At 43.0% G+C, this 71,452-nt stretch overlaps 1 protein-coding gene and 1 long non-coding RNA gene across 5 annotated transcripts; both read left to right on the top strand.

Moving 5' to 3' along the window:
• The first annotated feature begins 5,903 nt into the window (after positions 1-5,903).
• On the top strand, positions 5,904-12,075 carry LOC142601336 (uncharacterized). Its single transcript, XR_012834938.1, has 3 exons — positions 5,904-6,101; positions 8,685-8,787; positions 12,003-12,075. It is a non-coding gene; the product is annotated as an uncharacterized LOC142601336 (long non-coding RNA).
• Positions 12,076-23,818: 11,743 nt separating this feature from the next.
• Positions 23,819-70,923, top strand: PELI1 (pellino E3 ubiquitin protein ligase 1). Of its 4 annotated transcripts, none has more exons than XM_075749675.1 (8): positions 23,850-24,257; positions 37,972-38,136; positions 61,811-61,955; positions 63,049-63,178; positions 64,784-64,885; positions 66,883-67,080; positions 67,206-67,394; positions 68,454-70,923. In XM_075749675.1, the coding sequence occupies exons 2-8, from the start codon at positions 38,082-38,084 to the stop codon at positions 69,018-69,020; spliced, it is 1,386 nt and encodes a 461-aa protein (XP_075605790.1). In that variant the 5' UTR covers positions 23,850-24,257; positions 37,972-38,081; the 3' UTR covers positions 69,021-70,923. The 4 variants fall into 4 exon arrangements, with proteins under 4 accessions (XP_075605791.1, XP_075605790.1, XP_075605792.1 ...); XM_075749677.1 differs by lacking the exon at positions 37,972-38,136 and adding an exon at positions 26,615-26,745 and having other exon boundaries at positions 24,136-24,257; XM_075749676.1 differs by lacking the exon at positions 37,972-38,136 and having other exon boundaries at positions 23,819-24,257.
• Positions 70,924-71,452: the final 529 nt, after the last annotated feature.

The raw sequence follows: 71,452 nt of genomic DNA, 5'->3' as shown, positions 1-71,452 counted from the left end.
GTGCTAGGGTCCCTCTGGCAGAACCTTGCATGTGGAGGAAATTCAGCTCAATGACAGCAATGAGACATTGCAGCAGTAAAAGCTCAAAGCACATCCCCAAAACTCGGCATGGCACTTTGCATGAAAGATTTCAGGGCTGTCCCGGGCAGGATGAGCCCTTGGTGCTGCAAGGGTCTGGCCCAGGGACACGTATGGCTCCCATCCCTTGAGGGATGTTGCAAAGAAGAGGTTAAGAAAAGACTTATTTTGATTGCAGACAAACCACTAGCAACTGAAAATAAACAGGCAAGACATCAGCTCCCATTGAGCTTTAAATAAAACGCAGGATTTGGAAAAAAATAGTTGTTTGTTTCAAGCACAGCTTCAAGGAAGGTAGAAAAACCTTTGATCTCCCAAGCCTCTCTGCAGTGCAGCTTTCAGTTTCAGGCATGCAACTTTTTGGGCACAGATCTTAATATAGTTATTTTCTTATACGCTCCATAAAAAAAAAAAAAAAAGCTTGCCTGCCTCATCTGTAATAACAGCCAAGATTTGATTTGATACGTTTAATTACGGCAGATGGCACAACCGATTCCTTAGTCACTAATAAATGTATGAGGAACACACGAATAAATGAGCTATTACACTAAAAAAAGCCCAGCCCTGAGAAGGTAAAAAAAACAAGGATGAAAGCCTTTCCCGAGGCGCTTGTGTGGCGCTTGTGACATCAGAGGGACAGCCTCACGCCTGCTTGCTGTGGGTCACAGCTCACACTGCAGGTGGTACGAGACATGTGGGCGATGGAGGCGATGGAGGCAGGGATCCAGTAAGCTCAGGAAGGTTTCCTTTGAGGGATGTTGCTCTGTCCCTATCTACCTGCTCTGCAATTCCTAATGTCATGGCAAGCTGGAGCCTCCCATGAACATGAGCCCTGATGCCTCCAAGATCTAATTTTTAGAGAAGGCACAATAGGGATGGATCTTTTTTTTCCAAAAATAATTTAGGTTCAATACAATGGCAATAAGCAATACAATGTTTTTGAGCTCTGTTTTCTCTTATTCTGAGTCTCTGATTTCAAAGCCCTTTTTCTTCCCTTTAAACACACATAGATTGCTTTAAAGATAGAGCAGCATTTCCCTGCTCAGCTAATTAAAGCCCCAAAATTTGCATTCACTGTACTAATGCAATAGGATTGTCTAGTCCTTAATGTGCACAGAGATAACTTCATGTTGCAGTGCTTTGATCATTCCTGGGCATCTCTGCAGTGGCAGCGCCAACTCCCACTGCCCTGGCGTGAGTCCAGGCGAGGAAAGAGGGTGTCCGGGAAGGGAGAGGACCTCTGGCACCCAAAAGGGACCCTGCTTGGTTAAAGGGTGTGGTGTCTGAGTCCTTCTGCACAGCTGGTTGGTTGTGCCCTGGGTGCACAATGGGGATCTGGGGTAAGGGTCTGCTTTAGTGGATGGAGGAGAGGGTGGTCCCAGCCGGAGTACCTCCAACCCAAATCCACACCATCTCTGTTCCCTGTCCCTTCCTAGCAACCCATCCATGCACCATTCCTGTTGGATGCTTCTACTCTCACACACGTGTCCTATCTCCTCCTCCTGCTTCTGCCCCAACATGTGAATTTTGGGGGTGAAACCCTTGGGAAAAGGGTTCAGAATGTGTAGCAATGTTATTCATAACAACACGATGCCAGCTGGGTGGAGAGCACTCATGTTTTTTACCCAGCAGGGTTGGAAAGTTAAATAGACACGTAGTAGCTGAAGGGATAATTTCCTTGACCATGAAGAAGGTGAGCTGTGTGTGCCTGAGGGGACATGGGACCCATGGGACCATGGGCACAGCTCATATCCTGATGTAGGAGGAGGTGATGTGGCTGTAATGGGGAGAAGGAAGAGGGAGAACAGCAGTGACAAGATCATGTGTTCATGGTGAGATGATATGATCCCACAAGGCAGATTTAGCGACCTGGGTTGTTGATGCTGCAGGTGGGGTGAACACAGTCCTGTGGTTGGGTTGGTGGCTTAAACACCATCCTTCAGTCAACCATCAGCAGGATTAGACTTGGCGTTTTTGGGCAGGGGGCTTTACTGAAGAGAAGAGGAACATATAGAGGAAGGAGAAGAGTGAGCAAACTTGTGTGAAAAGAAATGGAGGGGGACAAATTCAATGTTACCTGAAGAAGTCACCAGAAACACTGTCCAAGGGAGGCTTGAGGCAGGGCAGGGTGGGGGGAAGGCAAGGAACTCATCGCTGCTTGGGGAGCACTCCAGAAGAGCTGGCAGTCTTGGAGGAAGCAGGACTTTAACTTGCCCCTCTAAAAAAAATAAATTGCATCAAGTCCTTGCCTTAACAGGCTGTACTGAGACTCCTGGTATCCAGACAGCCGCATGGGTCAGGAGAGTAAGTGAAGTCCATGGTCATTTCTCTTTCCTGCTGTTCCTCATGCCTGCGACAGAGCCAGGAAACTGCCCCAATTTCCAGCCCCCAGAGGTTAATTCATCAGGCCGCGGCAGTTCATTCATTCATCAGCCTTTGAGGCTTTTCCCCTGTTCAACCCCACCTTGACTGCAGCAAGCAGCATGCAGGTCCCCATCACCTCCTTCAGCTTTGCATGCTCCAACCGAATCTGGTTTGCACTGATGCAAGAAAAAAGCTGCATAAAATTGTTTAGAAACAGGCCTCTCTGGTTATTTCCAGCTACTCCAAAGCTGTTTGAAACCGTACACCAAGACCTCCCCGTGCTGCCTTTTCCCTGTACTCCTTTTTTTTTTTCTCTCCTTGCCTTCACCCCAGGTGGCCTGTTTCTCCCGGCCACCGGCTGGATGAACTGCAGCTGTGCTGCACCCTGGGCATGCACCCGGAGCTGCTGGGAGGAGGCAGCACCCATTGCAGCCCCAGCTTCCCACCCAGCACGTCCTCAGCCAGGCTGCAGCACAAAAAGCCAAGCCCTGTAGCAACAGTGGAAGCAGGGTGGCAACAGCAGGTGCTGTGTTCAAGAAAAATTAGCAAATTCTCTGCTGAGATGGAGAATTTGCTCCCCCTGCTTGAATGCTTCAGTCAGCTATAATAATAATTATATATTATTAATAATTATTAATATGATATTATTACTATAAGTCTAAGAATAACGTCACTTTGCCATTGCATCACTACCTGTCACCTTGCAGCATCGCGGTGTTGCAGGCACCTCTCCTCCCTCTTTTGTGGACCACCTCTGTCACAGCTGATGGATCCCAGGAGCTGGTTTTGGGGTGTCTAAGCTAAGAGCTGGTGGGGCCATGAGCGGGGCTTGCTGGGCACCGACTTGTGTGGTGCCTCAGGGAGACCTGCTGCCTCCAGGTTCCCCATGGGGTGATTCACCTGTGAGCATGGGCTGGGGTTTTTAGATGCCCCAGTGACCACAGCATGAGTGAGGCATCCAGAAGAAAGCTTCACCATTGGCTTTCTCTGCCTTTGAACAGCAGTGGCAGGGTTTTCACCTCCCAACCTGCCATTGCGTCTGAGAGCTCAGCAAAAGAGCCCTAGCCGCTGGCTAGTGGCTTGCAGCTCAGCACTTGGCAAATTTGGGCACTGGTCCAGCCAGGCTTGGGGACCGGCTTGTCTCTCAAGGAGTCTCAGCTTCTCCGAGTGGGGAAATGCTGCATAACTTGATGTACTGAAGGGTCTCCTTCCTTCACTAAGAAGTAGGAAAGCACTTAGAAAAAACATATGTCTGATGTTTTTGCTGTAGGCACAAATTCTCCAGATGCTCTGTTTGTTCACTCTTTCTCACATCTTTTTATTCTGGACATTAAGAAATACTATATTTTTATCTTCTTTGCTGACTACTCCCCCTCCTTCTTAGCCCTGCACTTAATATCAGTAACCTGCTCTAATAAATAATGTAGCATCTGTCCAGCCAGCTGTTTGTGGGCTGATTTTACATGATGGATGGTGTTAGCGGAAGGGCTGAGCCAAACCTGCCTTGCTCCCTTTCGTGTAGAAGAGCTCTGCCAGTGTTCTCTGTGAGAGATGCTCCATTCAGGTATTGATCCTGTATCAATTGATCCTGTATCAGAGGTATAAGCTGATTGAAGCAACGTTTTCCCACCCTATGCTAAGCATCCTGGCTCAGCACACGGAGAAAGCATACAGGTCTTAAGGGAATAAAACCTCAGTGATTTAAGTATACGCCTGAGGTTTAACAAGTGCTTAAGTGCATTTCTGAACCAGGGCCTGAGGGAATGACATTATTGTATTACTTGGCCTTTATGGAATTGCCATGGTCCGGTGGGAGCAGCCAGGCAGCCATGGAGGTTTCCTGGGGCACTGGGCACGTGGCTCTTGTGAATTCCCTTCTGCAATAATTGGCTTGGTTTTGGCCCTCAGGACAAGGAAAGCACAAGGAAATCTGCCTGGCAGATGCTTTCATGGCTATATCTGTCTTGCACACGCTGAAATCTTGCTTTATTTCCCAATACTTCCTTTTTGGTCTGGGGGAAAGGTGACCTTCACCTGCACCAGAGCAACTCAAAGCATCTTTTTTGGGCTGTATATGCAGAGATACAAAGGTGACACTATGGTAAATGTGTATTTTCACACAGTTTCATATAAATCTTTCTGCTTGCTCTGAGAAAGCAGCAAAGGAAAGTGCCATATACACGAGTGCACACCCACACATTCGCTGGTGCTCAGGAGGGAGGAAGCCGTCCGGGCTCGGCGGGCTTGAGGAGCCAGGGAAAACCCCCAATGGGTGTGCAGGGCTCCCCAAAAACTCCTTACACCTCCCTCTGACATTTGTGCCACACAGGCACAGTAGCTTCTGTGTTAGAGGCTAGCTGAAATGAAAGTTTCAGGAAAAAATAAAGTCAGGGTGAACCTTGGTATTCAAAAAAGAAAATTGCATGCAGAACAGGGCCACAGCCAGCAAATAGTTTCCATGCAAAGGGTGAGAAATCCTCAAATAATCAAAGTGTGTCATTTTGTCTTCTTTGTCATGCTACCTGGTTTATATTGATATTTTCCATAACAAAACAGATTTGAAAAAAATACTAAAATTAAAACATTTTTAAACAATTAAAACATTTTAAAATATTTTAAAATTTCTTTGCTTTTGAAATGATCTTCGCATTTAAAAATTACTTCAATCTTAATTGAAAATAGGGGAAAAGTTGGTTTTCAGGGGTCAAATGACTGGGAAACAGAGTGAAACAACTTCACTTCAAATTATACACAAGTACCTGAGCCGAAACAAAAAAAGGGAGGGGGGGGTGTTGCATCATATATGTTAAACCAAGCTTGAGATGGGGGTTGTGGGTTCTTTTCCTGCAGCACCAGACGAAGAGGAGGAAGAAGAGGCTCTAAGCATCCCAAGAGTTTTTCTGCAGTCGGGGAGTTTTCACCCAGCAACACCTGGCTGCTTTCCAGTGCAATAAACTCCAGCGGCTGCAATCTCAGCTCAACTCTGGTCGCTTTTTAAGTGTTTTATCTGCTGTCCTGACATGCATCTTTTATTGCCAGAGCTCTCATAAAAATGTTTTGAAGCCCGTCCTGCACAGTGGATCCCCAGTTCGGTGGTTCAGGAGTCATGCTCTTTGGCAAAGGGGGGACACGTGCTGACATGCCCTCTGAAATCAATGATGAATGGCTGCCTGTCCTCTGGAAGTGCTCCTTTGAAGCTGTTTCAGAGTCTTCAGCAAAGGCAGGAGGAATGGGAGAGTTGCCTTTGAACAAGTGGGCAGCCCACGACAGGAGAGATCTATTTAAGGTCTATTAAGATCTAAGAGCAAGTGCATCTTGATCCTCTCTCTCCTTAAGGGAAAGGATGAAAATCAATCACATCCCCTCCACGGTGAAATGATGGATAGTGTCGAGAAGGCTGTGAGTGATAACTTTCCTTGTGAAAGTTATTTGGAACATCTTTCCTGCTATTGCAGCTGAGATCTGCCCAATGGCTTGAGCTTTAAATTTGGTGTTGGAACAGCAGTAAGGCCTCCTCAGGACCCACTAGCCTATGCAGAGACCATCCACCTGGGCCCACAGACAATTTTTTAAGTCTCATCTTTTATTACAGGTCTCCTTAATCCTCCCTCAGCAGCTGAGTTTGTTTCAGAGTATTTAAGTTTTCCTATTCCGATCTGGTGAGTTATTTGGGTGTTTGCAGCACAATTACTTTCTAGCTTTTGGTGGCCTCCACCACTGCTTTGCTAGCCCTTTCATGCTTTTTACACATACCATGCTTTTTTCTGCATGCAATGTTACTGGGCCTGCCTGGTCTCCAGATATTAGTGTGCTCCAATGTGTATGAAGTGGTATCCTTGCTTTGAGAAGAAAGTGCAGCAAGAAATATCTGTTCTGGCAACCTCCAAGTCCTTCCCCCAAAGTGCTCCCGAGCTATTTGAAATGATGCCGCAAAAGGCAGCACCGGCCTCTTCCTCTGCTTATTGTTGGGACTCGCTGTGGCTTTGTCAAACAGGAAATATTTCAGAGGCGTATGAAAATTGTTCCTGAACTTCAGTACTTGCTTGAAGCATGTGAATTTTCCTACTAACTACTTCCCTCAGCCACCTCCTCTTGAAATGCCAGCTATTCCTGTCTTCGTGCAAAGCAACCCCCTCCCGCAGCCTTTTGCAATGGGAAGCACATCCCTGCCCATAGACTTCCCTCTTTTACCATAAATCCTTCTCTCCCATTAGAGGTCTGTTCTTTAAATATGGTGAAGAAAAGCTCTTGATTTTTGGCTCACCCGTCTGTAATTCTCAGCTTTCCCCAAGTGCCCATTCCTGGGCAGTGAGAGCCTCTTCAGTGCAAGGCATGGTGGCCACGGGAAAGGGATGGGCCATATCCTGTCACAGGGCATCAGGCAGTCCCCAGGGCTTGTCTGACATCAGTCAATGGGTTTCCTCAATGAAGTCATGGGAGGGGTTTTCAGAAAATGCCCAAAGACCTCATTATCTTGAAATGGGCGAGTCCAGAGACAAGGTGCTGGTGGCATCAGGCAGGAGTACATCCGAACACTCTGCCTGCAGGTTTTGTAGATGTTGCCAAGATGAGGACATGTGACATGCTGAACAATTCACATATTGAGAAATTCATCCCTGGGTATTCACATGGAGTAACCCCGCCACAAGATGTGATGTGTTTACAGCTTCTGTAAACCATTTTCAGAGACATAGAAGAAATTATTTTGGGATTCTTTGCACTGAAGGCTACTTCTCCACACTGATAATTTCATGCTCCTGCTGTGCTTGGTGATCCCAGCTTCAAAATAATTCTGGTTTTCAGATGCAGGCCTATCTGCAATAGGGTGAGTTGATTGTCTCCTAATGGTGCCATCACCAGCCATACAAATATGGAGGCTGTGTGGCACGGCTGGTCGCGGTGCCAACTGAATGCTGCTCTTTGGAGAAGGATTTAGCTTGTGCTTAGCCTGGAGGGATTCAGAGAATTAGCCGTTGCATTGTGTTGTTCACCCAGAACAGTGTGTTCAGCATCACACACAGTCCATAAGAAGATGCAGACAAAGCCTTGAGGAGTTTCCACCCAGCAGCCCTAACTTTGCTCGGTACCAGTGACTACCTGCTGCAATTTGGCCAGCTTGCCCTTCTGGAAGGACACCAGCTTGTTGTTAAAGAGCCAAGTGTCCAGGTCCCTCAGCCTCCTAAACCAGGCAGATCTGGACCAGAGACATCTCTGGGTCAGCAAGACAGTTACTCATATTTGAAGACCAGTGGTGACTTGAGCACCATGCATCCCAACCCCAACACTTCTGTTCTTCGACAGCCAGCAGCTGAGGAGACACCAGAGTTGGTGTCCTTGGGTCATGCTGACAGCAGCTGAGATGTCAAGCCCCTCAGAAGGCACGTTGGCTGTGGACCGGGCTGGAGAAAGAAGTGGTGCATCAGCAGTGCAGCCCAGCATGGATGGATCCAGCTCCCATCCCCTTTCAACGAGAGGGCACGTTGTGACTCTGCGAGTATCTGCACTGACATCTGCCAAGCAAGATGTTAACTAGCATGACTAAAGAAATCCAGAGCTGGCCCTGGGGTTGTCAAATCTCTGCGTTTGACTAGAAACGCAGTGTTTTTCACTAATGTCATGGGCCCATGGAAAAAATTGCTCAAGATCTGATACCTCATTCCTCTCTTGTCCTTCTCTCACCAGTCTATGAGGGTTACAGGAGCTCTGAGGCCCAGAAGCATCTGGTGGAACACCAACAGCATGACGTAAAATGCAGATTGTGGAATGCCAGGGCTGTGCTTGCAGATGCAGCACCATGAAGAGGTGGGAGAAGAAGCCAAATAGCCCAAACTGGAAAGCAGACCCACTGCTGATGTGGTCAGTTGTGCAAGGTTGGCTGCTGTACAACCTCTGCTCATGCTGGGTGTAAATGGTTGGGTGTTCTGTGTGCATGCGGGAGCACTCAATTGACCTATACATGAGCGTCCAGTGAGTTCATGCTTTTGCATCCAAAATAATTCATGCCTAAGCACTCAATTAATTTATGCATGAGCACCTGAACAACTTATGCATAAGCACAGATGTGTTAACAAGTGCTCCATGCAAAAGGGAGGACCTTGGTGGGCAACGAGCTCGCAAGTGCTGAGCTGGGGAGCTGGGGCAGGAGAAATGAAGTTGATGAGTTGGGAGAGAAGAGCTCTGGGAACACATTTGTAATAGGCATATATTAGAACTGTCATAATGACCTCAGTTTTGTCTTGCAGGGACAAGGCCTGACATTTGTAGTAAGTACAAGAAGTGGAGTTCGCAATGGATGTATGTTCAGGCTGCTGTGGCCTTCCTGGCTAAGTGTTTTGCAGGAGCAAGGTATTGCATTCATGTTTTTACCACATTAACCCCTACAGCTTGGTCCGCAGGGATAAGGGGTGAAGTCATCAAAAGTACGTATATTTGGACTTTGATAATGTTGACCCTGATAATCTAGTCCATTGTGCAAGGGGTGGAGCTCATAACAGATAAAAGTTTGGGCTGTGATGCTGATTAACCCCTGGACTCTTGTTCCTGGGTGCAAGGAGTGAAGTTTTAGTGAGCATATATGCACACATTGCTTCAGTGTTAATCCCTCTGTCTGGTCTGCAGGGAGGAAGAGTGGAGCTTGTAATTGATGTGTATTAAGATTACGACAATGTTGAAAGTAGAGTTGAGAATGGATTTGTGTTTGAATAGCTTTTAAGGATGAGCTTCAAGGAGAGGAACGAGTTGGGCATGAACTACAGGGATTACTGCATTCACCCATGGGCACTAATTAGTTCACACAGGAGCACCCAATAGGTTCACGCATGAGCAACAGATTAGTGTATGCATGAGCACCCAATTAATTCATGCATGAGCACCCAGTTAGTGCCTGCATGAGAACCCAGATAATCCATGCCTGGGCAACCAATTAATGCACCCATGAGTGCCTGATTAATGTATGCATGAGTACCCTTTCAGTTCACGCATGACTACACAAATGACTCATGCATGAGCCCCTGATAAGCTCACGCATGGGCGCCCAATTAATTCATGCATGAGCACCAAATTAATTTATGCATGATCACCCAACCCGTTCACGCTTCAGCACCCACACAGTTCTATATCTAAAAGGGTGATGAGAAGTTTGTGTTAACTGGAGGTAAAATAAATAAAGTCAAAACTCCCCAGGCCAAGACTGTTTTACCTGCAATGCTACTGAATCCTGCTCACATAGCAGCAGTGCAACATAGGACCTGTCACTCGGCAATGAAGTGGGGTAGAAAGAAGGAGACAGAAGCAGGTTTTGTCCTGATGGTGACACTGGATCATTGCCTGGCTTGCTGTGTAAGGGGGCTCCTGCAGCGCGACAGCTGCAGACAGGATCTTCAGGAGCACCCCCTTCTTCATGCCTTTTTTCCCCCCTAAGCAGCTCCCAAGATGAGTTTGGTGGTACATCCCATGGTCTGAAAGGCTTTTCAAACCTCCTCAGCCTGGACTTTGGGGAGGGTGCAAACTCCAGCAGCAGGCAAATATGGTCTTTAGACAACAAGCTCTGGGGTTTTTTTGGCTGCCAACTTATAATTGCTTTGTGGCAAGTACATTAATAGGAGATAACCTGTCATTACCCAGTTGATCAGAAACCAGCCATTGGGCCCAGACCTGAGTTTTGGCAACTGTGGTTTTTAATTCACAGGGGCCAGAGCATCATGACCATGACTGCCTCTGCCTCGTGAGCATCTTATGGGGGTCAGCTAGTTCACTTGGGACTTTCTGCATGACGCAGAATAGCACAGGATGCTCCACCTAGGTAGATGTTGGGTCAGATGGCCACTTTCTCACTCTTCACAGACACGTGGCGGGTGAAACTGCTGGCTCAGGCAAACAGTAACCCACAACTAACCATCAACACTGTCTTCTATTTACCTGTTTGGGTGTTACTCCAGATGCTGCTTATTTGGTTGCCGTTTTTGTTCTGTATTACATGACCCAGCAAACATAAATAATTGACCATGGCAGGGATGAAATGACAAATAACAACCAGGTAAGCGCAGGCATATTTGCACAAGAAAGAGGCAAAAGTAGGTGGTGCTGATGCTGGAGGCATTAAATCAGTTTAGAAGGAAACTCAGCGCAAAGCCCCATTTGTTTCCTTTACTTCAGCGTAGACCTGATTCTCACTGATCTCAGGTAACTCAGGGAAACCTAGCTTAAGCTTAGCAAAGCACTTACAGAGCTTTACAGGACCGATTTCAAAGCTCACACCTCCAAAAACAGGCAGCGCTCAATGCAGACATGGATTCTAGAGGCTAAATCCTGCTTCAGGCTTTGCCACCGATGCTCCCAGACAGGGAAAACCAGTTTTGGGTGGTTGAGCCGGTGAGTATCTCCCTTTGCTGGAGTATCCAGCTCAATGTAGCAAAGAAATGGGGCAGTGTGAAGGAGGGAGGGCATGTGTGCTTGGGTGCTCCAATGGGTGCTGAGCCACCCTGAGGTGTCCCCTGCTATCCATCCCTGCCTGGCCATGGATGGAGCTCCCTTGTCCTGGTATGGTCGTTTTGAGGCTGGTGGTCCAGGCAAAGGTCCACTTGCACCCTTGACCCACCTTGCAGATGATGGCTGTGACTTTGAGGGGTGCAAGGAGGATGGGGTGAAAGCTGCTCAAATGATACATCTCATCTCACTTTCAGGAAGGATGTGGTATTCCTCTCTCACACATCTGCTGCCCACCTGGGATGTCGGAAAAAACCACCTTTTTCTCTCCCCTTTCTAATCTTTGTTGTAGGAGAAAGATTCTGACTTCAAAGCAAAAAGGAATGGGGAAGCCTAACTTTAGCAAATCTTAATAAATAAATCTTAAAAAAGCATTTTTCTTTTCCCAAAGTCTAAACTAAAAGGTTTTGTTGTGCTGGGTTTTTTTTAAAGTTAGGCCACTGCTCTGCTGTCGCAGATAGGTGTGAGCTGACCACAAGGGCAGAACAACCCTTTGCAATGACTGCCTGGCTCTGGGATGGAGTGTGGGGAGGCAGCAGGCAGGCAGCTCTGCTTGCAGAGCAAGCTTTGCATGAGTGCCTTGGTATCTGCTAAACACCCCTCCTATAGCTGAGGTCAGAAAAAACATTTTCTTTTCCCCAAGCCAGATCAGCAACCGCTCTGCTCCGGGTTTGCCAAGCACCGTGGCAGCAAGAGCTGGCAAGCCTTTCTTGAAGCAAAAGCTCCATGGGGCCAGATGAAGCTGAGAAGGCTCCTAAATTAATAAATGTAACAGTAAAAGAAACCCACACCAGGGCAATGACTTTAATGGAAATAAGCTGCTCGACTTTGCCCTTGAAAGTTTATGGCGTTTAAAACAATTGTAAACATGTCAGTGTACATGGATACAGTTTCTATAGCAGCACAGCAACAGTTAAGGGCTTGCTCCCAAACATACCCCAAAGGAAACTAAAAATAGTGTGTCTGTTGTATCAAAATCTGTATACATATTCAGGAAGACATACAGAAACTAGGAGTTTGTGAGCCTCCATCAGCTTTTTTCTTCCCCCCTCCTTTTTTTCCCGTTTCTGAAGCAGGACTGGAAGAAGGGTGCTGGATTAAGCAGCAGCATGTGGGGATGAATGAGCCTGATGCTGGCAGTATCCTCCCAGCCAGGGCCAAGCCGGCAGGATGCTGCATCCTCTCCTCCATGCCCTAGCATAAACGGACCCATCGGCCAGCTGTCGAAGAGAAATCCGGTTTTCTCCTCTCTGCTCCGTCCTCATCGTTGCCCGGTTGCAAGCAATGCCTGCACGTGCTCGCTGCTCTGCCACCATCTCTGATGCAGCCTGGAAACCAGTACAACTGCTGGTTTTTACTGGCAGCACTGAAAGGCTCGGTTACATGGCGTACATCATGTACATCAAGTATCCCTTCCCTTCCCGCAGCATGGCAGGGTGCAAAGCAGGGTGCAGTCCTGCCCATCACTGCAGCGGGGTGGGAAGAACAGTGGCAGCAGGGTGCAGGCTCATACGTGTTTGGGAATTGACAGTTTTCTCTTGCCTTTGAAACAGCATTTAAACAAGCTCAGGAAGCTGATTGCTCTGTGAAGCAGGACCCTGCCAAGGGCAGAAGTGCCTCCTCGCTTGGCCACCGTGGCCAGGGGTCCCACATCCCTTTCTAGGGTGGCTTTTGCCCACCAGCACGGTCACCAGCAGCATCTGCTCCAGCAGCTCAAGGTCACCTTTGAAGCAAAGGGAACTGTGTTCATGTGGTTTTGCAGCAGGAAAAAGGCGGTGAATGGCCTTTCTGGGAAGGAGGGCGTGTGCTCCCCAAGAGGAGCCTTCAGAAACACTCGTGTGGCTACAAGGGAGGGTTTTGCAGTGACAACATCCTTCTCAATAAGAGGGCAAAAGTCCATTGTGTTCCTAAGAGACTGTGTGTTGCGTGTTGCAGTAAAAACCAAGATGCACAACAGAGAAGCCAGCCAAAATATACAGCAGATACAGCACATCAGAGCCAGCACCGAGAAATTTAACTTCATGCAAAGCAAGGACTTCCAAGACAGAGATAAGCACTCAGGACCTGCCATGGGCCATCTCTTCCCCACAGAACAGAGAGTTACGTTACCTTTTTTCCACGCACTTTGACAGTCAGGAAAACACCAGCTATAAAGGTCAAATGAAATGCAGGAATACTTAAATCCTATCCTTCATAGGGGAACTGTCTCACTTCTTCCTTAGTTTCTTTTCCTTAAAGCATCAGTCATCTCACGGCAAAGTACAAAAGATGCAACGAAAGTTAAGTGTTCAACGACCCCATGGCAGTGGTGCCATACCCAGTGCATCTTTCATAAACGCAGCATCCCACCAGGCATTCGTGACAGCTGAAAGCACAAAAAGCGTTATTCATACCCGATACCTTGACCAGCTCTACTCATGCTAAAATGATCCTCTTTTTACAATGTAAAACTCTTATGCTTTTTATTTATTCTTAATTATAAACAGATGCCTTCCTATGTTTTAAACAAGTATTGCATGCCGTAGCAGTTAATGACTGACTGGTCCCTGCTAATAAAATCTGCACAAGTGGATTTATTGTGGGCATTAGTTCACAAAATAATACCTTCATAAAGAAACATTGCAGTGAAAGGCTTTTGGACTGCGGTCAGTATTAGGGGAAATTGCTTGCTAGCAGGTTGAAATCATCATCATCTTCGGCTTTTCAGGGATTATAACTGGGATCCTTGAAACAGAAGTGACAAATGGTACTTACTTAGCATTGCTGCTGTATCTTTAACTACAAAGCAAGTATCTCACCTCTCTGTCTGCTTTTATTTTTCAGAGCTCAAATTCCTCTGCTTTGACAAATGGCATCACTGAAAGTTTTGTTTCTGTGTTCCCCAAGCAGCATAACCAGTAAAATCGGAATTGCAAATGGAAAACAGCACATTATACCATAAGAAAAGCAAAACAAAGCAGCTGCATCACAGCACCTAATTGCCTTTGTGATCTGCCTGGGATTTTGTGTGTTTTCTACATTTCACCCAGGTTTAAGGCAAGTTAAGCACCCAGGAAGAGCAGCATGACTGTGACAGTGGCGACAGTGGCCTCAGTGGCTCTCATGGGGGTGGGACTGGGTCCAGCTTTGCTCTCTGGCCATGCAGCCCTATGGTTTGAGTATCAGCTGTGGCACCACATGTCCTTCTGCCTTTTGCTTTGCCCTTCCAGCTGTCACGTCTCCTGATTTTAGGATGTGACTACCCCCAATATGACCTGAATTTCTGTTTGTTTGGGGAAAATGGGTGCTGGTGCAAAAATACCCTTTGGCTGAAGCCTGGTTATGGCATCAGCTATGTGTTTATGCAACAAGAGGTGTAGTAATAACACCATCCCCAAGCCAGCTGGGAAGATGGTGTCATGGCCTGAACTTCTTGACTTCACCTGGTCCTCCCTGCACATCATCCCCTCTCCCCACTTCCATTCAGTCACTACCCTCAGTGCCAAAGAAAAAAAAGCTCTCCCCACCCCAAGACATCCAGAAAAAGGTCATGCCCATGCTCAGCCAGGGTTAAACTGCAGTTTTGGCTTTGGTCTTGCATTCCCAGCCACCTCCGTGCAGGCTATGCCAGAGGAGAGCCCAGACACACTGTCTCCCAGCTGATTTTACTCATGGGTTATTTAAAGCAGACATAGATAGCTCTGAAGTCAAGGCAGCTGAGCACGGCCGCCAGTGGCTAATGAAGGTGAATGTCAGGAGTCATCATCGAAGTGATTAGTATAATTAAACCGAGCTGTGAAATGCCAGCATGAGCAGCAGAGAAGTCCCTCTGATGGGAGGTTTGCTTTACTGGATTGAAAACTAGGTGCTTCTTTTGAATTTTCTTATGCACTACCTATGTGAGTGCAGTTTTCCCTTGCATTAACCCTCTCGTCCTGATGCAGTCGCTGAGCACTGCCCACATCTTGGCAGCTGCTCTTGCCATGATTGTGGACAAGCTGCTTAATTTTTTTTTTCTTGCTTCCCCAAGCTGTAAAGCATGGATGAAAATATTTAGCCACCTACCTGACAAAGCTGATGTGCAGATTAATTATTATTTCTCAAGTGCCTTGAAAATTGCCAAGTATTATTGCTACATAACAACTGTTGCTATGTAGGGAAAATTCCTGCTGCCGGATCCAGGCGCGGACACCGCACCTATGTTTCCTGGCCTCGTAGAGGTCAAAGCCTGGCTTTGCTAGGAGCATATCAGCCAGAAAATTCCTCCTTTTGGCCTCTCTGACGCTTTGAGTGTGTTGCTTCTGCAGCTTTTGTTATTCCCTTTGGTACCTTGGGTGGTGCATGATGGTGCTTTTAAGTGCACCTGCATGTCCCATCCCAAAGCAACCCAAGTGGAGCCTGGGCAGCAGCTGGTCTTAGCATGGCGAGGCTGCATCAGAGCATGGCTCGCTCCTGCTGGGGTTTGCTGGGCTGCCAACGCCAGGCAGCCCCAGAGCAAGCCCGTCTTCCCTGGGCGATTGGCCATACCCAGAAACAGCGTCAACACCCAGCCCCAAAAAGCTGCTTGGCTCCTGCCACGGAGGCAGCGAAACAAGGGTGGACGTGCCGAGCTCTGCAGGCTGTGATACCACACCTTAGTATCTGCGTGACTCACGAGGTGCTCAACAAGCAGATGGTTTCATTTCTCTTCCCCTTTTCACACAACCAGGGTATGAGTTTTTAAAAAATAGCATGTTTCCCCCTCCATTTCCTAGTTTTTCCACTGCAAAAGCCTTGCTTCCCATGGCTGTGAACCTTGACTGGGTGGGCATCACGTTGATCACTCCCACCGAGGAGCATCGGTGTTGCTGGCACAGAGGAAGCAGAGTGAGCTTGGGTTATGCCAGTGACTCTCGAATCATCATCCAGCCTCAAAGATAACATATATATTAATAAATTTAGTATGTCCCAGGTGGTTTCCTGGTCCTGAGGCCAGCTGGCAACATGCAACTGCTGTCAAAGTCTCCTGCAGCCCCAGACAAGGTGGCTCCATCTAAACTGCCCCCTCTGAGTGGTCCCCAGCTCACGCAATTTCCTAACCATGCTTGGGCAATGTCTGAGTTCATTGGCCTTGGCCAAAAAGATGCTGAGGCCCTGGCATGGGTTATTTTATTGTCACAGACACAGCCAATATGTTTTAGGGGCCGTTTATCACCAAGCCATTGGAGGCCAGTTGGTGATGGGATCCCGGAAAAGACCATCATCAGTGGGTGGAGGAACATTGCACCTTCCTCAGCATCACATGGGAACTGATGGAGCCCAGGCTGGTTGGCAGACAGGGCTGAGCATTTGCTAGGAAGGTGGGATGCTGGCTCCTGTTGGGGAGCCTGTGCTTTCACAGCTCTGATTCATTCTGGGTTGCAGCAAGCTGCCATAACCCAAGCCTGCAGACACCAGCCTGGGACATGGTGTTCTTCATTGTCTGGAACATATTAATGCAGAGCAAGGCTTTTTCCTCACCAATATTGGAGTGATTTACGCCAGGTGAGCCCAAGTAAAACTGAGGGGCTGCAGGAGGGGAGTTTTCCCAGGTGAAAGGATAAAATCACGTCAAATGAAGTTCAGTGATGGTAAATGCAAATTAAACTGCAACAACAGGAAACATTTTGATCTTTTAGGTGAAAGCAATGGGATTTGGTATTGGCTGCATCAGTCCAGGAATGAAACATGGCTATGAATGACCAGGTGTTGACTCCAAAATCCAACAGCGACCCCAAAAGCAAAAAGAAATCCCAAGCCAGTGGTAAGATCCAGGAGCAAACCCCAAGGAAGAGGCAAATACAACAGGCACTGGTTGGTCTACAGAAGAAAGAGTAAGAGCTGCTGCTGGTCCGGTCCCACAGGACCCTTCAGTCAAGTGGAGAAAATGAGGGATGGGAAATGTTTAGCATAAAACGCCTGAAGATCATTGCCCAATGCCTTTGCAATCGGTAGGAGCCTTTCAGTTCCTCTCCCAAACACGTTATCCATATCTCCAGAGGTGCCTGAGCCTCTATTTGGGTAGCGCTGGAGATATCCAGAGGAGAGCTGGTGGGTCCTCTCCCAGCCAGGCCACTGCAGGTCTTGATGTAGACATCTCACCACCTTCAAAATGGGTGGAAGAGTTGAAGGCAGCCATGCCAGGCTGGCCCCCAGGGGACTTTTAATCAGGTCCTGGCTGCAAACCCCCCTTGAGCAATGATTAAACAAACCTTGTTTTGACAGAGCCCGTGGTGGTCTCCTTCCCTTTAACCTCTTCCTTGGACTGCAAGCCTTCAATCATCCAGAAGACACCATGTTAATCATATTTTTTGAGTGGGAAAGCCAAGGAAAGAGTATTACTCTGTTACCACGCAGCCAGCTCGTGTGGCTTAAATCATAGCTACAACAGGCCTTCTGGCATATGAGTTCCCAGGCAGAAAGCACAGGATTTTTTCCATAACATGCGGGGGGGGGGGGGGGGGGGGGGGGGGCGGGTAGGGAGAGAAAAGAAAAAAAAAAGAGTTCTATGGGTGCTATGGGTGTCCACACAGCTTGCAAGTCCTTTTAAAATACAGGTAAGGTACCATCTCAGCGCATCCATCATTCATGCTCCTGTGCTGGCTGATAATATTCTGGGCCAACCGACTTCATTTTTCTCTGCCTCAGTTTCCTCATGTGTAAAAGGAGCTCTGGAGGTCATCGATGAAGTGGACCCATCCTATGGGTACTGGGAACCCCCACAAGCTGATATTTATGTACTGATCTTCTTACTACATCAACCTTCAGACTGATACACCAGCTCTAATGAGCGACGTGTGGTGTTTTCATTTCACCTAATTATGCATTTAAATATGTCTTGCTAAAGTAACACCTGTCTCCTCCATTTTGCTGGTTGTGTCGTGGGTTGGATGAGGGGGAGATGCTACCATGTCCTCCTCTGCGAGAAAATGCATGGGGCTGATGTCCTTCCAGCTGACATCTTTGGAGATCGTGTATTAGAGGAGAACAAAAGGGAAAAAAAAGAAAGATAATTAAAAAAAAGTATTTAAAAAAATACTTTCATTTTGGGAGTGGGTGTCTGGAAAAGCTGAGATGTGAATTTGCATGGGAGGACCACTGTGAGGTTGAGCAGCAGCCGAGCACCTTCTCCAATCTGAGCCACCTGCAAGATGCTCCCGGGGTGCTACTGGTAGAGGGTTGACGGCACCTAGCAGGGTGCACTTGGTGGGGAATTCAGCACAAATGCTGAACAAACTTTCCCTCTAGACCCGTGTGTGAGGAAAAGCAATGAAAACCACACCAGAGCCCGCGAGGTATAATCCCACCCTCAGCGGAGGGACAGCGGGAGGCTTTATGTGCTCCTTAAGCTCCTCTTTTGTGGTTGTCTTCTAAGGGACGTGCTCTGGAAGGACTGCAGGTTTTGTCCCTCATCTTTTATTAACATACATCAGCAGGGTTGATACGATGTCCATTCAGGGAGACAACTGCAATGCAACTGCCAGCAGCATCCTCACTAAACACTGTTGTGGTACAACAGCTCCATCCCTCCCTCCTCTCTGCCGTTATGAAGTGCCCCTTGATTTTACATCTCTGCAAATACGCTTTGAGAGGGTAGATGTTTGCTTATTAACTTAAAGCAAATTGCATTTCTAAGAACCAGTGGAAGAACATAATTTAATTGGTGCACACGATTGGCCTGATTGATTGAGAATGATTGCACAGCCACCCCTTTACTCTGCCTAAGTGCAGCACAGGTGTGAGTGCACATTCCCACTGCTGGGCATGGAAAAGGAGGGAACTGCTGCCAGGCTCAGGATGGTTCGTTTTTTCTACCGTGATTTGATGTTGAGTCCTTAATGGACCAAAGGCTGAGTTTGTAACAAGCCAGAGAAATTAGCACACTTTTTTCAAAGAACACAAAAATCTGATGATCAAGGCAATGGCTGTGCTCTGGGTTACAGCATCATGTCTTCTGTGTGACATACTCCGACCTCCTGTCAGCCAACGCTAAATATTAATTTGCTTAACCCTTCCAAGAAGGAATTCTGCATTGACTTGTAATCTCGAATATTTTCACGTGACTGAAGTCTGACTAATGACTTAATCACAGCTTGTGGCACCAAGCCGTGGTGATTACTCATGCAGGCACATACAGCAGCACATCATGGCACCGGCAGCTGTCCAGCACCCTGCCACCACACTCTGTCCCAGCAGCTTCGTCCCCGATGAAGTTTGTTGGGGTATAGGTTTGAACCACTCCAAATCTACGGGCTGGATGCAGAAGGTGATGCTAACCTCCATGGCACAGCCCGGGGAGGCGGCTCGTTGAGAGAGGTGTGGGGGGACACAGGTTCTCCCACAGGAATGGGGGGACATCTCTGAGGTTTTGGGGAGGACTTGGTGAAGTATTCTGGCAGGTTGAACGTGGCAGCCCATGTCTAGAAGATGATTTGAGCATGGCCAGGAGATGCACTGGAACCAGAGGGGGAGTTTTGGACCAGCTACACACTTCTGGGGACACAGGGTGTTTAGCAGCATGGCCATAAGCCCAGCCAAGCCACTCTGGCTCGGGGTCATTTTATTTAATAATGTAGACAGGAGCAGTGCAGAGTGGATGATATGTTGCTGCTGGGGCTATATGCAGTTTAGAGGAGCACAGAAACCTGGCCAAGATCCTTTACTGTTTCTTCACTGCTGCAGAGAGATCACAGGACCATACGTGCTCTGATAGGAACATTAGAGGGGACCATGTGTCTTTTTAATTTGCATCTGACTCAGAAAGCCTGTTTGACACGAACACTGGAACAGTACGTGGCTGTCAGAAAACAGAAAATAGTTGTTTAAATATCAAAGATGATTTCAGAGCTCTGTTTTGCTCTGTGGCAGCTCCAAGTTTCAGTGCCAGGAGGGAAAAAATGATCTGAAACGCGATGGATCAGCAGAGGTGATGCTCTACCTACCTACCCTTCCTTCTCCAACCAATTATCCGTGGTGCTGGGTCACGTCAGGCCAGCTTGGCTCCCCAAAAAAGACTGAATCCTTTGTGTTTCAGCTCCCTGCTGGCTCACCATGGGGTGGTACAAGCTTACGGGACATGGGGACGTGGTGGGATCACAGGAAAAACCAGCCCCCAGGCTTGCTGCCAGCAGGTAGCTGAGTTACGAAGTCCAGCTTTCCGCACCAGTTTCTCTAAGGATGTCGCAGAGGACTGTAAGCCTCGAGTGGTGATTGCTCTTTTTCCATAGCAAGGGACATGTGTTAAATATAAGGAAATACCAAAAGCAACCACCAAACTCAGCTGTTTCCTCTTTTTTTTTTTTCTTTTTTTTAAAGCAGGGAAAGAAAAGCTTTCTGAAAATCATTCCTCTTACAAGAGGAATGCTTTGTAAAGCTGATTTCTCTCTTAAGCTTCCTCTGAACTGTGTTTGAGAAAGAAATGAACCCCGAGGCAGGATGGGGATCAGAAAGAGAACTGCAAGCAGGGCTGAGCCACGGGGTTGTGCGAAGGATAAACGCTTGCATGGATTTAAGAAGGGATCCGGCTAGTTCATGAATCAGAAGTCCATCAAAGGCTATTCACCATGAAGGTGCTAATTTAGAGTTAAGTAAAAGAGGGTCAGCGAAGGGACATGAGCCCTGGTCCTGCTGCGGACGCTGTGGGTGCTGTCCCGGGACAGGCCCAGGCTCGGCTCTGGCACCACTGACGCCTGGGCAGTGGGGACAAGGCTGCAGCAGGGATGCTGGGATACTGGAAATCCCTCATTGGCGCTTTGGCTTCTGTGGAAGGGCAGCATGGCCGGGCAAAATCAGGAAAGAGACTCCCAAGGGTCAAAGTGACAAACACATCAGCTACCACAGAAAAGCACAGTGAGTGTGAGCAGCCCGGAGCAGCTCTTGGGAAGCAAAGAGGACCCCATTCAATATGACAAGGGGACCACTCGCTGTGTCAGGACACGAACGCTATGGCAAAGGATAACCCCCACTCTGTACCATGAATGCCAAGCTTATCCTCTCCCCCCAGGCTTTCTTCAGCATCCTCCACAGGTGCTTCTGTCAGCTGCACCTAATTCCTATATGGCTTAGTAAAGTGAGCATGAGATGGGAGCATGAGGTCTCCGGTAATGTAGCCCCAGTTCGCCCCAGGCATAATATTCATCTCTCCACGCCTCAGTTTCCCCTAGTAAATTGGATAATAATGAGATCTATTAATACTGTCAGGTTACATCACATGTGTGGCAAGTGATTCATTACACGCAATGCTCCCAGCACGTAAGGCAGCATCCAGGGATCAGGCAGCACTGGGCTCATCCCAGCGTAATGCCTGTTCCATGATCATGATGGCTTTCTGCTTATCCCTCACCTTCTTCCCCATCCCATGTCCCCCAACTTTTGCCCCCCCATCCCGGGGAAGGAGGTGCCTGTTCCCTGGGAGGAGACGTGGCTTCTTCCCAGACGTGACTCAGCGGGCTTTCGGTGCTGGGGATCGTGCCAGGAGCTTCTCCACCCACAGCCCCACACTGCCATCACCTGCCACCCATCTCCCACGTGCCCGCACACGTGCTCCTTACTCCCTCGTGGCTGGTGCATGTGGGAAGCGACATCTCCGGCAGCTATAGGGAGATGCAGGGTACGCTCCTGCTCGAGGGCAAGGGTACGACTTGCCCCGTAGTGAAGGATTAGGGGATGCTGGTATCGGTAGCTCAGCAAAGAGGAGATTAAACGACGCCTTGATCAGAGGGCTATAAATACCTAGGTTGGAAATCAAGTGGCGATAATGGGCTGCCAAGCACGGAGAGCAAAGTTACAGCAAATCCAAAGGCAAACCAATAAATGTTTGGTGGAGAGCTCACTTTTTAACAGAAGGCTTTGTTTGCAGCATTTGGCAAAGATGGGGGTGGATTTACCATTGGGGCTATTCTTATCTCAGGTGTCGATGCCTCTTTGAAAGAAATACCGCCTTTGAGGCAAAAGCTATTTTTGGGATGTCCGGGGTTACGCGCTGGGCGTCAGAAGGGATGATCACCCTGACCCTTTCGTTCTTATAATCTGGGAGCTGCAAGTTATATCTCTTAATCTCTCTTTAAAAATCCCAGGGCCAATGAAACTCAGGTTAATGACTAGCAGAGCTGTGCTTGCACAGCCCAGCACCAACTCATTATTTCTGACCCTTGCTAATTCTTCAGCAGCTCTCAGTGGGATAGCAATGACGGCATCTTAGTGTGATGGCAATGACGGCATCTCTGTTGACTTTGTGTGTCATGCTGGGGCAGGACCATGTTGTTTTCAGAGTGATGTAGTGGAAAAAGCCCCAGTTCCCCTTAAAAATGTGTTTATTTGTTTCTTGCTACATACAAGAAAACCAAAATAAGTTTGAAGGCCACATGCAGGCTGTGATTTCCTTTAAGCTGCAGAAAACATAGGACAAAATCAATTAATGTTTACTTTCTTTCCGTTGCTAGAAGGGTCTTTCAACTGAAATAGTATTTCAGACAATTTATTTCAAGAATATATTTTGTCCAAACAAATGGTCTTGGAGAACCACTATAACAGTCAGCAGCAGCAGTACTGCCAGAGCAGCCTATGATGTAGAGCGATCTCCCTGTGTTCCTTGAAATATATTTTTACATATTTATTTAAACACCCACACACACATGGCAAGACATATCTGGACAGGATCGGGGCAGCACGCCACGGGTTATAATATCCAGGATTATTTATTTCCCTCTTGCAATGAAATGAGGCTAAAAATCCACAAAGCAGTGCCAGGTGTGAGCCCAAGTGGTGTCAGGCTTTCACGCCGGGCAGCAGCCGCTCCCTCCAGTTTGTATTCAGTTCTGAGCGTGGGTAACAACCTTTGAGCATCACCCCTGACTCCTAGCGAGTGGGTTTCTTATTCCACTGCACTTTTTGTTGTTATTAAAAAATAGGAAGGCTCTGGTTTGCAGGCATGGAGAGGGTTGCTCCTGCAGAAACATTCCTGTAACAAATATTTTTAAGGGTTTCGTTGTATCTGTAAGGAGTCTGTCAGCTGAAACATCCCTCATTCAAATTCTCTAAGCGATGCGAGGCTCCCAAGCTTTAAACGCCTGCGTGACTGTGGCTGCTGGTGCTGGATCCCAGCTGATGGGGATCGCCGCCCCACCATCTATCCCCAATATATCGCCCCAGCGTTGCACACGAGGACCCGAGAGCCAGTACCAAGATCCATAAATGAGCACAGATGCTTGGAAAAACAACTTTTACTGGAGGAAGGGAGGGCGCTGGCTGTATCGCTGCCCCAGGGGTGTGCTGCAGTCCTGCTCCGCAGCCCCAGTGGGGCCCAGCTCCCAGCACGGCCAAGCCATGCTCGGGGGATGGAGGGCTGCGTTTTGGAGTCCACTTGCTGGAGCTGGGCTCGCTGATGGCAGGAACCCCCCCGGCCCTCCCTGCGAATGGTGGCACCCCACCATAGGTGCGATATGTGCACATATACGTACATGCGGTATGCATATATACATGCATATTTGTGTATAAGCATATGCCTGTGCATACATCTCTATATATACATGAATACATGCACGTGTACACATAGACATATACACATACACACGTGCATATACATGCACACATACATATACACATGCATATATATGCGTATATGTACATACACACATATGTGTACATATATATACACACATATACATATATATACAGATGTGTGTACATATATATACGCATCTATGCATATAAGCGTGTGTATACACACGTATGTACACGTGTACATATGCATACACATATACAGACATACGCACAGAAAAAAGCGCGTGCATATACCGGCACGCACCCACACAGACACGGCCAAGGGGGCGGCACTACAAGTCCCGTCATGCCGCGGGGCGGTGCCCCACGAGGCGCGTCCCCCCGCCCCCGCCCCGCCCCGCCCCCGCCGGTGGGGTGCGCGAGCGCGCGGCGGCCGGCGACCCAGAGGGCGGGCGGCGCGGTGAGGCGAGGCGGTGGTAGTAGTGGAGGAGGAGGAGGAGGAGGAGGCGGAGGCCGTTGTGAGGGCGGCGGAACCGGCGTCGATCGGGTTGTTCTCTCCGGCCGCTTCTCGGCAGCTGTTGCCGTTGCTTCCCGGCCTCTCGCTTCGCAGCGCCGGCCCTCTGGAGCCCGCGGGGGCGGGGGGAAGCGTTGCGGAGGCTCCTTCCCCTCTCGCCCATCCGGGGCTGTCCCCGCCGTGCGGCCGTGAGGAGACGGGGGCGAAGGCTGTGGCTGCCCCTTCCCTTTCGCCCCGCTCTCGGCCTTCCCCCTCCGCCTCGGGGAGTTGCGACTGTCGGCGTGGGGTGTCTCTTCCGCCTGCTTCCTTCCTCCCTGGGGTGAGTATCGCGCCTGTCGCGACAGAGCTCCATCCGCGCACCCGTATCGCGAGGGAGAAGGCGGGCTAGGGGCCTGCCCGGGGGCTGCCCGCTTCCTTGAGCTGCTTTCCCCCTTCACCCCCCTTCCCCCGCCGCCCTGCGCGCTTTGTGCTGCGCCTCCGCAGGGCTGCCTTTTTGTTGGTGTTTTAAAAAAAAAATCTCTATTTTATTTTTTCCGGGGGTTTGCGGAGTTTGTTGTCTTCTCTTTTTCTTTCTTCTGATTTTTTTTTTTTCCTTTTCTTTTTACCTTCCCACCCACCCGGAGTTGGCCGAGCCCCGCTCTGGGGCTGGATGTGCTGGGGAGGCTCTTTGTCATGGAGCGGCTGCCGAGCCGCCTGCTCTCGGGAAAAACATCACTTTAGGAAAAAAAATTGAAAAAAAAAAAAAGTCATTCAGTATTTGGATTCCCAGGTTTGGTTGAATTCGGGGGGGTGGGTTTTTTTGGCGGTGGTGTTCTTACATTTTTTTTTTTTCGGGGAGGAAAGAGTCCCCCTGAAGTCCAGGCTCCATTTATCGCAGCCCCCTGTGCCGGAGCGTTGAATGGGAGCAGCACGCAGGCGGGTGAAAACAAAACAAAGGGGAGTTTTGTTTGGCTGTTGTTAACCTGCAAAAGCTTGGTGGGAAAGCTCGGTTTTTGGTTTTTTGGGTTTTTTTTTTGTTTTCCCCCTCCACACACCCCCCCCCCCCCCCCCCCCCCCCCCGGCTCTTCCAATTTTGATGATGTTTTAGTCTGAAAGAATCTAGATAGCCGGTAGATAAGTTGTGTCTTTTAATTTTAAGCTTCTTGGGGGAATTGGAAGGTTTCTCTCCCGTATCCTCAGCCTTGGCTCTCTTGTGAGCAGTCTGCGATCCAGTGCAACTTTTGTCGGGTTTTTCTTTTCACTTTTTTTTTTTTTTCACGTAGTTAAATAATGCGGTTTCAGGAAGAGCTAATAGCAAGGGGACATTTCTGCCTGTAATAGCAATGGAGAAGATTTTTAAAAGGCAGGGGAGAGGAGGAGCAGTTATGTTTTCAGCTGAATAATTTTGGCCTCTTAAAGGGGATATTTTAAAGTAATTATTATGTTTTTATACTGAAAGCATGTTTCTTCCCCCCCCAACCCCCCTGCTTTGTTTTAACTGCTCCCTTAAAAACTGCAGCACCTTCACCTCTGCAAACTGCAGCTTCTAGAATACATGCAAGCAAAAAGCAGTCTAGCTGTAATGCTTGTGTTTCTGGCCTTACCTTTTAAAGGCCACCCATTTGTTTTTGCTGGGACTTCTCTGCCTTGAAAACACACTACTCGGCAAGTAAAATTACAAAGTGTTTCAGCTAGACAGAACTGGTGGTTCTGCATCCAAAGGATGATGGGTTTATTTTTTCCATTTTGAATGTGCGTGGGGGACGGGAGAAAAGCTGGGGGAAAAAAGACCATTTCCGGTTTCTGTTCAGCTTTTAAATTTTTTTTTTTTTTTTACGAAGAAGCAGCCAGATGACCTGTTGATGATACATCCTCTGGCGCTTTTTATGCCGAAAAGGTGCTGGTAGGTTAGTGGAGATAAAAGTTTCAGCTGAATAGGCTGCATGTGTTGTCGTGTGATCTGTGTGGCTTTGTAATGTTTTAGGCTGACGATTTCGGAGTGAGTAATGTAATGCCAAAGTTCAAATGTCTGCATGGGACGCTTCTCCCCTCTCCTCTCCCCCATCCTCCTTCCCCGCAAGAAAAAGCTTGGTTGGTAGAAAATTGAGCAATCGTAGTTACAAAATTAGGCCCTTTTAGTGCTGTGTAAGATAAGTGTCCTAACTCCTTTTGAAGCCATATAAATGGCCAGGCAGGAAGCTTTAGGAATGTGTTTGAGTTGTATATAGGCACCTACTGGGTACCATAAGCTTTAAGGTTTTCTATTTCAAACGAATTAAACTTGTGGGAGTGCCTGTGTTATGCTGAGTATAGTCTTGTGAAGTGTGCCTAATGACTGTTTCTATTCTTACTAAACACTGAAATGTATTTCTTAACATAGCAGGTCACCATGCTAATGTTCATCTTGGAAATTAAAATTTTGAGTAACTAGTAGTATTTCAGTTAAAGCAGAACTTGGATATTAGCATAAACTCTGTCTGCTACGACCGTTTTGTATTTTGGTATCAATACTGATTTCTGTTAAGAAACTAGGCATGGAAAAATGGGATCCTTTCACTTCAGGATTTATAGCTAGTGACTGTGTGTTTGTAGATGCATAATAGAGCATCATCTGCTTGGAGCCAGAGGTATTTAAAACTCTTATTCATTTGAAAGGAACTAATTACAAGTACATTTTGATATAAAATGTCTTCTCAGACAGGAACTCTGGAATACAGGAAAGCAGAAACCCAGAAGCTGTTTGTAGATGCTAATCCATGCCCTGAGCTAAAAAAAGGAAGAATGAGGATGTTTCATGAGAAATCAAAGTCACCTTTAAGTGCATACTTGCAAGTGAAATTACATAGTTGATTAGGAATTCCTGCAGGATGCCAATAATTTGAGGTACTTGTTGCTAGCTGGTCACTGTGCACCTTACTGGTTAAATTGTAAAAGTTTTGACTGTAGGTGGCATCAAGAGGAAAAAGTGCAGCTCTTCTTGCTTTGCAAGATTCATTCCTTAATCTCCAGATTCACAGGCCTGCTGACAAACTCTCAAAGGAAGTGACAGCAAAGAGATGGTATAAGTAGTAGGTCAAGCACTGCTAAATGCTGCTGAGAGTGTTTCAGTGGAAAAAAGCGTGTTTCCATCTGATCTAGTTTCTGTTTCCTTTCAATCTACTGGTTAACAGGATGCACCAGTAAATCTCATGCTCCTACTGTAGTCCCACGGTTCTACTGAAATTAATATTGCATCCCCAATCAGGCCCAGTTAGTCTACCAGGATAGAAAGGTTCATGGGGAAGAAGGTAAAATAGCAGTTAAGTTGTGATCCCATGAGGTGCAAAGCTGAAGTGGCTCTGTGTCTCCCAGGAGGCTGTGGGCAGCTCATGGGATGGATTTCCCTCTGCCTGTGCTGCTGTAGGCTCTCCAGTGGGCTGCTGGGGTAACAGGGTAGCATGATGGCATGTTCTTTGTGGCCTTAGTCTTTTGCAGTGGATGTGGCAATTGACAGTCACAAATGATTGTAGGTGTTTCTTATTTAAAAATGTTTGAATTGATGTATTCAAAAGCCTGCCTTTGAGGTTAAAAAAGAAAAAAGGTCTTTGGCATGCTAGGAATCATTCTTAAACTACAAGAAAGCAAGCTCTACTCTGTTGCTGCTTTCTTCTAAAAGCAGTAAAAAATATTGACAGTAACTTGATTTGCAGAAAAATTACAGCCTTGCACAATGAATATGTTCTTTTCCATATATTTTTTTCTTTTTTCTTTATATTGATTTGAAAAGGAAATCTTGCTTGAAGTAGGAAGAGGTGCTTTGCAGGAGTGAGTGCACAGCTTTATGGGCTACCTAGGTGATCCCTATGGCACAGACTTCTTTTGCTGACCCATGTCATGTGATTAGAGCACCAAATGTTCCTAGCTGCTCAAAATGACCTTTCTGGAATAACCCTGTAGTCATGAAGGGATGTAAAATAGTTGACTGGAAACTACGGGCTCTACAGGAAAAGTCTGTTGTCCTCTGGTGGCACCCTGTGCTGAAGGTAGATGGGCATCAATACTGCTCTTGCTCCAGCAATGTCTACTGGCTGGCATACTAGGTGTAAATGCTGTGAAGATGGTGTTTTGGGACATGGGCTCAAGTGTGAACTAATCAGCAGCTTGTTTGATTGAGACTGAACGCAGCGCCTGTGTTGAAGCATATGATTAAAGATTGATGGTATCCTCCGGTCCCTGCCATGCAGGAGCACAGTTCGGTTCATGAATAGGTAATAAAAGTTAATCCCCTGACCCTGTTTCTTAATCCATGCTGCTAAATTCAATCATAGTGACTTGACTGCCACCCATGGCACATACTTACATAAATGCTGAATTTTGGGCTTGAATGTCACATACTCGAGAGCAGAGTAGACTGAATCTTGCAGTGCATTTCTGGCTGTGGCTTCAGGATCAGGAGCGTCCTATAATTTTACCCTTCTAATTGAAGGTATATGGCAGTTGTCAGAGTGGGAGCAGTCAAAACCTCTTACTCTGGTCTTGTAATTATATTCATGTTGGAAAGAGGATTCATTCAATTCACATTGCAGTACTTTCCTTGTTCACCAGTAGAGTATGTTGTAGATGACTTTGGATATGTGACATGCTGGCTCAAAATGCTCTTGATCTCCCTTGATGTTGGCTATACAGCTATGTCAGCCATATGTTTTTCTGTGCCGACCCTGTTTCTAGCAGATTAATTGCATAAATGTGGTTTTAGAAGGGAGAAAAGTGTCCCTTTTGGAAGAAGTTTTTTAAATAGTACAGAGATATTTGGGCCAGAGAAGTGCTGGTCTCGCCCTGTTAGATAGGGTGGACATGTATGTGTTGGGGGGAGCAATTGTACCAAGTAGTTGACAAAAATTAATCAAAGTCCCAGATGTAGGCAAGCTTTTGCTGATAGAGTGCTTTTGTCAGCCTGTTAGTTTACATATTTGTATTCAGGGAGATAAGCATGGTGATTTTGGCAGAAAAGCTTTTGTCACTAAACGCTGCATTTCCACTTGTGGGTCTGTAGTATTTCCTATAGCAGCCGAGGCTTTGCTTTGTAGGCAAGTCTATAGTGTAGCACATGAATGAACTGCAAGAAAGGTAGGAAAAAAGCTGAAGTTAAATAGGCTTAAACCAGAAGTGATCTACAGAATGATTTTTATTATGATGATAGTTGATAATATGACTAGCCACTAGAGAATGCTGTTTTGTGGATTGTTTGAGGTTTTCAGTGAGTGGGATATATCAAAAAGTATTTTGTAGATGTTTGTAAGATATGGGATTGGAGCAAGCTGGTTGAGTAAGATTCTTTGGGGGATAGTTTATTGGAGCTAGGACTTGAGAAGGTGGAAAAAAACCCCAACCAAAATCCCCTAAACCAGAAAAACAATAAACAACACAAAACCCCGCCTAGCTCAAAATTGTCTTTAAGTAGATTACCATCAATGGATTTTTGCTTCCATTGCCAATTGATTTGTCTGCCTGGATGTACTTAGCTGCTTCTATTTCAATTATGCAATGTTTCTGCAACTACATAACTCTTTGGGCTTCATTTCAAAAACTTAAAAATACTCTTTCCTGAGCCAGGATACCCATTTTCCGTACTTCATGGGCAAGTTCAGTGTTGTGGTTTAACCCCAGCTGGCCACAAAGCACCACCCAGCTCAGAATCAGAAGAGTAAAAGTGGGAAAACTCATGGGTTGAGATAAAGACAGTTTAATAGGTAAAGCAAAAGCCACGCACACAAGCAAAGCAAGACAAGGAATTCATTCCCCACTTGCCATTGGCAGGCAGATGTTCAGCCGTCCCCAGGAAAGCAGGGCTTTATCACATGTGACGGTTACTTAAGACAAACACCATTACTCCAAATGTCCCCCTCTTCCTGCTTCTTCCCCCAGCTTTATTTATATGCTGAGCATGACATCATATGGTATGGGATATCCCTTTAGTGAGTCGGGGTCAGCTGTCCCAGCTGTGTCTGCTTCCAACTTCTTGTGCACCCCCAGCCTACTTGGTGGTGAGGTGGTGTGAGGGGCAGAAAAGGCCTTGACTTAGTGTAGACACAACAGCTACCTAGCAACAACTAAAATCATCAGTATATTATCAATATTATTCTCATACTAAATCCAAAACACAGCACTATACCAGGTACTAGAAAGAAAATTAACTCTTATCTCACCCAAAACCAGCACAGTGGGTGATACAGGTCAAATTTCAAGAGACCGATTTGTTTTCTGTTAAGACGACTGTTAAGGTTTACCATTGGCATAGGTGGAGCTCAAGGCCTGCAAGAGTTCCTGGAGACATAGTGAGAGCAAACTTGTGATCTGATTAGAGCATCTGACCCTGGCCTGCTTGCTTCATCAGTGCTCCTGCTTAATTGTCTGATGGTTCATCTGAACGGACTAGCGAGCAACTGGAAAGTAGCAGCTGTTGAGTTAGTTTCTCCCTCCCTTCTGCCAGCTTGTCCTCTAGGATGGTAACCCCTTGACCTGGGTCAACAACACAAATGTCTTATTTGTTCTTTGGGTCAGGGCAGCCAAACTGACATCTCTGGATTAGATCTAGCTTGAAACATTTCCATCCAGCTGGTCATCTTTGCTCATGAAGTGATCACCACAGCTGCGGCAGCACATGAAGCACCTAGGTGGAACTGTGAGCTTTAGGTATGGGAACTAGTGTGCCTATGTAGCTTGCATATATGGCCCCCTTAACCATCAAGTCCATTGGGATGCTGTAAGACAACATTAAACCAGTTACAATATTAGGCTTGGGGTTTCATATGTTTGTAGTTTTTTCTTCTGTTGAGATCATGCTTCTCTGATGGTTACAGATCTGCCCCAAAGTGCCTACTTTCCCTGCCCTCAGTTCCTTCTGCTTTTAATGGTTGAGCAGTATTAAATAGTAAAGACTTGATTTTAAAATTGTAAGCTTGAATACTTCATCTGCATTTTCTTTGTCCTAAGACAAATTATTTATGTTAGATTATAAAAGTGGTCCCTGAAGAATTCCTGCTAAGAAATCTCAAGGCTCATCTTAAGTGTTAATATGTATACTGAGATTTTTATCCTTTCCACTTATCTGAAGCAGGTGTAGTTCAGTACAATATTTTTACAAGAATAAATATTGCCTTAATCGTGGTTTAACACAAGGTTCAAGTGGGAAAATAAGTAATGGTTCTTTTGTTATATCATGTAGCTGAACTATTTATTTGGTGTGAGGTTAGGGGAAAAAAATCCAAAATTTTTTGGAGCTTACTATAAAGTAATTTGCTTCCTCTTAAAGAACTTGTTGATCATTTTCCTTCTTTAATGCACCTCTTGGGATAAACTGCTAATTCTAAGAATATGTCAGTTCCGCCATTTCCCACTAATATATTTTTTTCTTTCTTTGGCTTGGTTTGCTTTTTCCCTGAGCCACTTTAAATACTCTGAGGAATGCTCAGCATGGATGAAAATAAATGCAAGTAGGTATTTGAGTTGCTGTATCTAAATAGCTGCTGTATTTCAAGGCTAGTGGAAGAGGGCTTTGAACTTATGTTCTACACTGGAAGAGTACAGGGGCCTCAGCCCTTAGCTAATGTCGCAGGTAGGGTAACTGCTTTTTCTTGGATCTGGCTCCTTTCTGCTGGGCAAGTGGTCTGTTTTGAATTTAGGAAAGAAAATGTAACATAAGGATGTAAAAATCTTCTGATAGAAACTAGGGGAGTCCCACATGTGTAGGAAACCAGAGTTGTTGACTGTTCATGTATGGGAAACCAGAGTTATGGACTGTTTAGTCAGTATTGCTGTTTCCATCTTCATGATCAAACCTTGATGGTAATTTGGTTTCATATTTAGGATTGCTCTTTCAGAAATCCACAAAAAGTGATATGATGCCCACAAGTGGCATGAGTGTGTTGACTGGCCATGCACAGCCTCCTAGGGGATGTTTTTCCTTAAACTAGGTATGCTCTAGTGTAATCTGTCTTCTGTGCTTGAGTGATGGGTGGCCCAATCTTAGCCCTAGGACACAACCTAGGCTTGAATGGCCAACACAGGTGAGGCTGGTAAACTTGCACTGGAGAGGAGAAGGAATATCACTCAGTATACACTTGCTAATGATTTGGTATGTTCAAGTGACTTACTCTTTTGTCCTCTTTCTGCTTTAATAGAATTAAAATTTTAAAATTAAAGCCACATTTGAAGACCATCTCTGTTTTTACCCACAAAATGTTTCCAGCTTGTTCTCACATTGGATATAGATTCTGTTGAGTTGACATTGTAATGTTAAAATATTTTTAACATCAGTAGTGATGATTAGAAGCTCAATAATTAGAGGGGAGAAGATAATAGTCAAACTGTAAAACAAGTCATTGGGGTAACACTTCAACACCTGCTATTTGTGTGTGTTGGGGGATATTTGTTTAATGTACCTTCAGCAAAGAGCTGGGATACTTCCAGCTCAAATTCCCTGAAACTTGTGGGGCAATCAATAAACACTGCTTTTTAACAGGGAAAGATCTAAACTTTTTTCATTGTTCATATAGGTAGTGCAGAGAACCAGAAGATCCAAATTCTTCTCAATTGTTTCATTTGTTCTTTTTATATTTGCCTAAACATTATCACATGATGTGATGGTTATGCTGACACTTTATATGAGGACTGCTTCTGCTCCAATCTGCTGTCCCTGCACCTCTCAGAGTTAAACCGTTATATGTGGGTTTATATACATATATATACACCATATATATATAACTGTGCACTTCGTGCCCTGGGATTAGCAGACCAAATTTAAGACAAATTGTATTGTAATGCATATTACTCTGATGACAGTTGATCACCCCTTTGTGCTTACACGACTTTCATGGCCAAGTCATCTCCTCTTGATTCCTGTGGTAGGTGGATCCATCATACCAGATCTTTGTTCTTTTTTTTTTTTTTTACATAAGGTAATTACTATGCTGCTGATAGCCCACATCAATTGTTTTCACATTCATTTGGTGCTGTATGTGGTGGATGTGAAATACCATTCCAGTAGAGCTTTCCCTTTTGATGCAACTTGAACTGATGCCTGTTGGTTAAGGTTTCTGTAAATTACTAAAGGTTGTTGCAGAGGGCTGGAGTGTACTGTGGTGAGGGTAGCAGGGGGTGGTTTTTTCTTTTCTGTTTTTTAAAGAAGTGATGCATTATTCTGTTGAAGTGGTCGGCCACCTGCTGAAGTTGAGGAACTCAACTTGATCATGCAAACAGATAAATGCATGAGTAGCTTTTATTTTTATCCATTTATTTTTTTTCTTGCACGTGTGCATATTTTTACAGTCAGTACTGTGGCCGGTAGACTAGGTCCTTGTACCTCTCACTGCTGGCTGAGAAAGGCCAGGATGCTGTAGTAAAATGTAGGGGGTTATAAGCTACTTGTGACTTACATATAGCAACTACTTTTGAATTTCTGTGTCAATATATATACTTTATTTTCCTCATTGAAATAACTTAATATTTCACTGTTCTAAGATATGCATAGTTTGCAAGGGAAACTCCTACCTCTAGAGGAAAAGTGTTACAAGCATTTTTTCCTGCAATCTTTCACTTACTATAACTTTGGGGAGGAGCTTCTTTAAGTTGGCAGTGTCTAAACAGGAACTGAGACAGGAGTCAAAAGATGAGTGAAGAGTTAACCTTTACCTTGAAGCCAAGAGGGACCAGTCACAGGGAGAAGAGCTTATTTATTGTGTCAATAAGCATGTGTAGCAAGTGTCTGGTGTCTTTCAGTCTTAGTCCACAATAGCAAGTATTATAGGCATGCTGCTATTATTTTATAGCTATTAATGAGGAGGATTAACAGATTTATCTGACTGTTTTGTTTTATATTTCAAAACCTCAGTCATCAAGAAATAGCAGTTTTAAAGATCTAGATAGTACTCAGCTTATGTGTAGAGTGAGATGGCATGGGAAGTTTCTTGCCTTGCTCTGGGCAGATGTCAAGTGTAGCATCACCTGTTTTCTCTTCTCTTGGTCTCCAGTTTCCCAAGGCAGGGCTGGGGCTGTGATCCCTCCCAAATCCCTGGGAGAAGTGGGGAAGGATGTGTAAGCCCTCCCACATGTAATAGCAGAAAACCTAACAAAGCCAGAATTGCGCTCCACTCTCCTGTCCAACTAGGAGTTCAGCACATGGGAGGTGGTGGGGAGAGGAACCTGTGTGCTGGGGTAATTGATGATGTCTCCAAAGCCCCGGATGGGTGTTAGGCTTGTCTCCTTTTTTTTTTTTCTCCTTATTTTAATAAAGGTAAGGAACTCACAGGTGTGTTGATGCTTAATTTGCTAATGTTTGGAGGCTGCTACAGAAATGCAAATTTGTATTTAGTTACTAATCAAATCTTGCTCTGCTCTTAGGCATGTAAACTAATGAAGTACCAACAAATGTGATGGTGGGTGAAAAAACTGATAGTGCAGTGTGAATTCCCTGAGTTCATGCTTCCTATTTCTTCTGCTTCCACTGTGTCAGGTGTTTAGAAGTGTCAGTCTGACCAAGGACCAGGTACAGAGCTTATCTGAGACACAAGCCTGATGCTAAGGAGGAAAGCACAGTGATTTGGAATATGGGGACCTATAACTACTGTTCATAACCTTTGTCACAAGTGGAACGGATTATAAAATGACAAATACTGATTCTCTGCCAATCAGCATATGCTCAATTCAATATTGTACAAAGCACACCAGTTAGATTTAATACAAATGTTCCCTCAGAAAGATCACCTTGATTTAATTTTTTTTCAGATTCATAAAGTAGAAATGGTCTGAGGTTCTCTGTTCTTTAAAGACTAAGTGCTATATTTCTAGCTCTTGGCAGACGTTGTCCACAAGTACTTCATGTTCCATTGGGCTTATGCCAAATTTAATGTACTGTGTGTACTGAAAGCATCAAAACCAGACTTACTTTAATTTTAGATTTTACAGCTACCATTATTGATTTTTCTTAGAGCTGTTCCATCCAATCTGCTATCACTTTAATTTCTTTTTCCCTGCAGGCATTTGGGGAAGGATCTTGACAGTCTTTATTTGTGTGGCTAGGGACTGTTTATATGAGTGAGAGCTGTAGATCAGACATCTCTGCAGTGGCCAAACTCTCCGTTTATAGAAGCTAAATCAGCACACTGCTTTATTTGTGAACTTCTGTCTTTAATACTGACTGGTATGCTGTGACTAAGGATAGTGTTATAAACAGAGTCCATCAACTGTCTTTCAAGAAACTTAAATTTTATAAAAACCTGAGACAGGAAAGGATTGTTACAATCAGCTAAACATACCAAAACCTGTTAACTTTCATTTTGCAGTGCTTGTATGCTGTATAAACAGAAGTCTGCCCATAAGACCTTGGACTCTGAAGAGATTAAAAAAAGGGAAGAGGTAGGGGAGAGAAACAGAGCACAAGTGGGAGTTACAGTAGGTAGACAAAGAGAGGAAGGAAATAACAGAGGGAAAGAATAGGGTACAGTGCAAAACAGCCAACCAGCATGGGCTGGACCATTCATAATGCTACAGTCATCAGGTCTGCTGATCCCTGCCTGACAGCTGTATCTGCTGGCCTCATATTTTGGCTGTTCATCTTTATTTTCAACCCTCAGGGCCAAGTAGCTGTGCATAACCGTGGCTTCTGGCCGGGTGGCTCATAACCCACAGAGTGGCACAGGATTCCCTTCCATTGTGCTGATGTGAAAGAGCATGGCACTGGGTGGAGCCTGGGTTTTCCCCCTCTGTCTCCTTTACTCCTCGTGCTGAGCCTCCTTTTATTAAGTGACAGTCTGTTTTGTTTTCTGCTTTGCAACTTTACCTTCTGCTAGTGTCACTAAAGTTGCTCAGCTCTTCGAAGACGTGCATCGAAATGGGGAAGAGAGGTGTCTCTTGATACAGAGAGACTTAAAATCCCAAGGAGTCCTATGCTCCCTATTACTAGTTGTTATTGTAATTGAAGTATGTGGGAATTCCTAGTTAGTCTCCATTTTAAGCTTAACCATGGCACTCAGTTGTTTTTGTTAGGCCTGACTCTTACACTGAAGGGTTGAGTGTGGTTTTAAGTCTAACTTCAGTTGTCCAGTCCTCAGCTGTAGTTTATATTTCAGACTTTACTCCATCTTAAGGATGGTGATTAGTCTTTGGAAGCATTACTTAAGCTTTGACAGTCTTCAGATACTATCCCACAGTCTTCAGAGACTGTATTTTCTGTACTCCACCTGTCTTCTCATTGCAACTTAGCACACGTGCTGGAACCTCTGTTGGGGCCTGTTCAATTTCTGCAGTTTACCTTTACCAAGCAGTGCTAGAAGATGCTTTCCCAGCATGCAACCAGATGATCAGTTTGGAAAAATTACTGGTAGAAGAGTTTTTGCAACTGGACCCTGAGGTGTGTTAATGTTATACCCCAAGTTTTATTGTAGCAACTGGTTATGGAAGTAACGTGCATTAATGTTAGCAGACAAACTGTGCCTCATTTTTGCCTCCCAAAAGTGTTTGGATAATTTTTATCTTGGTGTCATTTCTCATAAGAATTGGTGCTACATCATGCTGCAGAACTGAGTAGACTAATGATGCTTAGCTGCTTGTTGTCTCTCGAGTTGTCCCAAGTCCTAGACCCCCAAGCATAGCAAAAACTGTAATAGAAAATTGTCCAGTGGAGAAATGTACAGGAAATGACTAAACCTGATGAAGACATAATAAAAGGTTGTTGCAAGTGTGCTTTTGTAACAGACAGAATTTGAAATTTTTTGTTTATTGCTGTTACTGTGCTTGTTTTCAAGCTTAGTTTTCAAACTTCCTTCATATAAGCTTAGTATTAACTCAATATGCATGCTAATAAGATTATTGGTGTACTAAGCTGTCTTTTGCTGATGAGTGTACCTTTTCTTACCTAAAGGAACAAAATAAGTTGAATAGAAGAGCGAATATAAAGAAAACAAAATTAGCTCCAAATTTAAGAATAGGAGTCGTTAAGTTCTGTTGTCTTTCAAGATTAAGCACAGCTTTTAAGTACTGCTCAGGAACAGACTGTTTCCTGCCATCACACTATTAATTAGTCCATGCATTTAAAAATATGTAATTTTGCTCTTTTTCTGGAAACGAACACAAAGTCCGCTATATGAAAGATGGTCCCAGCTCTCTGTTCCTGTCCTGTGTTCAATTGCATGTGTGGAAAATAGTAGATGCAATTGAGGAATAGATTGGAGTGTGAATCTGTGGACACCATAGCTGTGCAAAAACCTTAAGTCATCTAAATGCAGGGCAGCAGGCAGGACCGCTGCTTTTGCAGGCAGTAGTATTGTATGCTGCCTTAAAATTTTTTAACCACAGAATGTGTTCTTGCTATATGTTAGTAGGAACAAAATGCAGGCATTCCTGCAGGTCGTGAGAATGGGTGATAAATTATAGTTCTGTGATGCAGTGCTTCTGTCTTTGCATGCAAAACTCATGCCTCTGCACTAGTGGCCAGGTTTGTGAATGAATAGAAGAATTTATTTTGGAAGGGAACTCCGGAGGTCGTCTGGTCCAGCTCCCCCTACTCAATGTAGTTTGAAGTTAAAGCCAGCTCTTTCATCCCTTTGTTTTGCATGGTCTTGAATAGCATACAGCCAGGGTGTCTGCTGCTTACTTGTCTAATGCTTACCTGCAACTGTCAGTCTTCTGTAAATGTAAAACTTAAACTTATCCAGTATAGTTCCAGAACATGTTCTAAAGTTTCAGTAAATCTTGAGCATGCTGAGTAACGAATTCCTTGAATAAGTTTGAACAACTGAGTGTTTGAGTTGCTCTGCACTAGGAATACTGATTGGACACAAGAGTATGTGCTGTGTTCAAAGATGTGTAATCCATGCTATTCTCAAAATGCATTTATTCTGGTAGACACTGAGCCAACAGTGATGAAGCTCTAAGAAATGATGCTTTACAGTGGCTGTGAGCAACAGGTAGACTTCCCACCTCTGCCTCTCCCAGCTGACAGTTCTCAATTGATGTTAGCTGTTTGGTGCTAATGTGGATGGGGCTTAACCATATGGTCTCACTCTCACTTTCTCTCACAGTGTTGAAAAATGTTGTCCTGTCTGCACTAGCAGCTAACTGATCTGAACCCATTGTTGACAGCCACCATCATCAACAGGTCATTTTCCCTCTGCGAGTGTGGCTTTTGATTATGTATCGTAAATCCAAGTGGAAGTGCGGTTACAATCTCATGGTTCTTGGACACGGTGAGTTTACTTCTACACAATTGCTGTAAGAGAACAAACTTTTCTACTTGCATCTGAACTTCTCTATATGGAAAATTTGAAGAGAAAATTCTGTAACTACTTACAGAATTCCCTCAAAATAGACCTTTAATTGACCTCTAAGATTTTGATTGAGATTAGTTGCAAGAAGTACGAGCGTAGAACAATACAAACTATTAGTATTGTCTTGCTGTTACTGTCTGTAACAGTATTTGTTCTCTAAACACTGGGGGTTTTTTTGAAGTGGAGAAAGAATGCTTTAAGTTGTTCGTTGGACAGCATCTCTCTATAGCAACTACCCCCTGCTTTTATAAAACAGCGGATCATTGTATTGGGGAGATGGCTGCTAAGCTATACCAAATTGTACTTTCACGTGCCCTAATGTTGGATTTCTTCTGAAGGTTGTTTCCAGAAGCTCTGACCTGTTATAATATTTACTGGCTGTTGAGAGCGATGCCTTCTCCCTCTTGTCTCCCTGACCTGTGCACACACATAACCCCTGCCCCAGACCAGAGTTGTGCAGCAGTGCACCCTTCTTTGCTCCAGACCTGCTGACTAGAGTTTGTCTATGAGCTGACTTTTCTCACTAACCCAAGAGAAATAAATTTAATAACAGGTGTTTTCTAAGAGGTTCAGTGAGCTGTGTCTAAGTTTTGTCATTAGGCTGACTATATACCCTTCTGATGTGGTAGGCTTAAAATGCTTGCATGGCTTTGTCTGTGATTGTATCTCCGGCTTGCTCTTTTTCCTTAGCCCTCTGGTTTCAGGATAACAGCTGCTGCCTCTTCTCGCTGTTGCTTGCACCAAAGTAATAATGTGGCGTTGTGAGAACATCAACTTTTCCTTGCTTGAACCAGTTTTCATACCAAGCTAATGCTAGTGAAATTGAGAGTACAACCTCAAGTACAATGGGTGTGACTAATAGTGAGATGACTTTTGGCATGTAACTTTGAAAATGTTTACAGTTTTATTTTGCATCTTGGGGGATTGGAGCAAATAGGCGTGAGATGCTAATCATAATAATGTTTTTCATGATCAAAGATATCGGTACTTCAATGGCTGCTATTTTTGTTTAAACTGCCAAAGTCCTAAAACTGGCTATGAGCAGTCAGTATTGGTGATTAACAGCCCCAAACATTTTAAGTATAGAAAATTCCACTTCATTATTTATTTCACATGAGTTTGCTGACTTGAATTCATGCTGCATATTTCTTTTCGTTTCTGATCAGCTGTATATTCCACTGTGCCTCTGGATTGTCTGTCAAGTTTCTATGATGAGCGAATTCTTATTTCAAAATTACTTAACTCTGCCAGTGTATTTCAAGGTGAAGCTCAACGGATAGTACAGTATGGTCTAGAGCTTTAGTAGTAGTGTAGCTGTTAGAGCTTTGTTGCAGCAAACCAAGGGTCTCATTTGTTCAGAATTTTCTACCTAATGAAATATGGTGGGTCAGAAACAACTTTCCATGTTCAGGTACTTGTGTATGAGCCCAAATATTTGCAACAAACTCTGAGTAAGAGTGTTGTTCCTTAAGAGTTGTGGAACACAGTTGAAGCTGGTGGTTTGAGAAGCTGGAAGGTACCTCGCATTTGAGTGCTTCGTCTCTTCAGACAACCGGTACACAACTTAAATACTATAACTGACATTAAGCATTTCTCTGACGGCACTGTAATTATTCTGAATGTCTGGGGCTTATCCAGAATCAGAGTGGTGAATAAAATTACACGTCCAGCCCAGATCTACCTCTAGTACAGTCTTGCTTAGGTAGGCTGATAGCAATCTTGCTTACACTGGTTAATTCATTGACTTCAATGCAGTTGGATCCTTACTTGCACCTGCATAATTGGGCTCAGGTATCAATTTTGGCGAGGTGACCTGGTAGATGAACAAAACCAGAATTTGGACTTCAGTTTCTTTTCCTTGCTAAGTATGCTTTTACTTTTTTTTTTTTGCACAGTATGGCTAGAAACAAAGTCCTGCTGCTCAATACAATTGATCATCTGTTAAACAGATGAGCGACAAATCTCAGATTTATTTTTGTGAAACATCGTGAAGGCTTAATATAATAAAAAGAGAGAGAGAACTCGATCTGTTGCTACATTACTGTGCCAGGAAATAATCCTTCCTCCCTGACCGGTTCCTTAGCTGTTCCAGCCATGGTATGATGTAGTTTTATTTTTTAACAATGCCTTTTAGATTATCCTTCTAACTAATGGTTTTGGCACCCTTTAAAAAGACACTTAAGGAAGAGCATCTTGTTGCAGTATTCCAATCTGGGCTAAACTTATAGGCTGCAAGTTTTTGGTGGATTTTTTTGGTTTTGTTTTTGTTTTAAATTTAGTTAGAGATTCTTCATTTGTGCCACAGTAAAAACCATCTTTGGAGCCTGTTCAGTTTGCAAGCAGTTATCCGAAAGGCTGGAGTTTTGTCAAAGGATGCAGTTTTCTGTACGCTGGAGCTGTTTCAGATTATTCTGTGTGTTTCTGGCTGGAAAGAAATTCCATGTTGCTTTTCTTATGATCTTTGATTTCAGTTGGCTGCCACTTCACTGGGAGTTTTGATTATAGTATTTCAGTGCACCTTCATGTTAGGTCTTCTGCTATCTTTGCTTAACTTTTGTATTCTAGACCTTTATTTTTGCAGGTAAAGACAAGTCTTGCTGCTTTAGTGTCTATAACTATAGCGGTATTGTTTTGGTGATGAGGATTACAGCCTTTCTTTTCCTTTTTATCCAATTTTTACATTTTAGGTAGATGTCTATATCAAAAGTTAAGGAATAAGCACCATGGTATAACTTTGGGAAACACAGATACTTAAATCTGTTGATAAAAAATTGTTAAGTAACACATGAGGATGTTAGGATGGAAATCATGTTTATTGTGATTGTATTAACCTTTTCATTTTGCTGAGTGAGGGAGGGTGATCAGAAAAGACAGATTTAGATATAAAAAGAATCCCGGAAAAGACAGATTTAGATATAAAAAGAATCCCAGTAATTCCTAAACTCACACCCCTCAGTGTCTCAATCCTGTTCTTAAAAGAAGGACCCAGGACAAGTAAAACACAGAGTTACTCCCACAGCTGGACTTTTCACAAATCCCAATCCAGCAAATAGGAGCATGCTTAGTTTAAATACCAGAAGTGGTAAAAAATAGCTCTCCATCGCAAAACTAGGAACGTGCAGTTATTCCCAGAAGTTGCACTTTGCTTCACAGGCACTGAGCTCTAACTCACAGTTCTTGTCAGGGGAGTTTCAGGACTGAAGCTTTGTGTCAACAGTTGTGCTCCTGCACTTTGACTATATGTTTGTATCCTTCTCTTAAGTAACTTTTTAAAAAAATTGTTATTTCTAATGTGAGATAGATACTCTAGCTTTGTTAGACTTTAAATATGATGAAAATTACATCGCTGCATATCTAATGTTACTGATACAAGTTCTTTCCCACAATGTTATTAAACTATACTTCAATATAAAAAGCTGAGGTTTTAAAGTGAATACTTTGTTTAGAGTATAGATTTTTTTGTATTTGCCTGTTTTTATTGTTTGGGTTTTTTTTAAATTTTCTCCAATTAAAAATGAAGTGCCTCCCTTCTAACAAGGATAAAAACCTCAGCTTAGAAGTGGTTACTAAAAGAAAGATGCTTCACCTCCAGAAACTAATAAAATTATTGGAGCTGATACACTCCTCATTATGTTGATTTGGTAATGTTCTATAGCATTGGTAGCTTTTCGGAGTTGTTTGGTGCTGCTGACCTTGCATCTTTTTGCCCTAGCAGTTATGTTTACAGACAAGGAATAAGTATTATAAAAGAGAGACTAGAGGAGGGAGAGCTTGTGACAGTGCTGTATTTATTTGTATAGTGCAGAGTTTATTTTGGGGACATGTAACTCATAGACTTCTATCAGTGAAATGCTGAAAGTTCAGAATGACTTCAGAGCTTTGAAGAGTTTAAGTACAACAGTGGCTGCGAAGATGGTGTTGAAGTTGCTGAAGTGAGACTGAGCATGCTTGAAAACTTGTTTTTGAAATTCTAAATAAAATGTCTGCCACTGAATTGCATTGAGGCAATACATGCTGCTAAGGCAGCAACTTGTCTATTAGCTGTCTCAGCTGATCAGCCAGAAAAACTCGTAGCCTTTGTCCCACTTGCCCAACACTTCATAAACTCATTCTGGTTGTTTAGTGTCAAATTGGCTACACTGACTTTGCCATACTGGTAGTTCTTTAGTTTATTCAGTATGTCTGTTGTATACTTAATTACTTGAATGGACTTCCTTAAATGTTTTCATTACTTTGAATTTGCACTGTCCAGGAGTCTGAATGTGGTCAGACATCTCTGCTGAGTCTGGGTAGTAACTTATTAACATGTGCCAACTTGGTTGCCTGTGGCTGTCTGTACCCTCTGCAGCTGTATGTCATTCTTCTGCTCCACAAACGGATGACATGAGACATCCTTGAGCAGGATGGTAACTAATGACAAGCAGCAAATTGAATGTGAGCAGGTCTTCTACAAACCTTTATGGATGTGTGTGAATGAGGCACTGCTGTGCTCAGTATGAGCAGCTGTTAGTAATTTGAAGAAATGTTCATAAACAATGTCAGTCCTGAGAGGGCTGGTCTACCCCTAAAAACTTGCAAAGATTACTTCTGAAGAGCCAGTTTTCTTGGAATGAATCTCTGACTAAAAAAGGGCAAGTGAAACAGCTCCTCCATGCTAGATTATTACTGTTAACTTTGCTATACTGGAAAAACAAGCATTAAAGTTTCTGTGGTATGCAGAGGTGCACTTGAAGATACCCAAACATTAGTTTATTGGTAGCCTGTATGGGTATCTGGAGTGCACGCCACGGGTTAAAGTGGAGGCTTCTCTCAACCTTGTTCTCAAGATTCAGAAGGGAAGTCTGTATTATATTAACCAGTCACTTTGGTTAATAAATAAATGCATGCTGTAAGTCACGTGAAATTGATTTCAGAACTGTGTGAAGTACTGCTGTGTTCTGAATTGTGTGGTACTGTTCAAAAATTACTTAGTCGTGGTGCTGTTGAAACTGCAACTTTTTGTGGCTGTATACTGTTTTCGATATACTTGCCCAATGGTGTTTCCTATTTACTGATTGGAAAAATTTTTCTTTACGAGAAAATGAGTAATTCTTTGCTGCTTAAAGCTTGCCTCTCAATGCATACAGGTACAAAGTGCAATGCCAAGGTAATTGCTAGAAGTGAGTTTGCAGGTTTTAAGCTACTCTTGCATTTATCTTTGCATGTCAGAGAAATGCCTGAAATAGAAAGAGACTTAGATTTTTCTTTCATGTGTGTGCTAATTCACATCCAGCCCAATCTGTAACTGCTCAGCTACACTTGATTTTGAGGCTTCACCAGGTAACACTGAAATATGAGCTGGTGTCCACAGAGAACCAGAATTCTAGCCAGGATACAGTTTTAAGCATGTGTCTTTTCAGAAGAAATTATTGAGCTATTTTGCTTGAGAACACTATGTGGGAAACAAGTAAAACTTGCCTTGAGTGATGAGAAATACTCTGAATTTGTGTCCCTAAACTTCAGTGTTAGCTATCTTACCAATTTCTAGGCCAAATCTTGAACGTTTACATTCAGACAGAATTCAGAGTTTGGTGGATCAAGGAAGAACATTTTTTTTTTCTTCAGGAGTGCTTTCCTCACTGGTAGAATTACTAGGAGTTAAATTGCTGTCTTGCTAACGTAATTTCATCAGGGTTAGTGATGTGGCTTAACATCATTGAAAAAGCAAGGGCAGTCCATGAAACTGCCAGATGAACATTTTGATGCTCTCTAGCAAAGGGTGTACACTCTGACTATTGCGGGAAAAGTGCTCTGCCACAGTGATGGTCAGTATCCCTGTACTCTACCGATTTAAAATTACTTTTGTCTTCATATACTAGATTTTTCTCTGATTTTTTTCTGTCCTTGGTGATATACTCTGAGAGGACAAAAAGCAATAGAGATTCTGGAGAGCATAGTTATTTTGAAAAACAAACACGCCACTATCTTGGTACAAAAATACCTGTTGGTGTATCCTGTATCACCCACAAGCTTGAAAATATTTTTCCATCACAGTTCTACTGGTTGTAAATGAAGACTGTACTAACGCTTGAAAATATTTTTCCATCACAGTTCTACTGGTTGTAAATGAAGACTGTACTAACTTGAAGTTGCCATATTCAGCTAGATACTGTCTCTTATTTGAAGGTAACATTTTTCTGTATAGGTAGCAAATTGAAAACTTGAAACTAGTGACACCTTGAAAACTTCCAACTGTTGTTAAACATAACAATTTCCTTAGCTGTTAGTTAAAACTGGACCATATGGTCAGACCAAAGTCCCTTGGGTCGCTACAGAAGTAGTACAGCTCCATCTCCATGGCCGATGTATTCTATCCTTGGCTTTTTTTTTTTGGTGAGAATATATTTGACGCAGTAATGCCCAATATAATGACAAGAGCCAAGAGTACCTGTCAGCTCTCTCTTTGTGTCTGTAAACAAGAAACTGGATTCCTGTCTCAACCAGGGAGTAAAATTTAGGGACAGCATCCCTAGCATTGACTACATTTTGAAAGTAACCTTTTTGTTGTTAGGTGTTAGTGCCCACACAGAGATAAAAGTGCAACTGCCTGTTTATTTTTATAAGCAGCAAACCTCTTATCCAAATTGGATTAGAAGTGTAGGAAGTAAAGTATTGCTCCTCTCTAGATATGCTAAATCATGCATTGCCCATGGGACTGTGAAGGAAAGAAAAAGATATAATCAAATTGCATGGGATTTTTTTCTCTGAGCAGTAACAAACTGGGAACAGGTAGGTGATCTAACAGGAGGAGGTGGAGGAGATACTTGAACTTTGTCCTGTTTGAATTGCTGGCTGTAGGAGGTGATTAACAGGGAAACTTAAGTGTGCAACAAGTTAGTTTTGTGTTTATGTATAAATACAAGTTGTATTTGTGTAAAGCTGGTTCACCTTACTCATTAAGACACACCTTCTAACGTATCTGGAGATACTTCAGTATACCTCTTAGAAACCTATTGCGTATTTAAAGTAATCCTTGTTCTCTTGGGCTGTTGCATAAAGTAACATTTGTTCTGTCCCTGAGCTCATACAACACTATTTAAAATATTCCTAAAAAGATATGCTTGAATGTCAGAAATACAGGAAACTGAGGTGCCAAACCAGCCATATATGTATGGGGCTGTAATGTATCCTATCAGGCCACTATAAAAACCTGACATTTGGCTTGCAAAGAGTACACAGACCTCTGACGACTATCCAGAGGTATGTAGGTTACATGCTTTTTTATGAAAATACTGGGGGTGATAAGTTTTGAAAGGGCCAGGTTTTGTAGCTTATATAAAGACTGTCCCAAGTTTGAAGTGAGGAGGAGCAATATAGCAAGATGGTACACTTATTAGCAGTGACTTAGAAAATGCTCAGATATGAACTACTGACTTGGGACATTTACATGCAGAGGTGAGGAGAGCAGTGTGGAGATTATCCAGCACTTTTTTTACTGGAATTGCAGATGAACTACAGTCAAAATGGTGAGTGTCAAGAGTGTAACAGCAGTGTGGTGAGGAATTGAGGATAAAGCAGAGGGAAACTATTTGATAAACTTGGCTTTTGTGCTTCACAACCTCTGGAAATGAAAAGGTACTTGCCTTATATCCATTTGTGTGATGTGGGAGTTGCATAGAAACTGTACTGAAAGCTTTTAAACTTTGTCCCTCTTAAGATTATTTTTTTTCCTAGAATGAGAGTGTGGGGAGCCAGCCAGTTATAGCTGAATTTCTATAACTGAATACCTTTTCTGTCCTTTTTTTTGCTAATCTGTGTGAAATGTTTTCCATCACTGAAAGTGAGGCGAAGATGTGATAATACTTCTAGCAACTGTCTGTCTTAAGTTTCTCTGAAGTCGTCCATGGTCAAATGATCTAACCTTGTGGGAATGGAAACTTTCAGGTAATGCAGGTTCAGCTAGTTCTGCTAGAAGGTACCTTAAAAGTTTTGCAAGCAGAAAAACTGCGTCTTGGAAATGAAGTCAAATCGGGCCTCCCCTTTTTTATTTAAGGGAAACCATAATACCTGAAGCTCAGTGAATCTGAGTTCTGCTGTTCAAAGAACACAGAACTATGGCTAAAATGTTCTTTGAGGAAGTGCTCGTGCATAGCCTAGGTTAATTGAACTTGCAGGTACGGTATTTGGCTTGCAGAGTTTTCAAGATCCAGAAATGTTCCTGGAGAACTTAAAAACCAACCAACCAAAAACAAAACAAAAAAAACCCCAACAAAATGAAAAAACCCACAAAGCAAAACACTTTCACAATAGCTGTTTCCAGTACCTGGGAAAATAGCTGTTTCCAGTACCTTTAGTGTCTTGGAAAGAAGCCTGGTGCAACTACATCTGTGTGTTTCTGACTTAGCAGATGGCTTAAATCAGTTTGACCTTTTGGGGAACAAATGTGCTTTCTTCAGAATGATGCCTTACCTATCATCCTTTCAGTCTTGGATTTTTTAGGAATCCAGCATGTCTGATGCTTCAGGCTGTTCTTTATCAGCCAGGTGAAGGACCGTCTGAAGAGCAGCTCAGTTCCTGAATGCTGTGATTAGAGTTCTGCAGTGTCAGTGCTGAACTGCTTATTGGGACACATTTCTCCTGTGAAGGTTGTTGTAAAACACAAGGTATTGCTGTGGGTCTCACCTTTCAAGTGTTTAATCAGCCCAAACAATCTTCGGTGTGGCTACAGCAAGCTCTTGGCAGTAATTTTTGCCAATTGTTTTATTTTAAACAAATGTTGAATCAAACAGTCGTAGGAAGGCTGTGAACACAAATGAAGCTCCAGACTGGTTCAAAAGACTGCTTGTCATCTGCAGTTCTCAGCATTCGGTATGGCTTTCCAGTTTCCTGAGAGGAATGCACGTCTTGGGCGGCCATTTCATACTTAAAGCTCCCAGTCTATTGCAGTAAAAGCTCAAGATCTGGGAAGTCAACTCCTGCTTTGAGCAGGATGTTGGACTAAATGACCTCCTGAATTATCCTGTGATTCTGTGAAGTCCCTTATGAAGAAAGGAGTTGACTCAGCCTCTTGGAAACACACAAGCACATAAAAGTTAGGAGTCCTGCTGTCCTGTAGGTATTTATTCCTGCCTGGAATTCTGTCAGCTCATAGTAAGGTTAATGATGAAATATGTTCTCAGTCCAAGGATTAGGAATCTTGCATGCACTTCTCTTAATGGGGTCTCTGCCATATAGGAAGTTGAAAGTACTCAGTTCTTATACTGCTAAAAGCCATGCGTACCTACTAAAGCAGAGATCAAACTGAAGACAGAGGGATAATTGTTTTTCAGTCTGCAGAATGGCATGTGCATTGATGGTAACATGCTCTCCTTGAGTAGAAGGGCTTCCCTGGTGTACCTGAAGAGCAGGCACACAAAGATCTAAGGGTGGAACAGGACTTCATAAGAAATGCTCATTTGGTTTGATGGCAAAGGATGACTTGTGTCACGGGAAATGCCTCTCTGCAGCGTGATGATTTGTTGCCTCTCTGTAACTAGGCTACTGCAGTTTCAGTGACGGATTGCTCCACAGTTGCCTAAGGATCACCATGGTTGTTGGATGACAGGCATTTCAGAGTTGGCAGATCCCTTTGAAAGAGAATTTGCTGTGCCTTAAGAACTTGAGATTCTACTTAGATCTTTTTTACTCCTGCAAATCTAATTAGCCTCTCCCATCCCTTCCAGAAGTGGTCAGTGTGGAAGAGTTCATAAAGCACCATCTACCCTTCATGTTGCAGCAACTTGAGATGCAGCAAAGTGTTCTCTGAAAGCTGTAGCTATAACAATGGACCTTTGTTCGCTCGGCCCTTACAAGAATTTTCTTACTTCTTGCCACAAGGCACCACACAGTAGTGCAGGGGATTAGGTCATTTCCTTCCCTCCTCCTCTTCCTGCAGATTATTTGATTAACATTTCTATTGTATACTCTAATTAGCATGTTCTTGGCTTCAGGCTGCTCCCCCTGCCCCCCGTAATCTCCTTAAAACACTGTAGTACGACTTTATAAACTGTATAACATGGGAACTCCTTGCAGAGAGATTACATGTGACATAACGCAATGAAAGATTAATGGGGCTGGCAAGTCAGTAATCTTCCCTCCTTTCTTATTCCCCCGTGCACCTGGGGTTAGACTTCTGGGAACTCCCTAACAGCACTCACACTTTCCAACACATTAAATATTTCTTTTTTTGGGTATCATTGGCTTTTATCAGAGTTCAGCCACTGACTTTGTGGAAAACAGAGTTAAGATGGTGTATAGCATGTGTTCAGCCTTCAGAATTGAGTGTACGTACATACTTTCCCTCGGGACCGTTACAGATCCTATTCCACGTTTTTGCTCTCTCTTCTCAGTGTTTCCTTCGGACTCCTTTCCTCTGTACCCTGTGTGTGGCAATTTCAAGTGCTTATCCTGTGTGGGGTTTTTCTTCCACTCCCTGCCTGTTTTGTTAAATAAAATTATCAACAGAGACATGTTTAAAATGTCCGCCTTGAAATTCAGTAGTAATACACCGATCAGGTTAAGTCCAGGTTGAAGAGTTTGCCACTCAGGTTTCTTGGCTGTCTGCACACTGGGGGACATAGCATTGCCCTATGCCCATATCTGCAAGGCTGTCTTTTTAACTGATATAGCTAGAAATTCATTCTTCTTCAAAGCTCATTTTGAATGTCATGTGAAATCACGTAATTATATCAAACTGTACAGCATCTGCTCGTGAGTCAGATAGAAGAACATGACGATACAGCCCTTTATTTCTTTAACAACTTCAGGGTAAGAACCTCCCCTGCAGTTAAGCATCACTTCATGAAATTAGCAGTGATATCTTGGGCTACCGATTTCATTGTGTCAGTCTGGCATGGTTGGCAGCATCTCTGCTCCAGGGAAAGTCAGATAGCTTGCCTAGCGACAGCATGCTTGAGGCATTTGCTTCTAGTCCTCAAGGCAGAGCATGGTTTTGTGTGGAGTAGAAATCATTAAACCCCCCTCTTAATGAAAGTGGGGGACAGTGTTGACACAAGAACAGGTGAGTAGAGCATGGCTATGAGGAAACACGGGCAGGGCAGCGAAGTGTTTGGAATTCTAAGGTGAGGTTCAGAGGTAACCACATAGCAGTGCAGCTAGGGGCAAAATAAACCCCCAAGCACCCTGCTTTTAGATGGGGCTTGATTAGCTATGAAAAGGGGATTGTGTGGTGCTTCTGATAGCAGAAGACTGTGCTTCAGAATACTGTGGGTCATTAATATGAAGGCAGGTGGGATGTAGAGATAAGAATTGTTATCTGTGGCAGGCTGGGTTGTACAGTGGAAGGCATATCCACGTGCAGTTGCTCACTCTGTTACTTCTTGTGTGCCTGCAGCATAAAGTAATCCACAGGCTTATTAACCTGGACTCTGACAGTGGCATCTGTAAAATGAGAAAATAAAGGAACTCTAGAAGCAAATTTGTCCTAAGTTCTGCTTTTCAAACTGAACACTTGTCATGGTTTAACCCCAGCGAGTAACCAAGCACCATGCGGCGGCTGCTTGCTCACTCCTCCCCACCCCACCCCCTGCCCCAGTGGGATGGGGAGGAGAATAGGGGAAAAAAACCTCATGGGTTGAGATACAGACAGTTTAATAGGATAACAAAGGAAGAGAATAATGATATATAAAACAAGTGATATACTGATGCATTGCTCACCACCTGTGGAAAAAACCCCTGATGCTCGGTCAGTTTCTGAGTAGCGATCCTGCCTCCTGGCTAGCTTCCCTGGTTATATCTGGAGCATGACATTATATGGTAGGGAATATCCCTTTGGCCAGTCTGGGTCAGCTGTCCTGGCTGTGCTCTCCCAGCTTCTTCTGCACCTGGCAGGGTGTGGGAAGCTGAAGTCCTTGACTTAGTGTAAACACTACAACTACCTAGCAACAACTGAAAACATCAGTGTTATCAATGTTATTCTCATACTAAATGCAAATGCAGCACTATATCAGCTACTAGAAGGAAAATTAACTCTATCCCAGCTGAAACCAGGACAACACTTTTGATAACAGTGCTACTCAAGTGTTATGGCTTGTGTGAGATAAGTAATGCAACCTGGAGGAGGTCATACTGAACTGTAACTTACCACTACAGTTAAATACCTGAATACAGAGCAGCTCCTGTACTGTTGTTGCCATATCTGTGTGTTAAGTGATACTAATACAGTCCTGATGGTGGTGGTTTTGTTAACAACAACATAAAAATCCCCAAACCCTTAGCCCTGATTAAAAAAAGTACTAAAGTTGCTGACCTTGTATAGGCCAGGACGAAGTATAAAATACTTGAAGGTGATGGGGGAGGTGGGATCGGGCAACTCTTCCACCACAGTGAGTGGTGCTATTTTCAGGTTCTGCTAGTTACCAGTGGAAAAGCTAGGTTCACGTGCCGGTGGAGTGAGGCCATCAATTTTTGGCAGGGAGGAAGGCTGAACTTTAATCACAAGATGTGGCTTGATGAGTCTCTAGCTCTGCTGAAGAGGTTCCTATCTCCTCACTTGCATTGGAATAGTGGGTTTACAGAATAAAGCCACAAACAGATTAGCAAAATGATTTGGGTTAAGATGGTTGGGGTTTGTGTGTTGTGTTTTGGGTTTTCCCTAAGCCCTTTACCAGCTTAGTAATCTGACAGCTGTGATAATGACCGTACCACCTGAGATCAGTATTCAGTAGCATGTCCTTTTTGGTGGCTAGAAGAGAGGGAACAGGGGGAGCACCTGCACATGGATGTTTCTCCAAACACTTCTCAGTGTTCAGCAGTTGTGGCTCAGTCACTTCTGTGGAGTGAAGTGGTAGCTTTGTGCTTAGTAATCTGTGACAGGAGAGAAAAATAAAAGTGTCTTTGGGCCTACGTACAGTTTTATCATCCAGAATATCTTATGGCAAGGTGTTCTGCAGTTGAGTTTTTTAGGTAGGTGACAAGTTCCTGTAACGGGACTTACTTGGGGAATGTTGGCTGTGGAGTACAGGTCGAGAGAGAAAACAGGTATGCATTCACCTTGTTCTCAGCAGTGAAGCCAACTTACGTGGAGTTGCAATTTATGCTGTGTTATGGCATTATGAACAAAACGCTTATTTGACAGTGCATGGCGTTGAGCGCTGCCGAGTAATGTGCCTACCCTTCCCTCCTTCGCTCCTACTGGTACAACTGCACAAGCATGCCATGAGCTGAACTGTGAAATGCTGAAAAACAACTGAGTGGGTAAACCAACTTTGGATGGACAGATCAGGGAAACCAGTCCATAAAGTCATGCTTGCAAAATCGAGGTGGCTAAGCCAAGGAAGGAGCAGCAGAAACCAGAGCCATAGTCACCTGTAGAACTTGGAGATGTCAGCCTGAATAAACATTGCTTGAGCCAGGGTAACAACTCACACCACCTTGGCCCACTACAACTGTGATGTAAAACTCGGTGTAAAGGTTAAGCTACTGCATCATCATGCTTGCAGTAGCCTCAAAACATTTGCATGATCAATTCTAAGAGGCAGTAACTTGGAAACTGTGCAACTTCATCACCGTTTTATGGCTCAGACATTTAAATGATCCCACCTACTGGCTTGATGCAGTGATTTTGATGTTAGTGGAATAAGAAATGAGTTCAGAACCTGGTCTGGCACATGCAGATTTGCCTTTCTAAATGTGCATCCTACAGGAATGAGCTGTTGTAGCATTGTTGGCCATGGGAGTCCAGTACACACAGGTGGTGTCTGCAGGTGAGTCATGTGTCCAATTCTATAGCATTAGTGAAAATGGGGATAGCAATGCCTGAAGACTTTCTCCCAGTTTAAATCTCACTGTATTAAAAAAAAATCACTTTTTGTGTGGGAGGTGAAGAAAGCTAGCTGGGCTAATAAGTAATGAATAAAAAAATGAGGAAAGAAGGTATAGCGTGCATGGCTACAGTTATGTAAGAGAAGCGGAGAAGGAAATACATCAGCGTTTCTCAAAGAACCTCATCCACAGAGCTGCCAGGGAATTGGGCTGCAGGATCGTTCTCAACACACCCTCTGCTTCCTTTTTTCCTTTTTGGGGCCAGAGATGGATGAATTTATGCAGTGGCGAGCAGGATGCAGGCTCTGACTCCAGCCAATGGTGCGTGGCGCGGTGGTGTTTACCTAGCTTACGCAAGGCAGAGCCAGCCCCTCTTTAGTCAGAAGGCGCTACCCACAGCTTAAGTAAAAGCACACAGAGCAGAGGCACTCAGTCTGGCAGTTGCTGGAGGATTAAAGGAGTTGGTGGATTTCGGCTGGTTTTAAACAAGATCGAAGGGGTGGGGTGTTTTTTTTTTCCTCTACTCTGCAGAAATACTGAAGGGACAAAAAGATACTGGTAAGCGCTCTGCATGCCATCATTTTTCCCTTTTAGTGTTGTATTGTTCCAGTCTCTCTTCTAAAAGCCTCAGTTGCAGTGTTTTTTCAGTGAGGAGTTGAAAGATAGTTCAGTGATGTGGTCAAAAGGAAATCTGAGAACAGGCAGTGTGTCTGCGGGCTGCCCTTCCACCTAAAATAGGAAGAGACATTCAAAGTGCATAGTATAATAAATGCTGCTTGTTCATAAGAAGTGTCAGTTGCTTCTCATTTAGGATGAGTGTACAGCAAGATGCCTGGAAACTGTCAGCATTAACTAACAACATCATACCAAGGGGAATTTCTCAGAGCTGTTAAAGATTCACGTTGTTGAACAAAGAAGGTTTTAAATGTAATTGTAACTCCTGCTTTTGCAAGATGATATAGTAGGCTATGTGAAAAGGCTTTAGAGTAATACACCTATTTAGTGATACTTTGGTACGTAAACTGCCTCATCAGGAAGTCAGAGGCTCATAAAAAGCGAAATGGTAATGTTCAGATCTGTAGAACAAGAAGTCTTTGTGGTTTTCTGCAAGCACAGGGTCCTCAGCTGGGTATTCTAGTTCAGGTGCATCAGACAGTAGATCTCTCTGGACTCAGTCATCAAAGCATAAAAAGCTCCATCTGTTTGCGTAACAGCCCTTTTAAAATTAAAATGCCCCTATTTTGGTATAAACTCATAACCTGTATATGAAGTTGTGCTTTTGTCACCAACTTGCAATGAAAGTTGGGACTGCTTATTTTTAAGGTAATACTGTGTAATTTGTCTGAAGGTAGTAAAGAGGATAATTTTAAAGGGTCCTGACTGCAAAGTTCTCTGTATCAGAACCATACTTTTGCCACATTGTACCACTATTGTACAGAGTTTTTTGTTTTCTTGCTTATATTTTTGCAAGGCACTCCCTGAAGAGACAAATAGGTAGTGCTATGGCTAATGAACACCTAAACTTGTTCCATCAGCATGCCTCTGTCATATTGTTTTATGGCTTCATACATTACAGGTTATATAAATAATCTTAATTTGATAATCTGAGTATGAAATCAAAACTATCCCTTTTTAACAAAGCATACAGAGTTTGTAGTAACGGCCAAAGTGCAAGTATAGCCAAAAGCTCATGTAGAAAGCTGCAAATTAATCTTAAGTAGCTTGTATGAATAACTTTCACAGGTAGCTCAGCTGATTGAGCAAGTACAACCTGTAGTGTTTGGCCCTGATGCTGCAGGGGCAGTCAAGAGAGGAGCTTTGCCTTGTGCAAGGTTGTGTGGTTCATCACTGGTATATCCGAAAGCTGACGTGGAGGACATGGGTGGTAAGGGGGTGTAGACCACATGTACGTATAGCAGTTTAACTGGTGAAGAACATTTTCTTGGCTAATTAAGGTTATAGATAATATTGCAGTGACAGCTTTAAAATAGACACCTTGTGCTAAAAGACAAATGTTTTCAGCTTCCCACACGCAGTCTGAGTTACATCATTTATAACCTGTAGGAGGCTATCGTGGTTTCCTCAGGGGAGGATCAGCTGTTACTCTTTGTAACTGAAAAAAATGCTGGACTTTTTTTTTTCCCCGGGGGAATATTTTCAGAATTAAATTTTGTCAATCTGTTGGAGTGGATTGTTAGTGGTTACATAAATCTTCCATGTTCAATACACCCGGCCACGTTCTCATCCCATCGATGGCAGTTCAGAATAAAAGGACTGAAGTTGTTAGCAGAGGCTGATTGAAATCAGGCCCCTGTGCTTAGATGGTTTTTTCCATCTTTGGAACAGGAATGCTATTTCTGAATGCTGTCATAAGGTACAGATTTTCATACAGGTGCCTGTAATAGAAGTCTTGTTCTAAAACACTTGCCTTGTTCATAGAACAAGGATGCTTGTCCTCACAGCGCTATTCTTGACTTTCCTAAAATTGCTGAGAACTGCTCAGACTTGCTTCTGAGACTGAAACACAACTTGAAGCAGGACTCTGGATGCCAACCCGACTAAACCTGGAAAAAGTTAGCTGTAGCCTTGGTGCAAAGCAGTAGGTTTGTTATTGCGTATGAAGTTAAGGCCCCTTTGAAAGTGTCTACAGGCAATGTGCTTTTTTTTTTTTTTTGGTGCTGTGACTCTTGCAGGACTTGTTTCCAGGATGACCAGCCTACTAATGGCAGATGTCTGTGGTAAAAAGATGCTTTCATTCTGTTCCTGAGAATGAAAAACCTCTCTATTGAGATTTTACAGATGTTCTCAAGGCGCCGCAGCAGATAGTTGTTTGCATTGTTTTATGCTTGGTATCCTGTGCAGGAGGGATTGTTTGCTCATTTCAGAGCTTGGCCTTGTTGTCTTATTTTCAATGCTTTCATATCATAAGACACTCTTGTGTATATAGTGGATGACTAAGCTTATTCAGAGGTTATAAAAGAAAAGGCGAACAGTATAGACAGGAAAAAATAAGCCATACAAAAGCAAAAGGCTGGGCTGATTTTCCACACTTCCATGGCTTATTCTTTATCTTTAGTGCTGAAAAATCTCCTTTTTCTAGAAAGGAGAAAATTTATATTCTTCCTTAGGTAAAGTAGGGCTACTGATGTAAAGTGACAATGCAGTTTGAATATGGAACAGCTGCATCGCCATACGTTTCCTGTGCATCTGTAGTGAAGGATGCAAACTGTAGACAGAATCTGGCTAATAGAAAGTGGAACATAAAACCTGCTGAACTGGAAGTTCCAAGTGTGTGTGAAGGAAATGTGAGCTTGTTTTTAACTGGAAACTGGGAAAAGTGTGAAAACTATGGCTGATAAACACATACTCTTCTGCATGCTCTTTTACCTAGGTGATCGCTTCAGTAAAGACTATTTTAATAAAAGCTTCCAAAAAGATTGCTAGGAAAAACTGTTAAAGGAGAATAACTTTCCAGTGGTGATTTAACCATCACATAGAAGAAAGTGATTACTCAATCTTTGTCTCAGCTTTCAGAAACATAGTGATGCAAGGAGCTGATTCCGTGTTGCTTGCACCAGTGTAGATCAGCAGTAACATCACTGGTATAGTTTGTGAAATCTGGCAACCTGGACTTGATGGAGACTTTTAACCAAGCAAGAAGTCTGCTGGGAATTACTTTGGTTTCTTACTTCTCATTATTTATTGCCTCTTCTTTCTTCCATGCTTGCAGATATCTTCATCTTGAGAAACTAGTATTCCACACAGATCCTTTGTGCCTCACTGTGACTTTAACTTTGTTCTGGTCCTTTAAATCTGGAAGTCAAAATTTTGCCTTTGAAGGGATGAGATGTAGCCATAGAAGAGAACATGCAGTACTGAAATGCTGCGCATGCATTCAGAGGAGTTTAGTTTCTGATCTTGCAGCCACAAGATTACCTAGTGGAAATCGGTAGGAGTATTAAGGAGCATAAATATATAAATGTATGTTGGTAGACTTGGGTCCTACTTGTGTTTACTCAGGTAACTGCACTGTCGAATGTGAATTCTTTGTTTGAAGAGCAATACAGGGTTTTACATCCAAATAAAGTTCTAGGGTAACATGTAAATCTTATGAGGATGAGAATAAAATTTTGTTTCTTTGGTAATGGAGTTGCTCAGAATTTATATCTATCTGATCAAAAGTGCACTTAAGGTGCATATTTCGGTTGAAAAAAATCGTGTTGGGCTTCCTAAAATGAATTCTATTCCTAGAATAATTTAGGTTGGGAGGTTGTCTGGTCCAGTCCCCCAGCTCAAAGCAGGACTAGACAGCCTTAGATCAGGTTGTTCAGGGTCATGTGCAGTTGAGGTTTGAATATCTCCAAGAACAGACATCCCACAGCCTCCCTGTATTATTTTTTATCCTAATAGCTAATCAGGATTTTGTGTTGCAGCTTGTTTGTTACCTCTTGTTCTGTCACTGCATACCTGTGAGAAGAGCTGTATTATATTTTCTCCGTATACCCCCTGATTTACCACAGAATTGCTGAGGGAAGAGCTGGATATGAGAATTGCAAGGGTAGTAAATGGAGAACTACAAATAGCAAATTGTATAAAAACGTCAGTAGACAAGCTGTCTTGTGCTTTATTTCAATAAGCACAAAAAATCCAAACCCTAGAATATGTAGATATAGAACATAAAAAAGATAATGTTATAAAAATGGAAAAATTTCCAATTTTGCATCTGAATCAGCATATTTTTATTTTAATATACTCATTGACAGAGGACTTCTTTTTATACTGTGAAAGTGGGTTTTTTAATGCAGTATTTTAGAAAAGGGCTAGTCTGGCACTAGCTACAGTTGCTAGCAGCCTATAATGCTGGCTCTGTGTTTAGAAAATGATGGTAATTTATTACAAAGAGACTTTTATTCTAGTATTTTTAGCTCACAGCCGAGTGTTTAATGAATCTGCTTGGGCTCATTGAATTTATGTTCTCCCCTCCCCCTGCCTCATTTTAACCATTAAGATACTGCTATTCTTGCTGCAATTCCAAAAGCTGTACTTGGTCTACTAAATACTGACTTAATCACAAGGAGCTGTACCTCAGTACAACAAGATCTGAGGACTTCCTGTAGAAACCACCAAAGACTAATTGTGTTTGTAGTCTCATGATGAGAAAAGGCAGCTGAATGATTGAGGATGGCTGGTGAGCTAAACCTGATCGTTCAAAACCTACCAAAATTCATTATATCTCTAGGGCCCCCACTAGACTAAATGGCATGTTCAGTGAAAGTGGGCAAACTCTTAAACTCTTCATCTAGTCTGAAGCATGGTTTGCTAGGTCTTCCCAGAGATTAGTCTGCCTCCAGATTCGGAGACCGGTGTTTGAATGTGACAGGAGAGAGTACAATGATACAGTTTCTCCTTCTGCTTGAACGTTATCAGAAATCTGTGGCTTGTTTTCTGCTATAGCAGTCTTTGCCTTCTGTGACACAAGTGAATATTGAACAAGAAAGCTTGTAAGAAGCTGGATTTCATTCCTAAAACAAATTTAAAATACTTTTTTAGTTCAGATGTCATCTCTTTCCAGTCCCTCAAAACAGTTGCATGTGACAGTATTGTTGTGCAAGTTACCTTCCATGAGCTTTCTCCCAGCTCCAGAGGAACCAATGTTAAGAATAAAAATGTATTACTTGTTCATGAATTCTTCCTATTTCCTATTTTTGAGACTAAAAAGCGCTAACTGGTACCCATCGTAGTTTTGTGCTAACCTTAAACAATTGTGCTCACCTCTTGCCCAATCAAGTAATGCTTTTCCAAACCTGTTTTCTCTGTGTGCAAGCTGCTTTACTCATCTTTCCAATTCCATAATGCCGGACTAGGTACAGGCAGGGGTTTTCAGACTTTGGTCTCTTCTCTGTAGCAGAAGCAGAGATCTTGATGTGAAAAATATGCCACTACCAGTTCTATGATTTTTGAATGAATGTTAGATGGGGTGGGATCTTGTAATTAACACCTCATTCCTCATCAGCATTGAAGGGCCTTGAGGGAGTGCAGACCAGTTTGTTGTTCAGATCCTACTCCAATGAAGCTTGCTCTGCCAGTGGCTGGAGATGTTGTTGCAAAATTAATGGTCATGGCAAAAAACTAACTTGCACATGTTTTGCTCGTGCAGGCAGTTGCTTAGCTATATACTGGCACTACAGGGCCAAGCTGTCTTTTTAACGTATTTAATTAGCCTTTCCTAACACTTTTAAGAAGTCTCTGGGAATAAAAACTAAACAGGTTATTCTACAAGAGAAGGCTTATTATGTAAATTAGTGGATCCTTCCTCTCAACTCAAGACCATTCTCTCCTGTAAGTTCTTAAATGCTTTATCCAGCTTTAAATGATCTAAGAGCCTCCAGTGGGAGAACAGTTGAGTTTTATTTGCAGACATCAAATTTCACTTGAACTAGTCTTCAGGACCTCATTGGAAGAATATAGTTAACCTTTGTTATTTCTGAGAATGAAATGAGTTTTCCTTTTGGGTACAGTGCATCAGGCAGATCATACTGGCTGAGAAGTAGTGTGTGTGTTGTGCTGACTTTTTATTTAGGAGCACCGAATTTTGTATGTGCTTGAGTTGAAGTTAACTGGGTGGGGTTAGTAGTTGTGAAAGTGGTGGTGCAGCTCATAAATGCTCTGAGATGTATTTAAAAAAAAAAATGTTCAAACATTCAAGCCATGCTTCTGAAAGTGTACGAGCAAGCTCTTTTACTAATGATAGCTCTAGATTTCTAACTCTTGAACCATCCTTAAGTCAAATAAGAAGTGGGTTTCCATCATGTATGCTGGTCCCAATTTAAACTTGACTGGATTTAAATGTGAAACAAAAAATGTATTAAAGGGGAGCTGAGCATTAGATGTTGAACACTTTTCTTTGTATTAAGATTTTCTAGTTAATGTCTTTTCATTGCTGAAGTCTGTCACTTGGAACTGTTGGCCCCTTTTATGGTTTCTGCTGAGTTATCTCTTAGGAGGTTACTGGCCACCTGTTCAGCTAACTCTTTAAAGTAGAGCCTCTTTTAACTGTTCATGTGTAATTACTTTTAATGAGACTCAGAAGCTGACTCTGTGATTGAGATGTATTTTTTAGCTTTCCATGAAATTGTTCACTTGGGTGAACAGAGAAGTTATGCCAAACCTTTTCTAATGGCAAAAGTTGAAGTTATTTTTACTGCTTGCCTTCCCACCTTCTCTAAGTGAATGGATTAGCTCTTTTTCAAACACCAAAGTGTTGGGTGGATACTTTTTTTTTTTACCCTGTCATGGTATTTACTAATCCTGTGCTGTTTCCTAATGGGAGGTGCTATAGACTTCATAGTAGTATTTTTTCCGAGTAGTTAAATGTCAGTTCAGAGGACAACCAATTATGTATCCTAGGAAAGAAATGTGAAGCATTGCATGTGAAATGCAATGGCCAAGATGAAATGAGTTGTATGTGGAGAGGACTGAAGTGTGGGGGAGAGATTGCTGAAGAGATAAATATTAAATAGAAAATAGGTTAATCATTTGTGGAGGAGATTAAAGCATTAGGAGCTGTTTTTAGAAGACAATATATAAGCAACTATAATGCAAGAAGATTGTAAAAATAAAACAAGAAATGCTGAAGTTCATAGTAAAAATACTTCATAGTAAGTTTATTTATATCTTTATATCTATATACAGATAAATACTTAAGATTTGTACTCACTTAAGTAGAAATACTTAAGATACTAATACAGAGACATGGCTGGAGAACCAAGTGCTGTAAAACACCAAGAGCTAGATAGTTTCGTATTAGTAAACCACCCCTGTGGTGTCTTCAGAGGCACATGGTTTCAGAGAATGGCTGGTGTGGTGCTCTGAGGCAAGGTTGGGATGCCAGGAGGTGAGGAGGACCCCAGATGGCCGTAGCAAACATGTAAGTTGTGGATACAGTTAATGTTGTGCAGCTCCATTTATCAAACAGGACAATCTCCACTTCGATGTGTTATGATTACTGGCACAACAGGAATTTAAGGTCACATTTTATATAAGTTTGCTTTAAATTCTTCATTTTAGAATTTTAAAGGCAAAACCTTGGGCTCCACCTACAACAGTAAGTATCCTTACCCAATTTAACTTACTGCTATGCGTGGGTCAGCAATCTAGAAATGCTTCGGAGCAAACTATACTGCTTTGCGCGTTCCTGTGCTGCTGTTGCTATTGCTGTGTGACAGATGGGGACCGCTGGATCTGTGTAAGGCATTTTCTGCACCAGCTAAATGATGGATACCCTAAGGCTTGAACCAGGATAACTGCATAATGAAAATGCACACTGCTTCCTATGCAACTAAAATATAGTGGTGTAACTGTCGTGTAGACAGGACACGTTTCACAGTAGTGTTGTGCAGATCGGGTTTATTACAGTGCACTCACACATCTAGCAGTGTGTGTGATAGGGTACCATTGTGATAGTTACATGTGTGCTGACCACAAAGACAATCTTCAGTTACCTTATTGTTCCAAGCACTATGAAATCCACAGTACCCAGACTTGAGACCAAAGGAGAAGAGATTTGGAAGATGAAAAATGAAAAAGGGTTTCAATTTAGCCTGGTTGTGTTCTGCAGGCATCACAGCAAAAATTTGTAGGACAGTAAGATGTCTTTGAGTGTATTTGTGTGAAGCACTCCCAAGTATGTGGGATAGCATGTAAGAAAGCATAAAGGAGCATACTTAATTTTCAGAGAGTAGTGTGAGCTGATTGCAGGTGGGGATCAACATATCCATACTGAATAAGAAATTGATAGATTGAGAAGAAATGTTGAAGGCCAAGCTTCTCCATGAAGGAGCAAAGACGACTGGGAGAGGGTAGAGATCAGGTCAGTAAAGGGATCTTTGCATCAGCTTCTGAACGAATGTGGGCAGGGTGTCAAGCTTTTTGAGTTGGTATGAAAACTTACCAGGAAGGACCAAGGGAACATTCTTATTACTGTTAAAGAAAGTCTCAAATAGGCTAGCATCAGGTTTATTCTTTATTGATAAAGTGCTCTGTTGGGTAGACAGGAAGGTCAGAGATAGGTTGGGCAGGTCAGAGGTGTCTGGAAATGTTACTAGTGAGAAGCTGTAAAAAATACTAGTGTGAACTGTTCCTCAAAGCTGAAGTACGATGAAAAAGTGGTCTTCAAGAGACTGTTCTCATTAAGAATTATGTGGAATTCCCTCAGGAAGTCTCCTTCAAACAGCTGTTTGTATTATTTCTGTCTCTGGTTAAACATGAGAGATCACATTGCACACATCAAGCCTGTATGGTAGATTTGATATCAAATTGTCATACAACTTTCATCTGTAAATCCAGAAATTTCTTGGAAAGCTCTGAATCTGATATTTTCCATGAAAACTTCTACCTCTCTAGCTAATGGACTGGTCTTGATTTTTTTTTTTTTCTCTTCTTTAAATTTAATCCCTATCTGGCTCTACTTCTTGATAGTTGAATCAAACATACTAAATGAAGCTATATACCATTTATACTAAAAACTAGCATGAAGGAAAACAACTGTGGATGTTTTATCAAGGCCATACTGGAATTTTCTAAATGCACTTTCGGGGTTTTTGTGATCTGGTAGTTCTTCCAGGCAATTCAACCTTAATTGATGTGGTTTTATACGTATGTTCTTAAAATTATTTCAGGCAAAAGCAAAATATGGAAAACAAAAATACTGTACCTACTGTGTCAGATAGGTATGCAGGTGTGTGTAAATGATGGATTTGAGTCTTTTATCTTAATTTTATCTTTGTTTTTACAGGAAATAATGAAAAAAGTGTGCCACAACTCTTGATCAGAGACCTGAAATTTGAGAAGAAGTCATTAGCTAAGCTCATGTTTTCTCCTGATCAAGAAAATCATCCATCAAAAGCACCAGTAAAATATGGTGAATTGATTGTATTAGGGTAAGTGTTTGTGTCTTGTTTTGGAAGTGAGAATGAAGGTCAAATTTCAGGGCGCACTTAAAGCAGATAAAATGCAGGTTGCTCTAAGCTCGTCCCACTTGAACTCCCTCTTTTGCAGTGTATCTAGTGAGCATGCAACTGAATAGTGAGCTGATCAGCTTTCCTTTGGTAGCTAGTCTCATGTAAGGGAGGGAGTGGAAGGAGAGCTGCCTTTTTCAGGCATATCATGTAATGTGATATGTTGGAAAATTGCTCTGCAGTACACATACTTTTTTTTTTGTGACAGCATGAGCATGGAGGTAGGGCTCTAAACACTTGAGCAGATGTAAGGTGATTTTTCAGCTGTTGTGTTTCTTCCCTGGTAAGCGTTTCCTGACAAAGTCAGCCAATTTGTGACGGCTTTTCCGCGTGGTTCCAGGTTGGGCCAAGACAGATGACTAATGTGATAATGTGGAAGGAGAGGTTCCCTAGGACTTTAAATAAAATGAAAGGAATTTTATAAGAACGTAGTAGCTGACTAAATATCCAAGTGCAAACAGATTTTAATAAAGTGAGTTTGCTGGCTGGCCTGTTTATGTTGACATGTTCAAAGTGAGAGTCTGAGGGTTTTCTAATGGATTAAATTAGAGTCTCAGAGGACAGCATATGTATTTCTTCCAGGTTTTTATTTCAACCAAAATTGTCTAAAATACTGGCACTCCACCGGGGGTTGGCGAGCATTTAGAATCTTCCGTTTACAGTGTGAACACATCATTTAGAGATAAAGCTACAGATAGGCATATAACCTTACTTGTTTTCATGTTTGGGACCCAAGTCTGTTGTTCATCGACAGTAGTTTTGAGATTAATCTGGGTAGCATTCCTTGCCCTACAAGCTTTGTGTGTATATGCTGTAATTCTGTGGGCATGTTTCAATATTGTGTTTATCAATTCTCAAATTTAAATGTGATTAATTGGAAATCTGTAATTATTAATACAATAATAATTAAGAAGAATTTGTGCTTAGAATGAAAGTTCTTCTTGGTTTGTATCTCATGAGAAGCTAAGTAATACAGGAAGATGGACTTTGTTCTTTTTTCTGTGCTTTGTGATAGGTACAATGGGTCTCTCCCAAATGGAGATAGAGGAAGAAGAAAAAGTAGGTTTGCTTTATTTAAAAGGCCCAAGGCAAACGGGGTGAAACCAAGCACTGTGCATATTGCCTGTACCCCTCAAGCAGCAAAGGTAAGCTTGATTTGTCTAGTTAGGTATTTCTCCTGGTGCTGTCTGAAGAGCTCAGTGAAGTCAGTGCTGTTATGCTGAGATGAAATGATGTAAAAAGCATGAAGTTCTGGCTGCGGAAAGAATGGTTGATGTCTATCCAATGATTTTTGGTACCTGTCAGGATTAGCAAGAAACTGATCAGCAAAACAAATCTGGTGCCCAGTCCTTGCTGTGTCCAGAAAGAAAAATGTTTATTTTTGAAACATTCATGTAAGGGCACAGGCTAATAATGTAAAACGCTTTCTATTTGGTTTTTCTTCCAAACTCACTATGGACATCTGTTCTAGCCTTCCTGTTTTTGCACTCATTCATGCTTTAGGGCTAACTTTGCTTGAGGTGAAGCTGACTTTGAAATGGTCCTTTGCCAAAGCTCTGTGTGCATTTGCTACTCAGCCCAATGGGTAGGAGTTCCCCAGGGATGAGAACAGGTGGATTTTGCAGGGCATGTTTTATATGGCTCGTAATCAAGTTCAGAGTTCCCATGAAGAAGCAGTAAAGGAAGGTCTTGAAGTTGAATTGTTTCATGTCAAAACTATTGTATTATAGTGAAAGTTTGTTTCATCTCAAAACTATTGTATTATAGTGAAAGTATTACCATGAAATACTTCTGTGTTGTGGTGACTCAAGCGTGTGCGCACTTAAGTTCGATAAGTGGGGCATTTCTACTGAAACCAATGGAATTTGAGAATGCTTAGTGGTTGTTTAGAAAAGTTGTCCCGTGTCGAGATCAGGCCCTTGAACAAAAGTAGTGTTAAGTGTTTGACTCTCTAAATACCTTGACACTTAAGATTGATTCCTAAATTCAGGGAATGGCATAAGGTATTCTGAAATCAAAAGCATACTGGTGACCAAAGTTATTGTAATAGAATTGCACCTATAGGAGAGCTGTTAAAAATAAATTTATTTTTGCTAATTATTTATGGTGTTCAAGTAAGTGCTATTTGGAAGCACTTTTAGAAGAGTGTTTGTTCAGTTCCTAGTAGGTAGTTGCAGAATGAAAACCTAGACTAACAAACTGAAACCTAGATTAGTTCTGCAACCTCTGAGTTTCTTCATTTTACCCTGTTTACCACCATTACTTGTTACAAGTTGTTTTTGTCTGTGTACTTTATTAATCATCACTGATTTTAGTATGAACTTGGATCCCGTTTTTAGAGTGAAGTCCCTAAGTTTTTGTCCTCACTTTACTGTTGGAGAAGTTCAGGCTGAGAAGGCCATGGAGGTGTTACATTCAGTTTTAGTCTTTGCATTCACTTGTTTTGTGTCAAGGCTAGCATTGCTTTAACACGAAGCATGACTAATAATATGTCTTGGTTGCGTATATTTTGTTGCAGTGTGCGGTAAAGAGACCAGTTTGGTCTGTTGCTGAATCAATCCTGCAGCTTTCTTTAATGGTCAGGACTGTTTTTTCTGAAGTCTTAACTACAGGTGTGTCACTAACAATCATCTGCCTTAATGCATCAATTGAGCAGAACAAGAGCCTGGTTATATATATTGTCTGCTTTGCCGCTGTGTTCAGTAGAGTTATTGTTCACGGTTCAATAATATTTGGCATTTTTTCCATAGGCAATAAGTAATAAGGACCAACACAGCATATCTTACACGTTGTCTCGGGCCCAGACAGTAGTAGTTGAATATACACATGACAGCAACACAGATATGTTCCAGGTATGTGAAGTAAATAAGATATATAAATGTATTGTCACTTTTGGTACTTTCTAACAAGACATCCTCTCAACAGGCTTTTTCCCTCAGACCCAAAAGTTTGCTCTTTACTATTCAGAGACATTTAATTCTGTTCATTGCCAAGGCCATCACATGAAAAAGGCTGTATATCTTTACATATCTTTTAGGCTTGGTCAGAGGTGAAAGTTGTTTTTTTTTGTGACTAATGCACAGGATTATGGTTTTGCCTTTGATTGCTGGTCTGCAAGTCGCGTAACCTGTCTCCTAGTCCCTCCTTGCAAAACAAAGAATGAAGTGCTTTCAAGTTCTCTTTAAGCACTTGGAATTTTGCTTCTAGCATTTATGAAGGGATTTAGGATCAGCCAGTTGGAGATGAGATAGAAGAAATACAGTGTGAAAATAGAGGAAAGCTTTTGACACGTTCATTTTGTGAAAAATACCCCTAACTTGTTTGAGCAAACCCAGAAATAAGTCTAAAGTGCTGCGAAATGTGAAGAGAGGAGGCCCGATTCTGATGTGCTGGCAGTTCAGGGCAGCTTTGCTGCAGTTCCTGTATGTATGAAAATGAACCACAAACACATTTGCAGCTGTGGTGTGCACTCATATCTCATAATTGTTTCCTGTTTTTCTCAAAAGGAGGGGTTTTGTTCTGGGGTTTTTTATGTGTACTTTGTTCTTTCTGATTCCTGGACTGATCTTGCATTGATTTTAATTTTTTTTTTTTTGTTGTCGCTAATTTATGGCAAGGTGTTTTGCTGTCACAGCATTTAGCTGTGACGCCACTGCAGGATCTAAGGAGGTGGGAGGTGTTGGTAAGTGCTGGAGGAAGCTGCTATGCAACTGCAAATAACCTACAACAGAGCAAAAGGGCTGGAACGAACTAATTGCAGCATAAGCTATTGTTTGTGTAAGTGTTCTTTCTTCAGGCATGCTGAGGCATGTATGCTGCTCTAAAATTGCCAGTGGCAATCCATGTGTACTGATGGGTTGCCCTGCCTAAGAAGCAATAGAAAAATACATTCTGACAAAGCAGTTTCAGTCTCATGAAAGATCTCCATCCAGCCTTCACCAAAATGCACCTCGGGCTGTTGGGTCTCCTGCCCAGCAGTTAATCAGTCTTACCAGCTGTTTTATAAGAGGCTGTTGAGAGCTCTGGAAGTGAGTGAAAGGTATAAGCAGGCTTTGAACCTGGCTACGTGGATGTTTGGGAGAGGGATATAACTTTTTTCATGCTTTATAAGGAAAAGGACAAGATGAGTTGACTGGACAAGCAGTGAAACCCATGCAATTCTATCAAACCTGGTAGAGTTGTGTGGGACTGCAAAACTCATTCTTCCGTGCAACCAGGAAAGAAAGCACAGCTATTTAGAAAAATCTGGTTGTAGTCAGATGTTGCATTCCTGTTGTGTTCTGTGCATGTTAATGTAACTCCTCCCCGCCACAAACGTCTTGTACCTGGTCTTTCCTGACAGATTTGCTGCTTCTCAAGTGCCCCACCAGAGCTGGAGAGTCAGCTCACATAATCTCAATTTTCCTACATCTACAGCTCCACGTAGTCTGACGTTGTTCAGAATATTCTGGGCATGCAAAGTGACTGAATATCACTTCTCTTCCATCTAACTGCTGTTTCCTAGCTGTTTTGGCGCTGCTGCAGCTGATCTGACTGACCTGAGTGTAACCTTTCTGATGAGAAGGCCTTCAATGGGAAGTTGTCTCCGAATTGACTTGATTACATCATTTTATTTCTCCTTCTTTCAGTTGGCTGTACATAGCCTTCAGAATAACTTTGATCACGTGGAGGTGGAATAACTCATCAATTCAGATTAGGTTTTAGAAACCTAAATTTAGATTGGTGGAGGGGAATGCTTCAAACTGGAATGTCATTTTTTTTTCTTGATCACTTGTAAATGTATTGAGTTCGAATATTCCTAGACCCAAAGGCAAATTTCTAAACAGATTTTTTTTAAATCTCTTTCCAGATTGGTCGGTCAACGGAGAGTCCTATAGACTTTGTTGTGACAGATACAGTTCCTGGAAGTCAGAGTAATTCAGATACGCAGTCTGTGCAGAGCACTATATCAAGGTTTGCCTGCAGAATCATATGTGAACGTAACCCTCCTTTTACAGCAAGAATATATGCTGCAGGATTTGACTCTTCAAAAAACATCTTTCTTGGGGTAAGGGAACTGTTTCTTTTTTTTTTTCCCCCCTCAGAGTTCAGTGCAGGCAGGCTTATTTTGAAACTAATTCATAGCTCCACTTCAGGCAGATTAAAAGTTTTCATTGATGTAATTTCTCTTAGGAGAAAGCTGCAAAGTGGAAGACATCAGATGGGCAAATGGATGGACTAACCACAAATGGAGTTCTTGTTATGCATCCCCGTAATGGCTTTACAGAAGACTCCAAGCCAGGGGTGTGGAGAGAGATATCTGTGTGTGGAAACGTGTTCAGCCTCCGTGAAACCAGATCAGCTCAGCAGAGAGGAAAAATGGTGAGAGTAATGACCGATGTTTTATGCAGCCTGTTTAAAATGGGTACAGTCATAAGTGGGACAGCTTTGGTATAAACAGAGGCTGGAATCTGCCTCATTCAGTGTGGATGTCACCTCTGTAATTAGCTATACTAACTTCATGTATGAACCACAAACACATCAGAAGGTGTGTCTTGCTCAACTTGAATTACTGATAAAGAGTTTATCTGCAAACTAGTACTTCATTGCAGATCTAGACTGCTCTCCTAAATTGAGTTGCCAGTCTACTGTGCTCTTCTGCAACCTGTCATAGTCACACGCACATCTTAAGGATTATTTTCCTGATTCTCCCTCTTGAGTTTATGCTTTTAAGGTTTTCCCATTTTTTGTTTTTTATAGAATAATAAAGAATAATTATAGTTTTATTGACACATGCCTGTATACTTAGATATCTATTTGTACCTTGGCGTTCTGAGTTTTCCTCTTGTTTCCAAACCATTTGGGGGTTGGACTAGATGATCTCCAGAGGTCCCTTCCAACCCCTGCCATTCCATGGTTCTGTTACATTTCCAGGACATGATTGGTTTTGGTATGACTTGGGATTGCTTAGTAAAAAGAAATGCTACATGAACACTTATTTGAGTGATGCATTTAGCTAGGAATGCTGATTTTTTTTTTTTTCTGGAGGAGAGGAAGGCCATGTGTAAAGGTGTGTTTGAAGAAAAGAGTCTAAAATGCCATGAAGGACTAAACAAGACTTGTCATGTGCCATCCCCCTTGATGCATTTCAAGTAACTTAGTTGGGAGTGCTATAGGGATGGAGTTGAGGGAAGTTGTTAAGGTTGGAGAGGAGGTATTCAGCCTTAATTTTCTTTTATGTACATGATCTTCTTCTTAAGAAGCTTTTATTAAAAAAAAACAAAAGAGAAGCTGACACAAGGCACTCTGTGGGTATCTTGTATAGGACAGTCAGGAACTGATTGAAACTTTTGTCCAAGTAGATTTGTATTATGACAGTGCCGTACGTTACTCTTCATATATTGTGAGGTGACACCTCTTTTTCTCTTTGTCCATCACAAGGTTGAGAACGAAACGAACCAGCTCCAAGATGGCTCTCTAATTGACCTGTGTGGAGCAACACTGCTGTGGCGCACTGCAGAAGGGCTGTCACGCACTCCTACTGTCAAGCACCTGGAGGCTCTAAGGCAGGAAATAAATGCAGCAAGGCCTCAGTGTCCGGTGGGGTTTAACACCTTAGCATTCCCTAGCATGAAGAGAAAAGATGTTGTAGACGAAAAGCAGCCGTGGGTGTATCTGAACTGTGGCCATGTCCACGGCTATCACAACTGGGGAAACAAAGAGGAGAGAGACGGCAAGGATCGTGAGTGTCCCATGTGCCGCTCTGTCGGCCCCTATGTGCCTCTGTGGCTTGGATGTGAAGCGGGATTTTATGTGGATGCAGGACCTCCAACTCATGCGTTCAGCCCGTGTGGACATGTGTGCTCAGAAAAGACAACTGCATATTGGTCCCAAATTCCTCTTCCTCACGGTACTCATACTTTCCACGCAGCCTGTCCGTTCTGTGCGCATCAGCTGGCTGGTGAGCAAGGTTACATCAGACTCATTTTCCAAGGACCTCTTGACTAACACATGTGTTACCGAGGACAGCAGTAAACTGATAAGCTAAGCAATTCTGATTTTTAAACCAACTGTTTTTCATATTCTCTGGGCTTTGCTGGTTTGCATTAAGATGAAGAATTTTTAGGTATTTGTTACAACAGCTAAATCCCTCTCTATTGTGAAAAGTCTGGAAATGGAAGCAATGGGGGTAGAAGGGGGAGAACTGCTTTTTTTTTTTTTTTTTTAGTTAATAACTACTTCTGAAGAGGTGAAGGAAGTGTTGTAGAGTGAACTTTGATGCCTTCTGTTCAATGGTTTTGAATCACATGCCCACAGTGTTTGAAAGTTGTTTCATTCTTTTTGTATATGGAGGGTAAATAGTTCAAAGAACATTAGTTTACGTTGGATGCAAACGTTGTAAAATATAACATGTATATTAACTCTTTTCTATTTATCTTTATTATTGAAAATACATAGAATGTTTAGAGAGTAGCATGGTCATAGTGTGTTCATCCAGCAGTTGGATGTGTAGAGTAGTTATGGATGGAGAAGAATGTGAGATGGAAATGGTAGAACAATCTTTTTTAATCTAAAATACTGAGTTCTTAGAATAGTTAAAATGCTTTTTAAACAAAGCTAATGCAAATTATGATGGCATAAAGGTGTGCTTTAACCATGTTGAAAGGTAGCTAAGAAGGACTTCTTAAAATGTTTTTTTAGTAGGACTATACTCAAGATCTGGTTATGAGGAGAATATTTACCAGACTCTTTGAATATGCAACTTAGTCTAGATTAAGGATTTTTTTCTCCCTTCATGCTAACACATCTCTTTATTTAGCATTAGTGACATTTGTGAAGGTTTTTCCAATGTTAAAACATTAACAAACTTGAAAGACAAGGCTCATTTTGTTCCTTGCTCTGTGGGGCAGGGGGTGAGGGGAGAGGCAGATGCGCCCATGCACACGTGGGGAGCAATTTGTGAATCGGCCATGGTCCAAACTTGCGACAGGCTTGTCAGTCGGATGTTCTGCCTTGCATCTGGTGCGTGGGAGCCATGGGCTTGCCTTTACCCTGCTGCGAGGTACAAATACTCATCTGGGCTGCAGATGGAACAAAGTTGAAGCCTGGTACCCAAGGGATGCATGCCTGCGTCCTCGCATCCCCGTGCAACTTGACACAATTGGCAATCTGTTAGGGGAGAGCTTGAGCTGGGACTGGATCGGACTTGTAGACCTTGGTGCGGGATGCTTGCGTAAAGTCTGTCCACCCTGCAGTGGGCTCTAGGTGGTAGTCTCTCTCAATGCTCTCCCCTCCCTACCCTTCCTTTCCCTTCTATATCTACCAGAAAAGGCCAGTGCACTACATCCAGCTTTGCTGCTAACCCACCATGCTTCATGGCAAATATACAACCTGACCTTTTTAGGATTGAGTTGGGATTTTTTTGGCCAGCTTCATACTTTTTTTTCTTTCAAAATACGTACTGTATAATTGACAGTAGCAAATTTCTGTACTTTATAGCATACCTTTATTTTTCCTTTCGAAGCTGTTCTGAAATTTTCTTGGTTTAAAGAGAGACCTATGTTGCTTAGATGTCATTAATTATTTACTTTGTCCATTGTTTCTCCATTTTTAAAAAGAAATTATATATATTGTTTGGTTCACTCAGGAAATGCATGTGTCAGGAAACCTGTATTATAAGTTCAGTTAGCTGTCATGTACAAGTAACTGCTGTTACTCCCTTTCCATAGAAATATAACTGATTTTGACATTTTCCAGATTATATGCATTAAGGAAACTTATGCAGCAAAAAACCCCCTGTATTGTAGTTGTTCTGATCATTTTATTCAAACTATATTATACTGTAGTTTAATTTTTATTTGCAAATTAATTTATTCAAACTACGTGAGTAAACACTTTTCAAAAATAGAAATTCTGGGATTGTCTGTTGCTTTGTTTCCAAGGGATGGGGAAGGTGGCTTCTGCTGTCATGTAAGGTGTCTGTTCTGCACGTGTGGATTAACATCACAAAGAAGTAACTGTAAGGAGTTTGCATGTTATCTCAGTCATGGATTTGAATGGCTCCTTTCAGATGGGACCTTTCCATGTGTTTTATATTTAAACCTACATTAACAAAGGCGAGATTGTTGTTCAAAAGATACAGTTAAATAATCTCTTCCCCAAGGAAGTTACAAATAACAAAATCTAAGCAAAAACTTGAACAAAGTGGCTGGGCTTTTGTAAAATGCCAAGAGCTCTTGATTTCGTCTTCCACAAAATTGGATTGACACGACTCTGGTCCTGATCTTGTCGATTACAGGGATGTGAAACATCAGGAAAGGACATGATGAAAGTTACAAAGCAGTATGAGTAATATAAAGACAAATTGTGAAAATGGATTGAGAATTGGATGGTAGCAGACAGATGGAAAGCAGTGTACTTGCCCTGTGTTGCAGGCACAG

The sequence above is a fragment of the Balearica regulorum genome, chromosome 3 (genome assembly GCF_011004875.1).
Source record: "Balearica regulorum gibbericeps isolate bBalReg1 chromosome 3, bBalReg1.pri, whole genome shotgun sequence".
NCBI classification, from domain to species: domain Eukaryota; kingdom Metazoa; phylum Chordata; class Aves; order Gruiformes; family Gruidae; genus Balearica; species Balearica regulorum.
Note: the sequence above shows the minus strand (reverse complement) of the source record. Positions and strands in the feature narration are given on the sequence as shown.

Coding starts and splice junctions, on each gene's coding strand:
- PELI1 (XM_075749675.1), top strand. CDS start 38,082: ATGTATCGTAAATCCAAGTGGAAGTGCGGTTACAATCTCATGGTTCTT. Junction 38,137..61,810: donor TCTCATGGTTCTTGGACACG/GTGAGTTTACTT, acceptor TTGTTTTTACAG/GAAATAATGAAAAAAGTGTG. Junction 67,395..68,453: donor CTCAGCAGAGAGGAAAAATG/GTGAGAGTAATG, acceptor GTCCATCACAAG/GTTGAGAACGAAACGAACCA.